This window comes from Medicago sativa, chromosome 5 (genome assembly GCF_051527215.1).
Source record: "Medicago sativa cultivar Bolivia chromosome 5, Bolivia_mono, whole genome shotgun sequence".
NCBI lineage: Eukaryota > Viridiplantae > Streptophyta > Magnoliopsida > Fabales > Fabaceae > Medicago > Medicago sativa.
Genome location: NC_140753.1, coordinates 36,689,072 through 36,744,877, shown reverse-complemented (window position 1 = coordinate 36,744,877; position 55,806 = coordinate 36,689,072). Strand labels below are relative to the sequence as shown.

The window sequence follows — 55,806 nt, the reverse complement described above, 5'->3', positions numbered from 1 at the left end:
AATTATGTAGTAACAAGGATGTGCACTATGTGTCAAGATTGCTCGGGAACAAGTTTAAGTATGGTATTGATATGTTAGGAGGTAAGGCCAACCAGTAAGTATGTAAGGTCTATCCATAAGGAAAGTAATATGAGTATACGATAAGTCTATCGTGAGATTCAATCTTACAAAGCAGCGAGGAGTGTAAGGTTGCAACGTTGGTTGCAACATGGGGAGTCTTGAAAAGAGTTCAAGAAGATAGTAATCATATGGTGAAAGGAGTATGAAGTTTCACTCGTCTTAACAGATTAGAGTATTGATTAAAGCCAAAAGGTGGGAATCACAGTGGCGCAACGGAAATTAATCAGTAAGGTTTTGACGGTATCTATGGAGCCTTGAGTTTGATAGTAAGAATTTTCGTGAGGAATGTCCAGTGTAGTAATACGGTTTTAGTGAGAAGCATTATGAGACGAGCGAGGAGTTCTCGAAACGTTAAGTAACTAATGAGAATTATACAGTTAGTGATAGATATGGTAAAATAATGGAAGTGTCTTCACCTAAGTAAGATAGGAAAGGCTGGAGTCACCACAAATGTAGTAATCAGGTTGCCTAATTGGCGATGTCGAATACGCGCAAGAACTGTTAGTCAGTTAGAAAGAGTATGTGTTATGACAAGAAAAATACATGTAAGATTCGGAAGGTTCCTTCTTGCGACTCAAAGTAATGATCGAGTCATCAAGTGTGATAACCGGTATTCGAAGAAGAGGTGCCATTCGGGAGAAGGTAACAACACTTGAGCATTATCCAAATATGATGTTCTGAAGATTCAAGTTCAGTGTTCTTGGAGCAAGGGAACGAGATATCGTTATGTGGGTCAAGGATCCTACATGAATTATGTTATGCAGTAATGTGTGTCTGAGATATACTTATAAGTTAAGAAGGAATAGGAAAGAATCCACTTTTTAAGTTTAAGAATTTTACCACGAAAGGAGACATGATTCTTGAGTTATGCACGATGAGATTCAAACCCTCTTATGTCATGCTTGTTAAGTGATGACGATACTTGCTATAATAATGGCAAACCTTGATTATATAACTCCTAAAGTTAAGATGGGTATTGAGGGACTTGGGAACGAAGTTTATTTTAAAAACAAGATATCTTTATATTCTGAAACTGATGACATACGTCGTAAGCGATTAAGCTCACTTGAGACGTGCGGACTTCAGGACCAACTCGTCATTGGCGAGCTTGGGGCAAGTTGTAAACCTTTTTCAAAAATATTGTGACTCGTCCTATTGTTTTGCAGTACCGTTATGGGTTTGGTTTCGCAATTTTATTTTGAAAGTCATGCATCTATTCGTTCCAAGGACTCGTATACCAATGTTTAGAAGTTTTCTTGAAGCAAAATGTTAGGACAAGTATCGTTATTATCTAACAAGAAGCAGCACTTGAAAGTATGTAAGACACTATGGGAATTAAGGTTTGACGAAGTGAACAACATTGTTCTTCGAAGGGTCATATAAGACGTATAAGTTTCTGCTAAGAGTATTTAAGTGCAAGTGGTCTAAGTCAGAAGATTCGAGACCATGTGAACTAAAAGACTGGTTAATGGATGTTAGGTGTATCGGCGTATTTGATTTCGCTTCTCTATGCCAAGTTATATAAGTTACCGTGAATTCGGGTGCAATGAGATCGTAATGAGATCGAAAGATTTCTTAAGACTCTAAGACGAGATAAGAGCATTGCAGAATCGTTGGATAATCAATGTAGGTAAGAGGCATGAGTCTCAAGGTACAGTAAGGAAGATTAAGTATGGACTATGTGTATGCACGATAAGATGCCTTTGATGCAATTGAGCACTGCAGGGAAAACCTAGATTCCAGAAGAACCCCAGTTGAAAGGCAAATCCTGAGTGTTCCAGTTAATGATAAGTTAAATATACGAATGGTTAATGCTAAGCGGATAAGATATGGATCTGAGACAACCAGTCCACATGTAGCAAAGGTAAGTTTCAATCACGATGTTCTAAGATAACTCAAGATTTTGAGGAAGATATCCAAAATTCAGAAGACTATATTCGGTTATATGCAGATTAAAAGCAGGATGAATTACATGTTTTGATGAGGAAAGTATACTTTGAACTCTTTTGAGTGTGTATGATCAGACTTTGTATGACTGAAACCAAAGATGGCGGGTTTTAGTCACAGTTATTGGTAAGTAATCTCTAAATTTCGAGGACGAAATTTCTTTTAAGGGGGGTAGAGTGTAATATCCCGCTCATTGGTATTGGGATATTACCAGTCAAACGTGCCAGAGGACGAATGTTCATGGAAAGTAAGTGTAACAGAGAATGTTTATTAACGACATCAGTCAAGCACGAGTTAAGTACCAGTGTCGGTTTAAACACGTTTAAGACGAAGGGCATTTTAGTACTTTCACACAAGGGAGTATATAGGAATGTTTGGGGCCAAAACCTTCATAATTTTGTGTTGTTTCTCTCTCTAGGTTTTGAGAGTTAGGATTCTCTCCTCCTTCTCTCTAGAGTAGCGCCCTCCCTCTCTTCATAAGCAACTGCTTCAGAAGCAACTTCAGAGGCTTTCTCTGAGTGTAGTCTAACCTCTGGTAGTGCACCAGAATAGTGACTTACCAGATTGTCTATGACAGAGGTGTCTTGAGTTTGGTTGGTTGAGGGTGGTTGAGATGATGAGGATTCAACATTTACCTCATTTGGTACAACCATGTTGAGAGGTTGAATGATTTGTGGTTGAAGAGGATGGTTCAGAGGCAAGTTTTCATAAACTTTGTTCCTCATCTCAGACATTTCAGCTATCCTTTCATAGGTTGAAAGACTAAGCCTATAGGTAAATCATCTAACTCAGAAGTGTTTAAAGATGAGGTGGATTGGGATGATGAGGATTGGGTTGAGTCTGATCCTATCTCTACAACAGTGTGAGAGTGTGGAGAATTAGGGATACCTATAACAGCTTCTGGAGCAGCAGCTTCTGACCCAGCAGCTTGGTCCTCCTGGACACCTTCAGCAGCACTTACAACCATAAGTAAGTTTCCTGCTTCTGAAGATGCCATTTCTTGCAGATCTTTAGTAGCCTTGACTACTTCTTGAGCTGCCTCTCCAGCATCCTCCCTGACTATACTTGAAGCAGGAACTTCAATTCCTCTTGCAAGTTATCTGATTTTCTTAAGTGCAGCATCATCTTCCATCTTCTTCTTCTTCAGCTCTCTAGTAACCAAATTTGTGGTTTCAATATGCTCTTATTTTTCTTGCACATAAGCTGACTCTTTGATCTTCCTAGGCACTGGCTTTCTCTTCCTCTTAGATACTTGAGGTTGTTCAGAAGCAGTTTGAGAAGATGCAGCAGCTTTTCCACTCCTTGTCTTCTTGTTCAGAACCATATTAGCATCCAGCTCCTGAACTTCCTCTTGAATTGATGGCGCCAGAACCACCAATACTCTTTTCCTTATTACTTCCCTTTGCTTTCTTCTGCCTTGGCTCTTCATCAACCAGATACTCTTCCTTGGTAATAGCCTTTCTTTTGGATTTTCTGCCTTTTGCAACTGGTAATGCTCCACCATACATGGTCTTAGGAAAATCTTCCAATCTTATATTCTTACCAGTTAGAGCAAAGTGCTCTTGAATGTAATACATTTGAACATCCAGAGGCTCTTGCTTGCAGATTGGTGGGAAGCCTTCCATCAGATTTGAAATAGCATCTGATTCCTTCAAATCTGTAGGGAGCTCTATGAAACCATCTTTAGGAATTAAGGACATATTCCTAAGAGTTTTGCCACTGATGACTTTGCATGTGACAGTGCCCAGATGAGTATCATTGTAGATCTGAACTTCACTGATAGCCTTAAGAATCCCTCCTTGATGAAGAATTTCTAAAATAAGTCTCCCATAAGGAACCCATGATCTGCCATTGTCCTGACTTTCTCTAAGCTCTTTGTTCATGTGCCTGAAGATGTACTTAGGCACATTTACCCTTGTTTTGTTGATAAAGTGATGTAGAAACACTATATGAGCCAGAGAAGGTTGATCACTGCCTCCACCTTTTGGAAGTAGGTTCTCATTCTGGATTTCCAGAAGCATCTTCTTCTCAATGCTTAAATCACTGTACTTGCCACCCTTCTTCCTTACATAGATTGTTTCGTTGACAATTGGTTTCCAAGGACTTGTCTGTGCATTGGGTATATCTGGTCCTTAATATTTACCAGAAGTATCTCTTCTGAGTACTGTAGCAACAACATTTTCAGAGATAAATACTGGGATCCCCAAGACGTTGAACCTAATTTCCAGACATCTGTATGGTTCCAAGCCCATCTCTTCTCTTGTTTTCCCAGCCAGAGAAGGATCTATCAGAATTTTCTGCCTCTCTTCAGCTTCTGAAGCAGCTTTGTTGTAGACTGAGGCTCTAACCCAGAAGTGTCTCACCAGAGCTTCATATGTTGGTCCATTCAACATAGTGAAGTAATCCATTAAGCCATGTGCTTCATAGTAACTTCTGATGCCGCACCCATGATGTGCTAAAGATATGAAATCCACTGGATTCTCAGTTTGAATAGTTAACTCCCATTCCTCTAGCTTCATAGTTCTTCCAACAATTTCATAAGCAGGTGCTTCTTGTGAGGACGATTCTGGAGCATTCTGTTGTTGCATGCTAGAGGTTGATTCTGGAATATTTTGTTGCAAACTTGATGATGTCATTGACGATTGAAGAAGTTTTAGGGTTCTAAGGTTTTGAGAACGAAGATTGCGCTTACTTCGCAACTATGGTTGAAAGAGGAAAATGTTTGTTCTGAAGTGAGTAATGTGTGAATTGTCTAAGTGTTTTGAGTAAAACGTTTGCAATTCAGAAACGACAAACAAACATAGCATTAATGACAAAAGGGACGCGTGAAAGTATTTTTCAAAGCTATAATCATCATTGCCCTCTTACGGTATACAACCATACACATAAACCACGTCAGAAGTTCTTAGAGTAACTGCCAAGTTAGTGGGTCAGGTGTCAGTAAAAAGTAACTTCCAGCATTTCCACTAACTCTGTTATTCAGAAGCACAAAACCCAGCTTCTGGACTTCAGATGTTGACGTCATCATCAGAAGCACATTTTTCTCAAAACCTCAATAAAGAGCTTCTGATGGACCGCAACTTCTGAACAGACTTCAAAACCTAAATTCCTATTCAGGAGCAAGCAAACTTTAATCAGACACAAAGTGCATGTTCAAATTTTTCTTTATAAATTCAAATCTTTCAACAGTTAAAGGCTTAGTAAATATATCAGCCCATTGATTCTCAGTATCAATGAATTGTATATCTAAAATTCCTTTTTGAACATAGTCTCTGATAAAATGGTGTTTGATTTCAATATGCTTAGCCCTTGAATGCAAAATTGGATTTTTAGACAAACAAATAGCAGCGGTATTATCACAATAAATGGGAATACTATTAGCATTAATCTGATAGTCTTCCAACTGATGTTTCATCCAAAATAGTTGTGTACAACAACAGCAGCTGAAATGTATTCTGCTTCTGCTGTAGACATAGCAATAGTTGCTTGTCTTTTGCTAGCCCAGGATATTAGATTATCACCTAGAAATTGACAATTGCCACTGGTTGACTTTCTTTCAATCCTATCACCAGCATAATCAGCATCACAAAATCCAAGCAACTGTTAATCTAAGGATTTCCTATAAAGGAGTCCAAGATTATTTGTTCCTTTCAAATACCTGAAGATTCTCTTAATAGCAGTTAAATGAGATTCTCTTTGATCTGATTGGAATCTTGCACACAAGCATACACTAAATAAAATATTTGGCCTAGATGTAGTGAGGTATAACAGAGAACTAATAATACCTCTGTGCAGCTTCTGGTCTACTTTTGTTCCAGTATCTTCTTTGCTTAAAGTGCATGTTGGATGCATTGGAGTGTTCATCACTTTACAATCTTCAAGCTTGAACTTCTTCAGAAGCTCCTTAGTATACTTTGCTTGATGAACATATACTCCATCTTTGCTTTGATTAATTTGAATTCCAAGGAAGAACTTCAGCTCTCCCATCATGCTCATTTCAAATTCATCCTGCATTAACTTTGAAAATTCCTTGCAAAGAGATGCATTAGTAGAACCAAATATTATATCATCAACATATATCTGCACAACAAGAATATCTTTCTTAAGAGTCCGTCTGAAGAGTGTTGTGTCAACTTGGCCTCTTTTAAAATCATTTTTGATCAGGAAATTACTTAGTCTATCATACCAAGCTCTGGGAGCTTGTTTCAAGCCATATAGTGATTTCTTAAGTTTGTAAACATGGTCAGGATGCTTAAGATCCTCAAAACCAGGAGGTTGCTTGACAAACACTTCTTCTTCAATGACTCCATTTAGAAATGCACTCTTGACATCCATTTGATATAATATTATGCCATGATTAAATGCATAGGAAAGAAGTAACCTGATTGCTTCCAATCTTGCAACTGGAGCAAATGTTTCAGTATAATCAATGCCTTCTTGTTGACTGTAACCATTGCAACAAGTCTTGCTTTGTTTTTGGTTACTTCACCTTGTTCATTCAACTTGTTTCTGAATACCCATTTTGTTCCAATAATGTTCTTATGCTGAGGTTTGGGTACCAGATCCCACACATCATTTCTTTGAAAATGATTAAGCACTTCCTGCATAGCTAGTATCCATCCATCATCTGAAAGTGCTTCATCAACTGTAGCAGGTTCAATCACTGATAACAGTCCTATCATAGACTCTTCCTGTCTGAAATATGATCTTGTTCTTCTAGAACTATCTTTGTTTCCAATGATTAGATCCTCAGGATGTGAAGACTTATGCTTGAATTTACTCTTGGATTAAATAACTTACTGAGAGCCATCTTGAGCTTCATCAGAAGCAACTTCATCTTCTGCTCTGAGGTGGGTTCAGCTTCTGGACTGTCTTCAGATTCAGCTATCTGATCAGGTTCTGGGGTATCTTCAGGAACCTGTATCTCTGTAAAACTTTCATCTTGCTCTGGAGTTTTACTTCCAGGCTCTTTGTCATCAAACTTAACGTGCATTGTTTCTTTAACACAAAGTGTTTCTGAATTATACATTTTGTATGCCTTTGACCTTTCAGAGTAACCTAAGAAGATTCCTCTTTGGGCCTTGGCATCAAATTTCTTTATGTAGAGCTTGTTATTTAGAATGTAACATGTACATCTAAATTGATGAAAGTGAGAGATATTGGGTCTTCTTCCCTTAAAGAGTTCATATGTTGTTTTCTCCAAGATAGGTCTGATATAGATTCTATTTTGGACATAACATGTTGTATTCACTGTTTCTGCCCAGAAATGTTTAGCCAAATTGTTTTCATGAATCATGGTTCTAGCCATTTCTTGTAAAGTTCTATTCTTTCTTTCTACAACCCCATTTTGTTGTGGAGTTTTAGGAGAAGCGAATTCATGGACAATTCCAAGTTTTTCACAAAATTTTTCAAATGGCTCATTTTCAAATTATCCACCATGATCACTTCTGAATTTCAAAATTTTCATTTCTTTTTCAGACTGTATTTGAGTGCAGAAGTTACTGAATACATCATAAGCATTATCCTTACTTTTCAGGAATTTTACCTAAGTCCATCTGTTGTAATCATCAACAATAACCAATCCATATTTACTTCCATATAGGGATGCAGTGCTAAATGGTCCAAATAGATCAATATGAAGTAATTCTAAGGGTCTGGAGGTTGAAACAATGTCTTTTGTTTTAAAAGATGATTTCACAATCTTTCACTTCTGGCATGCACCACAAAATGCATCTGAATGATAGTCAATGTTTGAAAGCCCTTTGACAAGTTGTAACTTACTAAGTTTAGAGATTAATCTCCAGTTAGCATGTCCCAACCTTCTGTGCCACATCCATTTCTTATCATTCACTGACAAAAGGCAAATTACCTTCTGGTCAACCAGTTCAGAGAAGTTAATTTTATAGACATTCTCCATCCTCTTTCCCTTGAATACTATGGATTTGTTTTCTTTGTTGATTACAGTGCAGTTGGTCTTTTCAAACATCATATCATAACCATTGTCACAAAATTGACTAATGCTCAATAGCTTATGTTCAAGACCTTCTACCAACCACACATTAATGATTGAGATAGAGGAGTTGCCAATAGTTCCCGTACCAATGATCTTCCCAGACTGGTTGCCTCCAAACTTCACACCCCCTTCTTCTTTCATAGTGAGGGTGAGGAACATAGACTTCTCTCCTGTCATATGCCTTGAGCAACCGCTGTCTAGGTACCATGATTTTTGCTTTTCCTTTGCTCTTAGACATATCTGCAGTATTGACATTTTCGGATTTAGGTACCCATTGTTTTATGGGTCCTTTCAGGTTAGTACTAGAAGTTTTACTCTTCACTTCTTGTACCTTGTGTTGTAAGTTTGGTAGCTTCTAGTTAACCATTACCTTAGGTTTAACAACCTTTGGTTTTGGTACTCCAGAAGCAGTAACTGTCTTCTTCTGAACCTTAGACTTCAGGACCTCAGATTCATGTTTCAACAAACTCTGAGGAACAGGTTCTGATCTCTTTAGAATCTTGACCTTTGAAGTCTTAAAATCAGAGTTTATCATTGCCTTTGGCTTAGAGTTCTTTGGCTTTGAAGTAATCTTAGCCTTAGAACTGGAAGCTTCAGGTTCTGATTGAACAGCAGTTTCCAACTTAGCACCTTCAGTTACAAAGAAGGTTTTCAATCATTCCTTGATGCATTCACAACATGCTTTGAGACTGATTTCATTAGGTTTCCATTCTGAAAATCCAATCCCTTTACCATTGTTTCTGTAAATGTTGTAAATCATTGAAGCAACTTTGCTTCTGTCAATACCAGATATAATGAAATCTTCAAGAGCTATCTCATGCTTGCTTAAAGAATTTCCATTGCACTTTTCTTGTAGCTTCTGACAAAGATACTTGAGCTTCTCTTCATAAGTTTTACAAATAAAGTCAAAGCCTCTAAGTCCTTCTTCAGAAGCTTTCAGATCCAATAGAGTTGATTCTTGTTGTTTCATCAACACAACATATTTTTCTTTTAAATCTTTCAACTCATTGGTTCTAAGCTCAAAATGTGTAAGGAGTTCTTTAAGATACTCAATAAGTTCTTCTCTGGGAATTTTAGAATATACCTCATTTTCATCTTCAGAATCTGAATTAGGATCTTCTTCTGAAGTCTCAGTAGCCACTAACCCAACAATTACTTTAGCATCTTCATCAGCTTCTTCCTTTTCAGACCCAGATTCACTATCCAAATCTTCCCAGGTTGCCATTAAACTCTTCTTAATTTGCATTCTGAATTTCCTTGTGTTGAAGCTTGATTTCTTTGACTTGTCCTTTGATTTCTCCTTCTGAAGATCAGGGAAATCAGCAATGAAGTGTCCAGGCTTCTTACAGTTGAAGCATCCCTTCTGATCTTCTTTCTTGGAACTCTTGCTACCACTTCTCTTACTTAGAAACTTCCTGTTCTTTCTTGCCAGATACTCAAGCTTGTTGGAAAGCATAGCCATCTTCTCTGTAGGATCTTCACTAGAGTCTTCATCAGATGACTCTTCTTCAGATTCAACAACCTTTAGAGCTTTTGATGACTTCCCTTTAGATGGTAGAGCAATATATTTACTCTTCTTGGAAGGTTCATGTTCATTAAGACTAATCTCATGAACTTTGAGAGAGCTGACAAGATCTTCCACACTCAAAGTGTTTAAATCTTTAGCTTCCTCAATAGTAGTAACCTTAGGTCTCCATCTAGCAGGCAAGCTTCTTAGTATCTTGCTAACATGGTCAGAAGCAACATAACTTTTCTTCAGTATTTGTAGTTCAGAGACTAGGGTTTGAAACCTTGAGTACATCTCCTCAATAGTTTCATCATCCTTCATCTTGAGCAACTCATTCTGATGAACCAGCATAAGAGCCTTTGCTTCTCTACCTTTCTTGATGCCTTCATAGTTAGCACACAGAGAAGCAAACATTGCTTTAGCAGTTGACTTGTCACTCATCTTCATATATTCTGCTTTAGGAATAGCAGTGACAAGTGCTCCTCTGATAATATGATGCTTCTTGTAAATCTTCTTCTGAGGAGGAGTATGTTTCTTTCTATCAACAACAGCTCTTTCTTCATCAAGAACCAAGTCACCAACACCATCTTCAAGTATGTCCCATAGTTCTTCATCTAAACCCATGACATAGCTATAGAAGTTGGTTTTCCACCAAGAAAATTCTTCAGGATCTCCATTGAATTTAGGAACTTTTCCAGAGTTGGACTTTTTGTTGTCACCATAATCATATGAAACAGCAGTATGATTAGGACCAGATCCAGAACTATAAGCATCACCAGACATGTTTTTCTTATATCTTTTTTTGTTCCACTGTTAAGTGTTAAGACAACATACCAAGGCTCTAGATACCAATTGAAGGTGAGAAAAACACAAAAAGGGGGGTTGAATTGTGTTAGCTTTTTCTTCGTTTTCTCCTAAGCTGAAAACACTAATCAGAAGCAAAGTGAGAACTACTTCTGAAGTGAAATTCAGGACTAATATGCAGAGGATAAAAACAGAGAGAGAGAGAGAGAGAGAGAGAGAGAGAGAGAGAGAGAGAGAGAGAGAGAAAGAAGAAAGACACAAAGCAATTATACTGGTTCCTTCCACAAACCGGAAGTAGTCCAGTCCCCCTTCCACTTCCAAGGAGAGTTCACTAAAATGTAATATCTGATTACAACTGCTCACTACTAAACTTAGCAAGAGACTTCAAATTGCTCAAGCACACAAGCAAGAGACTTCATGTGGTCCTGAACACAATCAAGAGACTTTTATTGCTCAAGCACAACTGCAAGAGACTTCTAATCAAACAAGATTACAAAGAAAAATGTTTGAGGTTGAACACTTGATAAACAATCAGAGGTGCTCACAATACAAATCAGATATAGACTCTTAAGACTCTAGAATTTCTAAGATATGAACTTGAAAACAGAAATTCTAAGTGAACTTTGAATGTAGAACAATTTCAGCAGAGTTTTGGCATTTGTAAAATATTGGTGAGTCTTGTGTTCAGCATTACCAATCTCTGAGTCTTCACTCCTTTATATAGCGGTGTGAAAGAGACGTTGTGAAATTGTCAGCACATCAAAAAGAGTCGTTTGAAGCTTTGATCAATCACCAATGATCTTTTGCCTGATATGGTTGCTGTCCTATGAAGGATCAATTTGAAATCCATTCCCATTGTGAAGGAACATCGTTGCAGGCAAAGCTGTATTCCAGAGTTGTTTTCTTGTCTAGTAGCAAGGACACTGCAGAGTAGTGGAGATAGTGGTTGTACACTTCGTACAATTGTACTTTGTCAACGTTTTTTGAAAATAAGCATCCACTGCCTTCAAATCCTTTCAAAATGATCGTTGCTTCACATTCCAAGTCTTCTGCCATGCTTTCGAATCCATTAAACAACTTTTAAAGCTTTAATTCTTCCATCTTGATGAATTTCAGCTTCTGGTGATTTTCAGCTTCTGATGAGGTTGCTTCTGATAATCTTGCTACTGATGAACTTCAGCTTCTGATGACGTCACCACTTCAGGAGCGCTCTTTCTTCAGGAGCACTTTTGGACTTCAGGAGCATTTCTCTTCAGACGCTTGAAGCTTCCTTTTTGTTGATTTCTTAGCTCTCTTTTGTTCATTCAGAACCTATTTAAGATGTAAATTTTTGTATATGGTCCTGTACACTTGAACAAATATTAGCTAGTCCAATTGACAATTTTTAATACCTTGTTATCATCAAAACTCTCAAGGTTTATTGTTAAACACATTTTGTTCCAACAACATCAACATTGCTAAAAACAGTAGAAACTGATCGATTTTAGTCATAAACAGATTTCTAAAAATAATGATGGTACAAACTAAAAGTTCTACAAATCTATTGCTCAACATTAATTATATATAAACGTTTCAAAGGAAATATTCCATTCCAAACAAATCAATTTAATATTCCATTCGCACGGAAAAAACGTATTAGTAGCAGTTATGCATTTGTGAGGTATAACATATTCCATTCCAAACAAATCAATTTAATAAACATATTTCAAAATTAATCAATTTACAACATTTTAACTTATTCAAGCATATAACAAAGATTTTAAAAAATATAGTATTCGCACGGGTTTTTAACTAGTTTAAAAGAAAGTGAAAGAGATATTTAATCACCAGTTGCGAGTTAGTTGACTTTGTAGATGGATATTCTGCATTGCTACTTGCTGCTATACGATAGGCTTAATGGATTATTTCTTTTTTTGGTGTACAATGGATCGTTCCTAAAAAAAAAATCCTTAATTTAGGCCAAAATATGTTGACCAATTATTTTATTATTATTTTTGTCAAATCTTTGAGATTTGTTTAAAAAGTTAGAATAGTGAACTCTAGAATTATTTAATCAAGTTCCTCTCATTGAGAGTCAAGAACAATTTATTGAGATTCAAAAAGAATGTATACCTGGTATCAAACTTATGTATGATGAAGATGAACGTCAATTATAAACAATTTCTTTGGCAAATCAATTATTCCCCCCCAAAAGAAAAAATATCATCTTGATCGATGTTAATTGTAGGAATGTACTCTGCTGAATAAATGAAAATTTTAATACTTAGATTTGATTAAATGATGAGGTTGCAGGACACACCCCTGCCACATATATGCCAACGAAAACTAGCTCAAGAACATGAATATTTAGTACATGAGAACATTTTATTAGTTCAATTTAACTTCAAATGAAACAAATCCAGCTTAAATTACTAAACAAAGAGTAAATTCAAACTGACATTATTATATTGTACACCATCACATCCACATGACTATATTTGCTATGATCTTTATTTAATTTCCCATCCCAATGCATTATTAATATCACTCTTTTTTCATCCTCATGTCATCAATGTACATTTTTCCTTCAAGCTGGCGTGAGAAATATCCTTTGAAGAAATCTTCCACACTAATGTCGTTGAACACTGCAGGGGTTTTAGGAGTAATAAGGCTTGGTACTGGAGCAAGAATTGCATTCAATCTAGCACTGTGAAATGTGGCAATTGAAATCCTCTCCTTCTCTGAGTTAATCATTGCTCGATGTTCAATACTTCGATAAATACCATTCGTCATTATCTGTAAAACAATTTAAAATATTTACTAAAATCAAAATATTTACATCGATTGTCTTCTGATTTATGTTGTTGAAGGAATTATTATATTTTTTTTGAATTGTTGTAATACAATAAAGCTTACTAAATGTAACATGAAATGGAAATTTGTGAATTACTTTATTTTAGAGTTTCATTTAAATTTGTTGTTGGTGTAAAAATTTTATACATTGTCAATCAATCGTAATGGTAAATTTTTTGAAAGATTTGACTTTTCTCACCACTTCTAATGGTGCACGACAATATAAAAATTTCTATCGTAACGGTGCACGAAAATTAAACTCTTTGTTTTAATTAATTACCTCTAGCATGTCTCCAATGTTGATAACAAAAGCATTTGTTAGAGGCTTAATAGGAATCCACATTCCATCTTTTTTTATTTGAAGGCCTTCTATTTCATTTAGTTGGAGAAGAATGGTAAGGGCAGTACCATCAGAATGAGGATTGAGTCCAATGACTTTGTCTGGTTGAGGACAAGGAGGATAGTAATTCATCCTCATTGATTGGCCTACCTCTTCAAATAATTCTAGCAATTCATTGTTTTGGATCTTTAATGCTTTTGACATAAATTCAATGATCGTCACACATAGCTTTTTCAGTTCTAAAGAGTACATCTCTAGATTTTCTCTGTAAATGAAAAAATATATAAAAATGATGAAGTTTCTTAAAAATTAAATATTTAGTGTGCTTGAAAATAAGACATATACAAATAGAAGGAGGGAAAGAACCTGAATTGTTGGGGAATACTAGGAAATAAGTTTGGATTTCTCATGTATGATGGATGAGTGATAATGTAGAATAAATCTGCCCATTCCAATTTGTGATCCTCTGATACCACAAACAGTTGACCAAAACCTTCCATATCACCTGGTTTCTGAGATAATATTTTCTTCTCTTCCACTGGTAGATTGAAGAAGTCTTGAACAAGTTTTTTAAAATTTTCCACCAATAATGGATTGACTCCGTGATTAATCAGCTGCCAATAATTTCAAAATCATGGTTTTATGTTACCGGACAACTAAAACTCCCAAATTACAATAAAACCATAATTATGTAACCATTGAGATTACATAAGTCTCTATCTTACCAAAAAATAAGTCTATATCAATTTAAAAATATATATATATATAAAAGTAGTTTAGTTTTGATATTCCGAAAGCGATGCATAGGTATTTATAAATGACCAACTAATGATAGCATCGCACCAGAGCAACGAGAGTTGAACCCATTCCCTTATGAAGTATGACTCAAACCGTTTACAAAGTAGAACAAATTTTGTCGACCTCTCTTTCTACTTTTGTAAATTGAGCTGTTCTAAAATTTATATTTTGGTTAAAAGTCTTACTAACATGTTTTTTTCTTCCAAGCCTTTGAATGTTTAGCTTATGTTAAAATAATCCATAAATATTTCGGAGCGGATTTGCATATCTTGTGATAGTTTGCTCGTCATCAATAAATTTTGCTTATAAAAATAATTCATATTTTTTTTTAGTTCAAAATGTAATCTATAAATAGGATACAACTAAAACCAAAATATATATTTCCAGAACTAAAACGAGAAATAAAATTTATCATACTTTTTCTTTATAGACAAATTATCATACCCAAAAAAAAATTCGATCATACTTGTCAAATATAAATATTAATATTATCATGAATTCAAATATACTTCCATATGTTAACATATAATTGAAAACATAATATTTCATAATATTTCTAATTATTAGTGGGTCTAGCTTTGATCCTAACAAATCCTTATTTTACTATTTTCTAAATTGAAAATCCAATCTTTCTTTCAAAACCATTCTTATAGACAATGTCCTTTGTCAAACACACAACCGTTCTTTTGAATAAGTGAAATGTACAAAAAAAAAAAAAAAAATACAAAAAAAAAGGGAGACGGTGATTCAAACCTGGAAGAAACCCCATTCTCTGCAGGCATGATCAAACTTTTGTAGTTCAGTTCCATCTTCTTCTGACAACAACTTATTCAAATCGATGACTGGAACTTGTGGTAAAGATTTTGTGCTAGATACAACTAGAGGGTCTTGGTTTTGCTGAACATATCGTTCTGGAACTTTGGTGATGGGTTGCTTTACTAGCTCCTGAACAGAAGGCACCAAGAGAGAGCTTCCAAGCTTCTTTACCATTTCTGAATCCATTGCTGCAAAGAAATATAAGCCTATTCAATTAATAGTTCTTTTGTTAATTTGATATCAATAGCATTTGCTTGGATCACTTCCATGGTGATAAGGTTGAAATAAATAGTATCAAGTTACGATTCAGTTTCAAACTTATGGGGCCCATCCTTTTATTTTTTTGGATAATATTTTCCATATGAACCTATTAAATTAATATAAGATGAAAAAAAAAATCAATGGTTGACATTTATAACAAATCAAGTGTGATTAAAATCTAAATCATTCATTTTCTAACTTTACAAAATTACTTTCGGATGGGTCATGATATAAAGTTAGTGGAAGGGCATTTAAGGTGGAATACCATATATGGTTGTTTAATTTTTATAATTATAATAAATTAGTCCTTTTAAGTTTTTTTTTTTTTTTTTTTTTTTTTTTTACAGAATGATCCTTTAAGTCATAAAATATCTGCATCATTATTTTATTTTCATTAAAAACTCAGTTAAAAGTGTTTATGTAAAAGTTTAATATTTTGTTCATATGTTCAAATCCACCGCTCTCAAAACTATAGTTCATATGTATTATTCAGTCTTGATTTAAATCATAATTGATCGTTTATTTGATTTATAATACTATTGATGAAATATTTATCAATTATATTAAACTTGAATTCAAAAACAAGAAATAGAAATATGTGTTAGTAATTATGTTTGATGTCATAAAATCTTTTGAACCTACCACCTTAATTTTAAATAAGCATATTTTAACGAAGTTGATAGAAAAAAATGGGTAACACTGCAAATATTATATTACTTAAAGGACTAATTTATAACACCTAATATTGCTATCACTAACTGGATGCTTATATCTTGATATTTATATCCCTTTACTGATTACTATATGTATAGCAAGTAAGTGATTATTAACTAACCAAATATACCCTAGGAGTTGACCCTAGACGTAGGTACCTAGTGGCTAGAACCCATTGGGTCAGGTGGTGCCTTACCGAACCAAGGAATTAACTGGTCATTAATTAAGGAAATAAGCACCTAATTGTCCGACTTAAAGTTATAACCTAATAAGACCATTCTCTTGAAACCCTTTTGGTAAGGTAGACGTAGATTAGGGTTGCCCGTTTGTAGAACTACTAAGAAAGCGTAGAGAAAATGTACTATGAGTGTCCTAAGATTCATAGACGAGCAGACCTAAGGGAACCTTGTCCTTCATTGCCTTGGGAAACACTGGAAAGCTAGTATAAAGTTTATGTTTCAATATAAAGTTTTAAACCGTCAAACTTACAAAAATATGTAACTAGAATTGTCTGGACGAAAGGACAATCCATGTATATAGGATACTCTACTTATCACTTTATTACTTGGTTAACGATTGGTAAACTTGCCACTAATCCGACCATCACTTTCCAATACACATTGTTTTAACTAAATGTAGCCAATCAACATTCAAAAAAAAAAAAAAAAATAGTCTCCCCCTTTGAAATTTTTTTTGCTAAAACAATCTTCAACAAAAATAATATGTGCAGGAGAGAATATTATTCACCAAATAAAACTTTTTCACTGAATATTCTTCAGCAGAGACACATGATCATAACTTACACAGATCACAAACAATAATCTTCATTAGCGACACATCAGCATCAACAAATTTAATCAAAGACTAAGATATCACCAACAACCCATATCTTCATATTAGAGAACATACCATGTAGTGCTACACAAACTACTACACACCCAACACACATGGCATATCCAGCAGCACACTGTTAGAAAACATCCAACACATAACATATCCAGCATATAACATATCCATCATACACATTCCATCAGGGATATATCAATAATGGAGGAAACATACCATATTCAGCACATCAAACACAAACCCAATTTTACTAATGCACCTATGTTTCCACTCTACTTCCTTATTCTAGCCAAGAATGCTATTTTCTTCCTACAAATTATTTTCTCTCATTTTTTAACCAACTAATTAACCCATCTACTTCCTCACTACCTATAAGTCAATAATTGCGGATAATTTAATTAATAATATCAAACAATCAATTATTGATGATGATGATGATGATGATGATAATAATAATAATAATAATAATAATAATATCTAATAATAATTCTAATATATTATTATTTAAAAATCGGGGTGTTACAAAGTAAAGGAAAATTACAGAGAAAAGAGAACAACACCAAAGAAAAGTTTACCAAGTTTTGTCCATCAATGACCTACTATGATAAAGAGATATCTATGTACTTCATTATCTCAGAGTTGTTTTACAAAGAGATACAAAAGGGTTACAAGAAATTAGCTTCAACAAGCTCTCCACGAACAAACCTAATTTCTACCAATTTCCCATCTCTTCCCATGAACAAGAGACTCAATGATTTCACTCACTCAAGGTGTTTCCCAATTATATTCCAACTCCATAATCTAATCCTCAAAAGAGAAGCAATCCTTAGTCTTTGATTTCCTAAGGTTCTTCACTTTTAGTTTCCTAAGATTCACCCAAGTTGCTGACAAATGACTCTTCACTCATGTGTTTCCCAACCCTATGAACCTTCACATTTGGACATCATGAATCTCACCAAAATACCCTTAACTTTTAGCTTCTATTTTCCCTAAAAGACCCATCATATGGTTTCGATGAGCAAGAGTGCTTGTATAGTGTTCAGATCGAGGCAAAAAAATGTCACGATTTTCCCAAATCGTGCCACGATTAAGCTCTTACGCAGTACTATACTGCAATCTAATCTAAAAATCGTGTTATGATTCTCCAAATCATGCCACAATTTTTCCAAAAACACAAACACAAAATTTTGAGTCAAAACTCAACAATTCTCCATCTTAACTCTAAATTTGTGCTAATGTCAACTTAACAGAGGTTTATAAGTTGTAGCCGTAAGTGCACTTTCGACCCTCAAACTTTTAGAAGCTTGCGATTTAGCCCTACCCCTATGGTCCAACAAAAAAATTTGTTCCCCATACTTTACGAAACGCAAAAAGTAAAAAACAATTTTGACCCTCTATCTTTACATAAAATTCACTTTTAACCTCTTATCTTTAAACACATAGCAATTTTGGTCTCATATTTTTAGATACATGTCTTATCTGCACTGTTGTAACATTTTGTAATGTTAGGGTGACTAAAATTGGTCTTTTTTGTTGGGGATTCAAAATCGCAAGTTTTTACGAGTTAAAGATATATTAAAAGCACATTTAAGCCTAGATTGTATACAACGTAATACATTAAAATACCAGCTGCCTATACCTAGGGCTGGAAATGAGCCGAGTCGAACCTGCATGAGCTCGACTGGACTCGATAAGAATTGATTCAGCTCGAAACTCGGCTCGAGTTCGACACAAACTATTTTTTCAGCTCAAGTTCGGCTCGTTTAAAGTTCACGAATAGTTCGGTTCGGCTCGTTAGGTTCAATTTGTTTTCTTGAATCACATTACTCAAAAGTCAAAAAAATTTGTTTAGATCAATTTCTACTCAAAAAATTACTTATTTTCACCAATATTGTCATGTTTAGATCAATTTCTACAATTTTGGTCTCATATCTTTAAACACATAGCAATTTTGGTCTCATATTTTTAGATACATGTCTTATCTGCACAGTTGTAACATTTTGTAATGTTAGGGTGACTAAAATTGGTCTTTTTTGTTGGGGATTCAAAATCACAAGTTTTTACGAGTTAATAGATATATTGAAATCACATTTAAGCCTAGATTGTATACAACGTAATACATTAAAATACCAGCTGCCTAAACCTAGGGCTGGAAATGAGCCGAGTCGAGTCGAACCTGCATGAGCTCGACTGGACTCGATAAGAATTGATTCAGCTCGAAACTCGGCTCGAGTTCGACACAAACTATTTTTTCAGCTCAAGTTCGGCTCGTTTAAAGTTCACGAATAGTTCGGTTCGGCTCGTTAGGTTCAATTCGTTTTGTTGAATCACATTACTCAAAAGTCAAAAAAAATTGTTTAGATCAATTTCTACTCAAAAAATTACTTATTTTCACCAATATTGTCATGTTTAGATCAATTTCTACAGAGCCATATTATCATGTTTAGATCAAATTATTCACACGGATTCAATTTCTACATAAAACCATTGCTTATTTCCACCAACATTCATTCCTACCTTCTTTTTATCCATTATCATTGATTAACTTAGATCACTCAAAATAAAATGAAGAAAGTAATGAAATGAAAAGAAAATATTATGAAGAGATTATAAATTAGTGGTAGAATTCAAGTGACTAGTGAAACCAGGAAGTTGAAAGAAACAATGTTGATGTTTTTGGAAGATATGCAGAGGGTATCTAATTTTGGAGAAGATGAAGGAAAGATTTGGAGTTCAAGGATATGAGGTTATCTTTTCATTCATAGTGGAAAGGAGGATAAATTATTTTTTTGGAAAAGAGAGTAAATCAAAGGTTCAATGTTGGAGACTGCAATGTCTACACGTTGGAATTGGAAAGAGGTGTACAGTATAATAACTTAAAATTTTAATTTTTTAAGAAGAAGTGAAAAGGTCAAGAAGGTAGATGTTCAAAATAAGATGGAAAAAAATTAAGATACATAATTTTTTTTTTTAAAAAAAAGTAAAGTTTAACTATATATATATATATATATATAATCGAATTAGTTCATGAACCAAACGAGTCGAACTATATATAGTTTATGCTCAACTCATTTAGTTAATGAACGTAATTTTTAGCTCAAGTCCGGCTCATTTGGTTCATGAACCAAGTTCAACGAGATAATTGTCGAATCGAGTTTCGAACTATTTTCGAGTTGGTTCTGTTCATTGCCAGCCCTACCTAAACCTAATTCCTAACATAAAGAAAGATTAGTTACTCATGAAATCCATTTCTCCATATGCACAAACTTAGGATTGAACTCCCGATCAAATACTCACCACTTGAAAGAAAAAAATCAAATGTATATTTTGAAGACCAATTACGTTTGACTTTTTAATTCATCTGAATTCCTTATATTTTGAAGACCAATTACGTTTGACTTTTTAATTCATCTGAATTCCTTTTTATATTTCATTCTCCAGTCTGTTTCAAAAATAAATCATTCCTATTATAAATTTATAATTGTCTTTGATAGAATTGAAACTACCTACTACTAGTTTTTGAATTGCCAACTTGTGAGATTATACTTTTTTATTTATTCATAAAGGTCATATTCGATATGTAGTTGGGGTATACACGCTGTTTATTTTAACAAGTTGGTGTATGCACGTTAGTATTTTTTTATTTTATTTTTTAGGAAACGTTACTATGTTAAAGTTGTGAAATCCACGTTACCATTGAAAATTAATTTATTTACTCATCTCACATAAATTAAAAAGAAATATTTTTACCTATATATATATATATATATATATATATATATATATATATATAATAGTTTATTTCACTACATTTACTATTAATTGACATACATGTTCGTCCTCGTGAACAAAACTAAGTTGGTAGAAACATTACATTATATATACAAACGTGGATATTCGAATCTCAGATTATATATCGATTCAAAATGTATATGTGTGATTTAAGATAATACAACATGATTCAACAATTGGATTTAAAAAAATTGATGTGTAACTAGTGGCAGAGGATCCAAAATGACCTATAGAGGACACAATCCTTTCATAGTTTTTTAATAGACGAAATGACTAATAATCATTGAAATTTACATACATAAGTGGAGGGACTGGAGTTCGAACCCTAATCACAACATCCAACCTAACAATTTGATATTTTTTTCCAGTTCAACAAGGACTTGTGGACGTCCCCCCACATTTCTAATAATCCTTTTTATATACTACATTAAAATTAGACAATTCTTTATTATGCCAATTGAAATGTTAGTTATTTTTACCATGTTACTCTCTTAGTTGATAACTAAAGTTATTAGTTTTATATTTTATTTATTTATTTATTTTTCCAATAATTTAGTTTTAGGTTGTCCCATTATTCACCAATATTGTCCTCACCGCAACCCATTTTGGAAAGAACCAAAACGATATAAGGAGACAATTTTTTCAAAATATTAATCTATAGTAAAAATATATGATAAAAATTATAATTTATACTTTAATATATTGCAGATTAGAAAATTCATACGTAAAAAAAATTCACGTCACTTCACTCACACTCATAAATAAACTAAGTTTTCTAATATTCCCATAGCTATTTTTCGTGTCCATATAAATATATACTTATTTTTTCAATTTCTCTTTATAACAAATTTCAAGGCTGCATATAGCTAGAAGCCAAAAATATATGTCTTGATACTTTTCTATTTTTATATATGTCTTGATACTTTTCTATTTTTTAACTAGTGTTTTTTTTTTTAAACTAGTATGCTTAAAAAAAAAACCCAGTTTTTTTTTGTTTTTTCTATAATTTTTGTTATTTGTTGTCTACTAATCGTTTTTTTTTTGTGATAAGGCTAAGAGAAAGGTTAGGCATCAGAGAGTCTGAAGCATTCCAACTAAGTTGGCACCCAACAGAAACTCCCGTCCTCTACCACCTTTCCAATACGTAATATTATTAAAAAAAAAGGAAAAAGTATATACAAGAGGGGGGGACTAGGCCAAAACCCTCAAAAGTAACAAGAAAAAAAACTACAAAAGGATCATAAATGTCTAAAGAAAATGGAAGTTAGGGGAACAATTTCTGTCCCTAGCAAAATCCGCCACCAAAGAAAAAGGCAAAGTGTTATACCAAGTAGTGTCTGCTAACGCATGCCCCAAAGAAGCTAGTATGTCTGCAATTTTAGCACCCTTGCAACACATACTCGAACACCAAGCACTGCAATGAGGCAGGCTCTATATTATTAATACAAAAGATAGCAACATTAATATTTCTCCAGAACCAATTAGGAATTGAATCGAGCGCCACCAACGGTTCAAGAATAAAAATCAACGAATTTTTATTCATGTCGCAAAAAGCAACGCGGGAATCACTATTGCCAATTCCCCGAATATTTAGAAGAAAAAAAAATCATTTAGAAGGCGAAGAGGACCCCGTGAACTGGTTTTGTAGGTAGCCTTATGCATTTTCTTTTTCTGAGACTTGGATATTACCTGCGTAAAAGGCGCATCATTCACAACAGCCTCTGCCAACCAAGTTTGCATAAACTCCATTTCTGTCTGAAAGCACCGGATCCACCGTGGCGTCATCAAGGGCCACAATACTACTAAATCTAGAGTTTTTTCTTTGATGGGAGATATAATGGATTCATGGTCCCCCCTAAGATCAGTTCGAACTATTTCATCATTGACATTAAAAAGTTGCAAACTGAATGTATTGTGAGATGTGACATGGCTACAGTGTGTTCCCAACATAGGTGTGATTTCTGCTGTAATGTCCTGTGCATTTCCTTCCTCACTATAAGCCTGAGGTACTGCACCGTGAACAATTAACGCGGTCTCAGTTGATTGTTGCTGCTGAACTGGTGTATAAGGACACCACTATATCATTGAGCTATGAATTAACCTATGAAATATCTCTATAATCTTTTATCACAACTATTTTAACAATTGTAGCATTATTTCTTTTCTTAGTAGTTGGAAGTGGTTCTTCAACATAATCAAGTTTTACCTTTCTCGCAAATAATCATATTTTTTCGTTCTTGACATATTTTAAGGCAACACACAAGGAAAGTATATATAATATAACTTATTGGTGTCTATTGCAATCGATATGACCCATGCGTCGCACGGGTCAAAAGTCTAGTTGTGTCTAACATTTAACTTGTGCGAACGAGAATTTCAAACACAACTTCAAAATCCCAACTGGAGAGGCAACAATTCAATACAAAGGTGGTACAAAAACAAAACAACCTTAAATAACCATTACCACGAACAATCATGTGAACCCACGCGTGGGCGTGAAACCAAACTGCAAAAGAATGCAGAGTTGGTATTCAGAGCATCTAAATAGGTGTATGAGTCATCAGTCAACACAAAAGCTATTCAAGTTCCAACAACTCTCTTCAAAGTGTCGGCAAGCCAGAAACACACTTTCAGGCCAAACCAACAAAGTAGAGCAAAGAGTAGCATAAGTCTTGAAACTCTACTCGTTGTCCAAATAGAAGGACAAATATATGACGAAAAGCCATCACAGTCCCTTGATCGTGCGTGAAGAAACCACAATGATAAAGTCCTTAAGCTACGTCAAACGACTACTACCCTAAACACAGACCAATTACGCACCTACCCCTTTCAATTAACAACAAGCAAATCAATTGTTGTTGAATCTATATCGTGGGGTGCATCCAACAAAACAACGCACCAATGAACATAACTAGAGTACGCAGATCTTACAAAAAAAAAACCAGATTTAAGATTTTAAACGAAATTAGAGAGTCAATCAAACCATCACCCATCTTCATCTTCTCGGTGCAAAAAGAAAACTAATCAGAAACGAAAGAGGAGACAAAAACAAAAGCAAACCGTCAGATACCCAGGAGAAAAAAAGACCTCCGGTGGCAAAGAGCCAAAAGCTTCTGCAACAACCCGAATTGGACAACGGTTTCGATCACCTGAACCAGACCGTGACGAGAAGCATTTAACCCAACCACAAAGCAAAATCCCACCGTATAGAACACCTGAAAGGACATCCACATCAGCAACGCATATGCCGGAAGATGTGACAATTAAACAAAACAGACGGGGATAGAGGTGGTGCGGACGACAAAGTCACTCATCACACCACCTGCTACAAAGGCTAAATGGATACCGGCGTGTTTGGATTTGGAAGGGAGGAATAGGAGATTAACGAACGGTGGAAGGTTTTAGAGAGTGTTAGAGAGGAATTTTAGAGAGAGATCATTCTGCATTGCTACTTGCTGCTATACGATTGTTCATAAAATTATATGATTAATCTAATCTAGTTTGAGAGTTAAAAAAATTTAGTGATCGAGACCATTACATGTTGACCAATTTTATTATTTCCAAAAAAAAATTTTGTGTCATGTATAATAATTTAATCGAAAATCTATTAAGAGATTTAATTAAAAAGTTAAACTACAGTTAAATCTAGACCAATTTAATCATTTCTGATCTTTAGAGCAATCTCACCGTAAGTCAAGAACAATTAATTGATATTCATCAAGACTCCAAGCCTGGAATCAAACTTATTTATAACGAAAGACAATAAAATATGAGCAAAGTGGTTGGGTTATGGAATTTTCTTTGGCATATAAATGTTTCCCCAAAGTAAAAAAGATTCTCTTGAGAAGTTGTTGGGATGTGCTATGCTGCTCTTATTATATTTTATCGTATCTAACAAGACTATATTTGCCATAATCTTTATTTAATTTTCCATCCCACCATGAAAGCCCAGTGCATTTTATTATCCCTTGTTTTCCATCCTCAAGACATCAATGTGTGATTTTCCTTCAAGCTTGCGTGAGAAATATGCTTTAAAGAAATCTTCCACTCCAACTTTATTGAACACTGCAGGGCTTTCAGGAGTAACAAGGCTTGGTGCTGGACCAAGAATTGCATTCAATCTAGCACTGTTAAATGTGGCAATGGAAATCCTCTCTTTTTCTGCGTTAATTGTTGCTCGATGTTCAATACTTCGATAAATACCGTTCGTCATTATCTGTCAAACAATTCAACATATTTGCTAAAATCAAAATATTTGCGTTTATCTGTCTTCTAATGATATATTTTTTTTTAATTGTTGTCAAGTTACTAAATCTAACCTGAAAAAGAGAATTTGTTAATCATTCTTTTTAGAGTTATATTCATTTAAGGTTTTACATTGTCAATCAATCATATAAGTCCGGTCATTAGAAACGTTTCACTTTTATCATAAACATTTCTAAAGTCGCACATATAATTGATTGTGATATGCATGAAAATTAAACTCGGTTTTAAATCAGTACCTCTAGCATGTCTCCAATGTTGATCACAAAAGCATTTGAGAGTGGCTTAATAGGAATCCACATTCCATCTTTTCTTACTTGCAGGCCTTCAATTTCATTGAGTTGGAGAAGAATGGTAAGAGCACCAACATCAGAATGAGGATTGAGTCCAATGACTTGTTCTGGTTGAGGACATGGAGGATAGTAATTCATCCTCATTGCTTGGCTTCCCTCTTCAAAGAAATCTAGCAACTCATTTGGTTGGATCTTTAATCCTTTTGCCATAAACTCAACCATCGTCACACACAATTTTTTCATCTCTATAGAATACATCTCTAGATTATCTCTGTAATGGGCAAAAAAAATTGTTTAAATTTCTTAAGAAATAAAAAACTCAAAGAGTGCTTGCATATAACACATATAGAAGGAAGGAAAAAAAAAAACCTGAATGGTTGGGGAATACTTGGAAACAAGTTTGGATTTCTTATATATGTTGGAAGAGTGACAATGTAGAATAAATCTGCCCATTCAAGTTTGTGTTCTTCTGATACAACAAACATCTGACCAAACCCCTCCATATCACCAGGTTTTTGCCCAAAAAATTTCTTCTCCTCCGCAGATAGATTGAAGAACTCTTGAACATGTTTTTTGAAATTTTCAACCAATGATAGATCGACTCCGTGATTGATCAGCTGGAAATAATATGATATATGGTTTAATTTACTTGACTACTACATTCCCAAATTGCAACATTATGTATGATATACGGTAAAACATTGTGGTTGGGTGTTGTATCATGTTTTTGGTTATTTCAGTGGCTAACTTTTTGGGATTACATGGATAAAGCTAGTGGTCTAAGAAGTCAAGTTATGATACCTAAAAATTAAGATAGACTTGTACAACCCCTCAAAAAATAAAAAGATGGACTCATACAAATATGGATAACTCAAACTCGACTTGTATATTAGAAAATGATAAAGTTTGATTCACTAATATTTGAAATTGCAATTGTGGTATTTTAACTTAATTTAAAGGTTAAATTGCATGTCTGATCTCTTATGTTTATTTTAAGTTTAAGTTGGTCATTTATGTTTTAAACATTTCAAGTTAATCTCTTATGTTTTAAAAGTTTTAAGTTAGTACAAAACATTACTCACATCGGAATAAGTTAGTATTTTCTGCCACTTGGCGGTTTAGAGGTTTGGTTTTTTTTTTTTTTTTTGACAAACAGTTTAGAGGTTTGGGTTGAGAATATGGATGTTGGAATTTAATTTATTTAAAAAATCAGTTTTAAATTATTTTTGTTTTATTGAACCCAATATTATGTGATGAAAGGGATTAACTTATTCAACCATGAGTGACATTTTGAATCAATTTTAAACTTTTAAAAGATAAAAGATCAATTAAGCTACTTTTAAAACTTAAGTGACCAACTTAAAACATAATATAATATAAATAATCAAACATGCAATTAAGCCTGATTTAAAGTTCTAAACTTATAATTCATATTTTTTCTTGTTAAGTTAGTCCTTTATCTTTAAAATTGTTTACGGACTTGATCCAAATTTTATTCTTTGGAAGAAAATTGGGTTGTCTGTCTATGTGTACTTTTCATAAAAAAAATTTGTTTTCTATTTTACTTAGTCAACGTTTGTATCAAATTTATACATCATCATTGAAAGATTTACAAATAATATTTAAGGAATATACCCTCACTAAACAATCATTATAATGTAATTTAGATTTTACCTTGATGAATTATTGAAGAAATAATTCTTTTTTAATGGTCAACTAAAACTTTTGACAACATATACAAAGATGAAAAAAATGAAATTTGGTCCAGTATTGTTAGTATTTAAAACCATAAAGAACTATCTTGACAAAAAAATAAAGAACATATTTAAAACTTTAAATTAATTTAAGGTACTACAAGTAGTTTTTCAAAATTATTATTATCTTTAATTAATGTGAAATAAATAAATATGACATTCAAAATAAAATACATGGGTTACTTTGTTTTCATTTAACTTTTTTTTCTTTGGAGTATTTTCATTTTACTTAGATTTTGATTTGGTTCATTTTATTTAGAGATTAGACATGTCAATTGTAATATACACACAGTTCTTTTAAACAAAGTGAAATTAAAATACAATAATGGAAGAGTGTGATTCAAACCTGGAAGAAACCCCATTCTTTGCATGCATGATCGAATTTTTGTAGTTCAGTTCCATCTTCTTCTGATAACAACTTATTCAAATCGATGATTGGTACTTGTTGTGAAGATATTGTGCTAGATACAACTAGAGGGTCTTGGTTTTGCTGAATATAACGTTCTGGAACTTTGGTGATGGGTTGCTTTACTAGCTCCTGAACAGAAGGCACCGTCAGAGAGGTTCCAAGATTCTTCACCATGTCTGAATCCATAGCTTGCTACAAAAGAAATCTTCGATGAATTATGATGTTGAATTAAATAGTACCGTATGAGGAAAAAAAATCGTTTGGCGTTCACAAAATTTGATTGTGAATGAAATTATTTTGTAAGTAGATTTTATTTAAAAATGAGTTGAACATAATTAAAGTGATTTATTGTTTGATATATTCAAATGATGTGGTGTTCTCTTTAACGGTAGATAAATATCTATGAAGGCCTAAATCGAACTTTAAAAAAATCATCGACAAAAAAGAGAGGTTTTTTAAGGTTAATAATAATATTTTGATTAAATATAACAATTGGCGTGACAATTTTGTTGTTGTACTTAAATGTTGTTCTTTATTAGCTTTTGAATAAATAAAAGAATGAAGAAAAAAAAAAATATAGTGCCTTAAAAGTTAAAACCCTTGCTTGGGTACGACTCTTCTCCCAACAATCTTTATTTATTTCTAATAAAATAGTCTAATGTGAGTTAATTTAAATAAGAGTATTATCATCGTAAGTTATCTCACGCATGAGTATTTTGTGTTGGGAATGAGCAAAAATTGTTGTAAGAAGAGCAGTTTTCCCCTTGCTTAGGCACTTTGGGCCTTAGCTCGACCCGTAAAAGATCGTCCTTATTACGATACCAATCCTATGGTACTGTACACAACCCCCGAACGTCAAGACCATTAAGGTAATCTAGATTAGAGATCAAACTTTTTGCTTTTGATAAAGTCGTCATCAAAACTCTGAATCATAAGATAAGAATAATCGAAAAAATGTTGCTGCAAAATCACAAGACTTGTAATATAATCCATAAAATAAGAATACACGGGACATGAGGGATAGAAATAAAAATAAAAGCTCTTGTAGCTCAGTTGGTTAGAGCACCCATTTTCATATCATGGTGAACGGGATAACTATGTAGACCAACATTTCAATTTCCAATCCTTTAATTTCTTTAATAGTATATTCATAAACCGCCACGAGCATCTATGAACAGCATTGTAAACAAATAAGAGGGTAATTAATTAGTTTGATAATTTATTGATATTATAAACAAAAGGTTCGTACCTGATTGCTGATAAAGCTTAGGACTTAAGATTTGCGCAGCTTCAATACATTGATGATTTAAGATAGAACTATATATATAAATTGGGGATTGAATTGTTCAAACGATTTGTATTTAATTTTATTTTTTATATAAATTCAAATGTTGAATATTGAACTATGAAAAGATAAGGAGATCTTTCTATCAGAGTAGAAGAAAACAAAATGTTTCATCAGCGATTTTCCATGTAGAAGTGTCACTCCACATCAAATAGAGTTAAATAAAACTGAGGATTGAATTGTTCAACAGATTAATGTTTTGTTTCATTTTTTATAAATTTTATTGTTGAATATTGAACTATCAACATGGAAAAATAAGAAGAGTATTGGTCAAAGTAGATGAAAAGAAAAAATTTCAAACTTTTTTTTTGTCAACTAGCCTAATGGTTGTGGCTTACATATTTAAACGAAGAGAAGTGGTGTGCGTCCGGGGTTCGAACTCCAATTTCCTGCATATATTATGCATTTATCCATATCAATTGAGCTAATTTCATTGGAACAAAAAAATTTCCAAACTTCATCTACGTAGAAACTTTCTAAAAGAATGTATATATATATATATATACATATATGGGGTTTGCTAGGATACACCCACTTGTTTTTATTAAGGTGTGTTTTAGCAAAGATATAACTAAAAAGTTGTTAAATACACCTTAAGGTGAATGTTGCTAAAACACACCTTCTAAAAAATAAGTGGGTGTATGTTAGCAACTCCTATAGGCATTTGCTAAGATACACCCACTAATTTTTTAGAAGGTGTGTTTTAGCAAGTTATAACTAACAAGTAGTTAAATACACCTTAAGGTGTAGCTTGCTAAAACACTCCCACGTAAAAACTAGTGGGTGTGTTCTAGCAAATCCATATATATATATATATATATATATATATATATATATATATATATATATATATATATATATATATATATATACACACACACACACACGTACAAGTTGAATTGTCACTCCATCACCGAATTAATTAACAGTAGTTTTTTTAGTAACGATAATTAACAGTGGTTTAAAGACAATAAATATGTTAGACATATTCAAGAAGATAAAAAAATTATATGTATGATATCCGAAAATAAAATTTATCACGGATTGGTATAGGATGAATATCTTAATAAATACACACAAATATAATAAAATATACCATATTATAAATACTCGTAAATTTATAGATGTACATACAGATAAAATTAACTGGATTTAGTAAAAATGTTAACACATATAGAATAAAATTAACTTTTTTTTTAAGTTTTCGGACTCGCATAAATCAATATTCGTTATTAAATTAATAAAATTATACAATTGTTGTGTTACATGAAATAATATATAACTGGATCTCCTAATTAATGATTTTTGTTTGATTAGTAATTTGTGAATACCTGGTTTGGAGTTATTGAACTTCTGAAACAATGTCGTTAATTATTAGTTTTGAATTATTATAGGGTGTGTTTGATACTCCCATTTTTTTTTCTTCTAAAAGTCCAAAATATAAAAAAAAAAATAAACATTTGCAAACAATTTTTAATATACAAAGTAAACTTTAATTTGAAACACGTAAGAATTTCTTAAGAAAAATACCTCTATACAATTTAAACTTAGCCAACAATTGCAATATCAACATAATGGGTACATCTGGATTTTCAGACATAAAGCCAATAACGTTGATTTGCATATTCTTCCGATAGTGTGCACGTGAGTTTCTCCCCTCCTCTGCATATAATTGGTTGGTTGGAAACCACTTTTGTATTATGTAAGTTCTTCCTTTGCGGTTAATACTCCAATAATATCTTATAAAAAATATGAAAGGTGAAGTTGATATCCAATGCAATAAAAAAAAACTATAACAAATAAACAAGCAATAGATATAAAAAAAAAAAATTGACTCCATAAAAAAAATAGTCTATAGTCATATCCTTAAAAAAAATAGTCTATAGTTATGGCAAGTTGGATTAAACTTACGGTTATTCTTAGAAACTGAGATATTGGTTATCTCATAACACATTTTCTCAACCAACATAAATTGATATTTTAACATTTTGTCACTCCACACAATGCATTGAAGTTTGCTCCCTTAGAATATTAGAAACAACAAAAGTCAACAAAAATTGTGAATAACTATACATACAAATGTTCTAAAAACAATAATAAAACAAAATAAATTAAAATTGTAAAGCTTAATTATCATATAAAATAATTTTAAATAATGTAAAATCATGTTAGTTTGTAAAAGTTAACAAAGAAAAAGAACTAATGCATACTTTTTTATCCATGAAAACCATATCGAATAAATCAATTAGGTCTCGATCTTTGAAGTTTGACATTCTCTATATTCAAACGATCCTAATCTTGAATCTGAATACTTTGTATTTATTATAGATGGTTATGATATCAATGAGGTCAAATTTTGTAGCCATAATTTTTAGAAAATAAAAATAAAAATCAGAGTGATGAAATTTATTGGTTAGTTAGGAATCAAAATTGAATGAAGGTATTGTAAGTATGTGTGTAAACATCATTAGAAATATTTAAGATGTTGTTTGAAAAGTTGTCTTCAAAAATTAAAATAACAAAAAGACAAAAACATATTATATTAAAAAGTAGCATTAGAATGTGGTTGATATATATAATATAAAAATCAAAATTTAAGTAAAAGAAATAACAAAAGAATAGGTGTTTGCCAAACCTAAAGAAGAAAAAAGGTTAGATCAAAAGATGGTTTGTGTTTCGGATTATGCTCAAAATATGTGATTAACAAAAATTCCTTTAATTTTATTTTTTTAATTAAAAACTCCTTTATTTATACTTAACATTTTTTATTAAAATATGTTGTTAAAAGATAATATAATAACTAACCGAAGTCTTTTTTTGGTTAAAGAAAAACTAATTGAATAATATGGTATTGAAAGATTACATTGTAACTAATTAAAGCTTCTTTTCCTATTGTACCCAAAAAAAAAAGTTTCTTTTTCCTAACAAAAATGAAATATTTAATGGATATGAATGAAGGTTGTCGTATGCAATTTGTTGAGATATTTATGTTACATAAAATATTAGGAATTCAATGAAAAAATTAAGTAAAATATTTAATAGATAAGATCAAAAGTTTGTTGAGATATTTATGTCAAATTAAATATTGGTTTTAAAAAATAGTAAAATAATAAAAATATTGCGAATAAACGTGGAAGTGACATGTGGCATAAAAAACCTTACTTTATATATATATTATTGATTGATATTGATTGATTGATTGATTGATTGATTGATTGATACTATTGATTGATTGATTGATTTGATGATTTATAGCTGAAGGGTATCGTATGTAATTTGTTGAGATATTTCTGTTATATAAAATATTAGAAATTCAATAAAAAAGTTAAGTAAAATATTTAATAGAAAAGTTTGTTGAGATATTTATGACAAATTAAATATTGGTTTTAATAAATAGTAAAATAATAAAAAAAATGCGAATAAACGTGGAAGTGACATGTGGCCTAAAAAACCTTACTTTATATATATATTATTGATGATATCATGTAAGTTTACTTAATTTCCTTAGATGATAAAATGTTTACTTAATTGTAGACTACATGATATTTTTACTCATTTGCAAGATTAGTTTCACATTTTACAATCACGTTCCATCATATATATTTTTTTTAACAAGCCAAAATGAGATATTAACTAAGAAATAGTTTTGCTCCCTAGCACAAGGAGTGTATAAGAAGCAAAATAAACTTACATCATATATTTATTATGAGTGGGGCCATTGACTCCAAGAGTAACTAACTCTTTAGAGTTACTCCAAATCTTGACCCTTGGTTTTAATAACAATTAAAGGCTGTGATTAATTAGTAACGATTCCTATTTTAAGATTTGTATACTCCTTCTTCCTTCACAAATTTTTTTTTTTTTAAATTCCTCATAATCTGTTTTTTGAAGAAATTCCTCATAATCTGTTACCACTCGTGAGACCTCATACCATCAAATTATCAATTTATACCTTTAATCAAAATAAAATACTAATCTATACCCAGAAACCTATCAAAGCCTTAATGTGAGATTAATCTTATCTGTAACACTTTTTAGGTTAAATAATCCATTGCAATTGAAAGCTTCTCTTGTAGTTGTCGATGATAGGATTCAATATTAACCTTCCATTGTAATAGCCTAGCGGGTTTATAGAATTTCTTGCTAAATGCCTGTAAGCCAATTATTTGATGGCATCTACCAAATTGTAATTGATTATTATATTATTATTATTTGAAGGTATAATGCATTTTCTGCTAAAATTAATTTGTTGGAGATTGTTAAGGTGCAACGTTACTGCATTAGTGGTTGTTTAGGGAGAAGCATACAATTATTACGGTAGGGATTATTACTAATTAATCATAGCCTTTAATTGTTATAAAAACCATGGATCAAAATTTGGAGTAACTCTAAAGAGTTACTCTTGGAGTCAATGGATCCCTTCTCATTTATTATACTTAAAAGGCTTAATTGCACTTTTGGCCCCCTATCTTTCCAAAACTTGCCGTTACAGCCCCCTAACTAATTTAAATACAAAACAGCCTCCTAAGTATTGAATCTTTGGCAGTTTTGGCCCCCAACGCTGACGTGGCACCTTAAATGAGGTGACGCGTGTCATTTTTTTTATTTTTTTTGGCCTTCGGGGGCCAAAACTGCCAAAGATTCAATACTTAGGGGGCTGTTTTGTATTTAAATTAGTTAGGGGTTGTAACCGCAAGTTTTGAAAAGATAGGGGGCCAAAAGTGCAATTAAGCCTACTTAAAATTGATAATTTAATATATTTTAAATGATGCGGGATGCAAGTTGATGACGTGGAGTGACCAACACTCATTTAATACAAGAAAATCATTTAAAATTCAAAAAAAAAAAAAAATTAAGTACAAAAATCTACTGGAATGATAAAAACAGAATTATTTTAAAACGGGAGACGAATAGGTTTGTAGATGAGTAAAAATAAAAAAAATTAAAATGTTAATTATTAAATTATTTGATATGTTAGAGCACGAGTTTGAGTATAAAATCTAGGCATAAATGTGTGATTAGTCCATGCTCTTTTACCATATTTTGATATTGATCCTTGCACTTTTTTTTTGTTTGTTGTAAGTCTATGCAGTTTTTGAATGAAATGAATATATTTAGTGCTTTGAGAGATTATTTCTCGACTATCATGGCTGCTAGGGTTTCCCCTATCATGAGCGCTGATCACCAAATTTGAATCCCATCGACCAGCTTCTGTCCAATTCGGTTGATTGCTTTCGGTGGCTGGTTTGGCTTTATTTCTATTTATTTTTATTCAATCTTACTTTACGTGATTGATTCTTTGCAACATAATCATTGGTTTGCTAATTCATGCTATTGCTAATTCACGTTGGATAATTGGTAATTAGCCATAAAGGATTTTGCAAAAGGGATTTTGCGGTCTGAAAGCATTTTGCAAGCCTGTTTCTGATTTCTTCATTCCGTGAATTTACCGCAGCTTGGCCATGGCCTTTGATTGGCAGGCCGAGCTGGCCGCACCACTGGAGAAGATTGTTGTGAATCATGCTTCATCCACAACAACGGTTCTTCCCCCTCCCAAACCGGTGAGTAGGATTCCTTCGCCGGTCTCATTTGCACAGGCACTGACAAGCACGAATAAGGCGGTATCGAATGACAATTTGCCCGTACCTTATATTCGGGGTGAAACATTTGGTATTAAGATCATGCAAGACTTTTATGAATGTGGAAGGAATTTTTGCAAGACTAATTTGAGGGAACGACTTGTTTTGAACAAGGGAGACAAATCTTATACTACAAAGGACATTGAGTCAAAATTACAGAAGCTTTGGAAGATCGGAGGGGCATGGCGTATGCTCTCTCTAGGAAGGGGATTATATTCTATGAATTCTTTTTCTCTAATGAAACTGATATGCACACGGTTTGGGCTGCGGGAACAATGAACTTGAAACCGGGTCTTCTTAGGCTCTTTGAGTGGTCGAAGGACTTTAACATGCACACTCACCGCAACACACATGGACAAGTGTGGATTCGTCTTCTTGAACTACCTCAAGAGTATTGGATGGAGCGGACGCTTCGTGAGATTGCAAGTGCGGTGGGCACTCCTCTCTTAATCGACAATGCAACGACCAAACGTTTGTTTGGTCACTAAGCTTGCATTTTGGTGGACATGGATTTATCTCGCAAGCTCTTTCACGAAATATTTGTTGAGAGGGAAGGGTTTGCTTTTACGTTGGAAGTAGCATATGAATGGTTACCGGATTTTTGCACTCATTGTCAAGCCATAGGGCACGATGTGACTGATTGTCAAAGGTTGTACCCTCGTAAGGAAACAAACGCAACTAAGGAGAAGATTGCACAAGGGAAGAAACTAGTCCCCGTTACGAAGGCAAATTGGGTCCCAATCCAAGACAACCCGTCAAGTATTGGTTCATCTGCTGCCTTTGGAACAAATAGTCATGATGATGTAGCGGAGGAAATTCCTCAAAAGACTTTGGAGGTTACTGTTCCTGTTCAGATCATTGACAACCCGACATTCGAAAAAGAAACAAAAACAGAAACATTGCACAAGGAAGCAGGAAAAGCAACATTGGACCAGACAGAAACCGCAACATGTGACAGAGAAGAGGAAATCGCCACTATGGACATACAATTAGAAACCACAACATTGGAGTAGGAAATAGATACAAGTCAGCACGAAGATACAAGTATTCCTCTCCAAATTACCCTTGAAGCCACAGAAGGGGCAGCATTACAAGGTACAACAGAAGTTACTAAAATACGTACAGACCGGCTGCCTAGCACTTCAATACATGTGTTGGAAGAGATAACTGCTGATGAGAATATAGGCATGGCTGATGGTGGAAATGATTTCGAGCAAGTTACATCTAAAATTAGCCTACAAACCCAACACGCAGCAAACACTAGTACTGATGATGCAGAGGTAAATATATCGTCTCAAGTCCCATCTGTTCAGCATGAAGCACACATCAGTAAAAACATACATAATGGTTTGGATTTATGGGCCAGAATTCGCGAATACGACCAACGAATGGCTGATGAAGGCTTCACGCAAGTTCTCTCAAAGGTGCAGAAGCAAGCTCGTAAAAACAAGTCATTGGCAAGCTGCATTATCAGACCCGTGCAAAGGGAGGTCCTCCGCCATCTTCCCAATGATTATTTTGGAATGTCCGAGGAAGCCAAAAAGTGAAGATGGATATGCCAATGTTGAGGAAGTACTCTCGGGATCAAAGAAAGAAGTGTTATCAAAGAAAATGATTGACTTCAACTATGGTTCTATTTGGATAGACACGCTTTCAGCTGAGTTGCTTATGGATTTCTATCGAGACATAATTGGTCTACCTATCAAGACATAATTGGCCTACAAATTATAGAGTTCATTAATCTTTTATTTCTTTTGTTCTGTTTCTATTCTTTTTTTGAGGGTTTTGGCCTAGTCCCCCCTCTTTCTTTGTACATACTTTTTCCCTTTTTTTTATTGAATTTAGAGTTTGGCAGGCATAGGACGGAGGCTTCCCGGGGTGCCAACCCAGTTGGGATGTCGGTGTTGTCTCCGGATGTCTGACTTTCTCCCTGCTTAGCAAAAAAAATGCAGTTTGTAAAAAATTTGTTGTTGGTCCATATGTTACTCTATGGTTAAAAGAAAATCAAAACTAAAGAGGTGCCACGTGGCCCAATAATGTCACGCCACATGGCACACTAAAAAACAAACTTATTAAAGTATTATAGATTCCTTGTTTTTAAATAGCAAAAGACGCCGTTTACGCACGAGTCAGTTAGCATTGCAATAATTATATAAAAAAGACTTGAATGTGTTATTAATCCCTGCTGTTACACCATTTTTTGGATTTAGTCTCTGCGCTTTTTTTTGTTTGGTTTTAGTCTTTGTGAAGACTACACTATTTAGTTTATTTATTTTTGATGATGTTTCGTAGCTTAGTAGCTTAGTTTATTGTTTTGATGTTTATCTTATAACTAGCATGTTAAAGCACCCTGGAATCTATGTGCATTAGTCTTGTTGTTTTGTGTCTTTTGAAAAAGTTTCAAAGTTCGGTGTTTATCATGTTGAATCGACTCAAATACAGTCTGAATCGATTCACTAAAGTCTCTGACTTCAGGTGAATCGATTCACATCTTCATTGAATCGATTCATGAATGAATCATTTCTTTTCTGTTTGAATCGTCTTACAAAACTCTCTGACTTGCACTTGAATCGTTTCATAAGATATTTGAGTCATATCAATCTTCATCTTGGGTTCACTTGAATCGATTCAAACATGTATTGAATTGTTTCATCCTTCATGCTTCTCAGGTTTGTTTTTTGTTGTCTAAATCGATTCAAGCATTTAGTGAATTGATTCACTATGTTATTTTTGTGTGAAAACTGAGTGTTTTCACCCTTTACTATATACACACACCTTTCCCATAACTCCAAATCATTGAATCATTTGAATCTATTCTCTCTAGGTCTCAAAAGCTCATTATTCATACATTCTTCAAGATTAAACACTTCTTCTTAGAATCAGTTTTTTCTTTGAGTGCATAGATTCTCTAGGGTGCTAGTAGGGATTGTAAGTTGGTTATCTCAAGAAGATTGATTGGGCTTAATCAAAGCTTTAAAGGAAGTGAATAATCTCATTCCACATCCAAAGGACTTGGGGGTCTTTCTAACCGTTCTTGAAGTTGAAGGGGATTCGTTTATTGGACGTAGCATTGAAGACTCGAGTGAAGAGTTCGAAGGAGTGCACGAGTATTCAAGGATCCGAAGATTCAAGAAGCACCAAATTCAAGGGTTACTAGGAGTTTGGGGGAGTGTTTGCATAAGGGTTGAAGAATTAGGGTTAATTTCAAGGAACTCTTGTAAACACATTGTAATCAACATTTGTTACTTAGTGGATAACCTTGGTGAAGGCGTACTTCATCAAGAAGAGTAGACGTAGCTCTAGCGAGGACGAGAAAGAGCGAACTACTATAAAAATATCGGTGTTATCTCTCTTTCCCTATCCTCTTTAATTTTAGCTATTGCATGTGATTAATTGAATAATTGTTAGGATAATTTGCTAGTGTTTATCTAAGTAGTTTTCATTGAAAATTGTCTAATTCATTGAATTAGATTTAAACACTTTTCTTAGATCAATTGATTGCAACATCTATTCAATTATTCAATTTCACATGTATTGTGTTTTAATTTGATAGCTTAGTAATTTTGTTCATATAGGTTTGATTTGAAATTGTATATTGTTTTGTACTTTGTTCAAGGAATATTAACATTTGATTGTATAATAAGATTTGAATCGTGAATCTCTCAATTCTAAGATTAAATCTTAATTCCCATATTATTGTCTTTTTGATTCATTGATTGTGATTGTTTGAGCACGAATCCAATAGTCAATTTCGTTAAAACTTGTTTTTATCAAAACTCCAGAAAATCTTTTAAAAAGCTATTCACCCCCCCCCCCCCCCTCTAGCTTGGTGACTATCTAGCCATATAGACCAACAAGTGGTATCATAGAGTTTGGTCTCTTCTTACGGCTAACTACCGGAATAGTTGATCCATATGGCTAGTAAGGAGCCCAAGGGGGCGTACAATAGGGCACCTATTTTCGATGGAGAAAATTAAGACTATTGGAAGCAATGCATGAGCATTCACATCCAATCGGTGGATATGGATGTGTGGGACGCCGTGCCCAACGGGCTGTTTCAACCGCAAGTTGTTGCCAACGGTGTAGCACAAAATAAGCTTAAAGCCAATTGGATCGATGATGACAAAAAGAAGGTCCAGTACAATTTGAAGGCACAGAATATCCTCATCTCCTCTCTTGGGGTTAATGAGTATCATTTTGTATCTCATTGTAAGACCTCCAAAGATATGGGGGATGCATTGGAAACCCTTCATGAAGGAACCGATGAAGTTAAACAATCAAATATTAATACCCTTGTGCAACAATATGAGCTTTTTTATATGGAAGATGGTGAAACCATCTCTTCCATGTAAATGAGATTCACTCATATTGTAAACAAGTTACAAAATCTTGGTAAAACAATTTCAAACCAAGATTGCACTAATAAAATTTTGAGATGTATGACAAAGGAATGGCAACCCAAGGTTACCACTATCAAGGAATCACAAAATCTCAATGCTCTTAGTATGATCACATTCTTTGGAAAACTAAAGGAAAATGAGTATGAAATCAATCGCTTCAAGTCAAGTGAAGATGAGAGCAAGTTGAAAGAAAAGAAACTGGTTGTGTTCAAAGCCTCTTCTTCCAAGGCAAGTTCATCTAACAATGGTGAAGTTGACTCCGGAGGAGAATCACCAAATGAAGAAGAAATATGGTACTCTTTGTGAAACGCTTTAATCGTTATATCAAAAAGCATGGACTAAGACGAAGCGACAAAGTTCCTAAAAGACCACAAATAAAAGGAGAGAATAGCAAATAGGAAAATGGCCTAAGTTGTTTTGGTTGTGGCAAAGTTGTTCATCTAAAAAGTGAATGCCCCGAGCTGATCAAGTCTAAAGGAAGAGCAAGGTCATCCGATAAGTCAAAAGGAAGGAGCGCTTACATAGCATGGGAAGACGATGAAGCATCATCCACAAAAATCGACTCCGAAAATGATGAAATTTCTCAACTATGCTTCATGGGACAAAGAAAGAAATCAATTGAGGTTAGTGTTGGAGTAAGCCCTAATAGCCAATCTATGTTGATTGGGTTTGGCTTTGTATCATGATATTGATATAAGTATATATTGTGAATATATAATAATAAGACATTTCTTTATTGATTTTGTTCTGTTTCAAAATAATAAAGTCCCTAGAATAGTTAGTCCGTTTAATGGAACATTAAGTATAACTTAATTGTGAGACCCCGTTAAACATAAGGAAACTATTCTTAAAGTATCCGTAGTCAAGCTTTATTGAGAAGTGGGATATCATTAAAGCATAGAGACTATTATGTGGGTAGAATGATCATCACATCTCACAGATCTTGGATAAAAGAGTTATCAAGTCTTCACATAGATATAAATATTAGGAGTAATATTTATATTGGATTGACCCGCTATGAGAATACTACATAGTAAAAGTTATGAAAAGTGTCATAAGATATTCTCATAGTGATAGTGGTGTATTCCACCCTATGTACCCTAGATGTTGGAGTCTACTGCTTTGTCACCATTCAAACGTTGTCCGTAACAGGATGACTATAAAGTTGGTTGATGGGTACTCCATGAATCATGCTGAGGGACATGAGTGACCTAGATGGAATTTGCCCCTCCTACATAACAGGAGAAATGTCTACGGGCCCAATATTGAACTAGACAAGGATGACATGGTTTATGCCTTGTGTTCAATATAGACATGAGGGCAAAAGGGTAATTATACACATGATCATTATCACAGAAATGTTTTGTCAGATCACATGACATTCTCGTCACTTGGGTAGCAGTGATGTGTTGCTAGATACCGCTCACTGTTTATGATATTAAATATGTGATTTAATATTATTGCCAACGTTATGAGAACCTATAGGGTCACACACAAAGGACAGATAGATGAGAGAAATAAATAAGTAAGACTTATTTATAAAATAAATAAGTAAGACTTATTTATAAAATAATAAGTAAGACTTATTAGTAATTAAATAATTAAATATGATTTACTATTTAATTTACGAAAAATAGAGAAACGCAGTCCACCGTAAGGTACGGTGTGTTTAAATGAAATATGGTGCACCGTAAGGTATGGTGTACTTAAGTGCTTGTCTTGCTGACCACACAAGTGATTCTATAAATAGAACCCTTGTGTTGAAGCATTACTAACTTTTTGTGAGTGCTTAACCTAATTCACAAAAGTTGTGAAACCCTAGCCGCCGCTCTCTAAACCTTGTTCTCTCTGAATCTCCGTTCGAATTGGCTAGCACCGGTCATCGGAGAAGTTCTGTTCGTGTGGACTGAGTAGAGGCATCGCTGCTTTGCTTTGCTCGTGATCAGAAATATTTCTTCTACAAAGGTTCTGCGCTTCAAGAGGTAAACACATGAATCCTTAAAGTGTTTAAGCATGTGTTCTGTTTGATTTGTGATTAATGATTTAATCAAGATCCGTTTCAATGGGATTTGTTCCGCTAAGAGGATTATAAAATTTTGAAAAACCTCTCTTAAAATCCCTTCAGTTAGTGATCAAAAATCCAAACTTAATCCATCCTATGATGAGTTGCAAAATGTTCTTGTAGAAATGCATGGAGATGCCATGAATGCTTTTAAAACTATTGGAACCCAAAAGAGAACTATTCTCAAAATGGAAGCCGAAATTATACAAATGAGAAATTTTTTTGAAAACTTCAAAAATGAACATGCATCTCTAAAGAAAGAAATATTTACAACTCCATCTAAAGAGTCACCTACTATTGATGATCCTAAGACACCAAACGAGGACATCAATGTTTGCTTAGCTTGTCCTATACTACAATTGGAGATTGTCTCTATAAAAAGTAAGATAGAACAAGTTACTAACGTCTCGATGAATTTTTCCAATCGATTTGCAAAAACTTCAAGCTTTAAAAAACCCTCTAAAAGAAGATTTAAAAAGGACAATCGAAAATGCAAAATTCATGAGCACAAAGTAAGGTGCAACTATTGTAGAGAAATTGGGCATACCACACCAAAATGCCATGTTATGAAAATTCTAGTTCCAAAAGGCATTATGAAGTGGGTACCCAAATTGTCTACTTTTGCCACTAATCCCAAGGACCCAACTTGTGTTGGGGACCTAAATCTTACCTAAATATCTTGTAGGCATGCCTTGCAACCTTGCAAAAGAAAGTGGTATTTGGATAGCGGTTGCTCAAGGCATATGACGGGGGACACATCAATGTTTATTGACTTGACAAGGAAAGAAAAAGGGTTTGTCTCCTATGGTGATAACAACCAAGGTAAGATCTTAAGTAAGGGTGTTATGAGAAATCCCTCCACAACCACCAAAAAATACGTTATGTTAGTCGAGGGGCTTAAACATAACCTCCTTAGCATAAGTCAGTTTTGCGACAATGGTTCACAATCACTTTTAATATCCAATGTTGCATAATTGAACACAATGACAACAAGGATGTTATGTTTAAGGGATTGCGTGTTAATAATGTATATGTTCTTGATTTAGATGATGTATCTTCAAGTGGTGCTAAGTGTCTCATAGCCAAAAATGAGGATTCTTGGTTATGGTATAGACGCCTTAGTCATGCCCACTTTGATTTGATAAACAAAATTGTGTCCAAAGATCTAGTTGTCGGATTACCTAAAATAAAATTTGAAAAGGACAGATTATGTGATGCTTGTTTAAAGGGGAAGCAAATTAGAGTGTCTTTTAAACCCAAAAAGGTTGTTTCTACTTCAAAATCTCCTGAGCTTTTCCACCTTGATCTTTTTGGCCCTTCAAGGACAAGAAGTCTTGGTGGCAACTATTACGGGTTTGTTATCGTTGATGACTTCTCAAGATTTACTTGGACATTATTTTTGTCTAGCAAGGATGATACCTCTGATGCCTTCATTAAATTTTCCAATGTAATTCAAAATCAACTTTCTTCAAAAATTATCTCTCTTAGAAGTGATCATGGCGGTGAATTTATTAATCATCGCTTTGAAAACTATTGTGACAAATTTGGCATTTCACATAATTTCTCATGTCCTAGAACTCCTCAACAAAATGGTGTGGTTGAAAGGAAAAATATAGTTTTGGAGGAATTAGCTAGGACCATGATAAATGAAATGAAACTCCCTAAGTATTTTTGGGAGGATGCTATCAACATCGCATGCCATGTCTTAAATAGGGTCATCATTAGACCGATCCTAGATAAGACACCCTATGAACTATTTAAGGGACGAAAGCCAAACTTGTCACACTTAAGAGTTTTTGGTTGTCAATGTTTTGTTTTAAACAATGAAAAAGACAAACTTGGCAAGTTTGATGCAAAGGCGGATGACGGTATTTTCTTATGATACTCATCTAATAGCAAGGCATATAGAGTTTTTAATAAACGGACTCTCACGGTTGAAGAGTCCATTCATGTTGCTTTTGATGAGACACCTCCCAAAGAGGCTGGGAAAGGTACTTTTGGCTTTGATATTGCAGGAATAGATACCGAGGAGATTGTCAAGGATGGTGTCCAACAAGAAGCTCCTCCAAAAAATGAGGACAACAAGGACAAGGAATTTGAGGGAGATTTACAAGAGGACGAAATACAAGAAACCTCACCATTGTATCCTCATGATTGGATCACCACGAGAGATCATCCCTTGAATAATGTTCTTGGTGATATTCGTAAGGGTGTAAGTACAAGGTCTCAAGTAAGTAACTTTTGTGGTTTTACCGCTTTTGTCTCTCAAATTGAACCTAAAACCATTAAGGAATCAATAGTTGACGAATCTTGGATACTTCCTATGCAAGATGAGCTAAATCAATTTAAAAGAAATGTGGTTTGGGACCTTGTCCCTTGCCCAAAAGGAAAGTCAATTATTGGGACCAAATTTTTAGAAACAAGTTGGACGAAAATGGGATTATCACAAGAAACAAAGCAAGATTAGTTGCTAAGGTGTATAACCAAGAGGAAGGGATTGACTATGAGGAAACTTATGCTCCCGTAGCCCAACTCGAAGCTATATGACTTCTTTTAGCATTCGCATCTTGTCTTGTTTTCAAATTATTTCAAATGGATGTTAGGTCTACATTTCCCAACCACCCGGGTTTGAGGATATTAACTATCCGGATCATGTTTATAAATTGAAAAGAGCTCTATACGAACTCAAACAAGCTCCTAGAGCTTGGTATGAACGTTTGAGCAAGTTTTTGTTAGAAAAAGGGTTCTCCCGTGGAAACGTAGATAACACCTTGTTTAGTAAACATAAAGGTAAAGATATTCCACTAGTTCAAGTCTATGTCAATGATATCAGTTTTGGTTCTACTAATGACACTATGTGTCAAGAGTTCTCTAAGTTGATGCAGGGTGAATTTGAGATGTCTGTTACGGGAGAGCTCACCTTTTCCCTTGGTCTTCAAATAAAGAAAACTTGTGACAACATCTTCTTAAGTCAATCAAAATATGCACTAGAACTTCTAAAAAAAGTTTGATATGCAAGATTGCAAATCAATTTCAAGTCCTATGGCATCCATGTTATCCATTGATAAAGATGAATCTGACATTGAGGTTGATGGTAAGAGATACCGAGGTATGATCAGATCTTTGCTTTATTTCACCGCAAGTAGGCCCGATATCATGTTTAGTGTTTGTATGTGTGCTAGATATCAAGCCTTCTTGTCTAGTTGGTTTTTTGGACTCCGACTTTGTTGGTTGCAAATCGGATTGAAAGAGCACTAGTGGTACATGTCATTTGTTTGGAAATTGTTTGATCTCGTGGCATAGCAAAAAGCCACATAGCGTTGCTCTTTCTACCGCTGAGGCTGAATATGTGGCAGCCCGGAGTTGTTGCTCTCAAATTTTATGGATCAAACAACAACTCCTAGACTATGATTTAAAACTAGGTTGTGTTCCAATCAAATGTGATAACACTGGTGCCATAAATTTCTCGATAAACCCAGTTTTGCATTCAAAGACTAAGCATATTGAGATTCGGCATCACTTTCTTAGGGATCATGTTGAAAAGAAGGAGGTAACTTTTGAATATGTTGACACCAAAGATCAGCTTGCTTATATTTTTACAAAACCACTACCATCCGAGCCTTTTCTCAAGATTCGTAGGGAACTAGGTATCTTGGATACCTCTTGCCTTAAATAAGTAAAAGGTTCTTTGTAATTTATCCTTCACATGTGCATATTTTCTTCTTTGTGCTTTCATTTTGCATGTTTCACTAGTGTTCAATTGTGATTGTCACTTGTGTTGTTCCTTTTGTTTTGTTGTTCCGCTTGTGTTGAAATTTGATGAGTAAATCCGCAAGTGCACGGTTTACCGATGTAGTAATAAAAAGATATCGTTCCGACTGGGAGTTATGAATTCAATTAACTTTTAACAATGATTAGAATGAAGTTTTAAAAGGTAGAAAGTTATATTTTTGTTTAATTAAAAGAAAATAAAAATAATAAAAGAAAAGAGTCTTGGGATTATTGGTTCATCGTAACGACGAATCCTTCACAAACAACCCTTAAACTTATAACCTTACGTTAGTCCTAATTTCTAAAGATAAGTTTCTCTTTAGCGTATCAAAGCTTCTCTCGAAGTCAGTGAGTGTATTCCTCCAACAACCACACCTATTCCCATGGGTGATTGCCTTTGGAACCCTTGAAGATCGAAACTTTATATGTCTCAAGGTTTGCTAGACTATTCTCATGTTTCGCAATCCTTGTCTAAATTCACTTGTTCGAATATCAAAGCTCCGCTTTCGCTTTATGAATTGATATTTGAGATGATGAATTAACAATTATCAAACCCTCCGCGTTCACTTCCACAGTTTGATAATGGTTAATTCATGTTAAAGCGGTGAATTTAGATTAGAAATTAGGGTTACATAAAATTAAGGTTTAAGGCTTGGTTTGATTCGGATTACATCATTAGACTTATCCAACAATCCCAAGACAAAGAAGTGCCTACTCACTAACGTTCATTGTAGACATGGAAGAGAAGAGGAAGAAGAAGAAGAAACATAAAAGTAAAGATGAACTTTTATTCCAAGAACAAAAGATGAATATTTGTGATGGAGAGCTACTCTATTTATAGCTTACATTCGACTTAAAATCTAAGCAATTACAAGGGCTTTTCGGTAAAACTAAAACATAGTAACTTAGGGCCTAAGCAAAAGCAGCAAAAGGCACTTCTGAGAGGTGGCACGGCCGTGCCACATGTTGGCACGGGCCGTGCCAAGCTTCTGACTTGGGGGACTTATATTTTGTTCCCGAATCTTTCGTATTTTTGCTCCAAATCAGCTCCAGACTCTTTTCTTTTGCTCCAAGACTCCTTCCATCCAATATTCATTCCTGAAATATAAAAATATGCAATTGAAGTAAAAAGATTCAAAAAGGAAATAATATTAAAATAAAATAAAACTAAATCTAAATAAAATGAAACTAAATAATATATAAAAATAGATTAAATAATGACTCATCAAACTCCCTCACACTTGAATCTTTGCTTGTCCTCAAGCAAAAGGCAATAGACATAGTAGCAACAAAAAGATTTAACATGGCAACACAATTGAAAACTCAAGTCTCTCTTAAGGTTTTATTTCAATGTACACTAATCACAACTTCAAGTATTCCTTGTGAACCTATTCAACCCAACAACAAGTCTCAAGTGAGTGTGTGTGCAGTCCAACCCTTTTCTTGCTCCTGTATAAGACAGATATTATAAGGAACATGTTCTATCCCTAATACTAAAGTAACCGAGGAAAGTCCTTTCTTCATTTCATATAAGAGAGATGAGAATTCAGTTAAAATTAAATTAGATTAACAATTTAAGCACAAGGGGCTGCAGATTGCTTAGGGGTTATCATTTCTTCATAGGAAGTCTTTTTGGAGGGAGTGTCCTTTCCCCCTAGATTCCATGATCCCCCTAAGTAGTGCTGCAAAAATTTTATCATCTTCGCGTAGGAAGTCTTTTTGGAGAGGGTGTCCTTTCCCCCTAGCTTTGATGAATTTATTTCATCATTTGAGGGATTTGGAATTTAAGTTCAATTAGGGAGTCACCACCATAATTAGGAAGTTAGAGACGGAGTGTCCTTTTCTCCACATGTTGGTGCCATTCTCCCGCCCCATTTTAGTTTAACAATTTATAGCAATAAAGCACATTAATTATTTCCCACACAAACTTATACTACTTTTACTCTAAAGACTTTTAAGGGTCCAAGTTACCATTAAAGATAGAACATGCTCCTTAAAATACCTATTCATACACTTACTCAAAGATTGCAACTGAGTGCTTTTCTCATTGGAGAATTTTCACAATAAAACATGATGTGGGTATAGCAAGAACACTAAAAACGCAAAAAATCACTTTCATGTACAAGAAACAACCTTTTAAAAAGAGACAACAAAAAATTTTATGCCATAATTTTCAATAAAAACAAGCTACTTAATCATGCCTTTCGCAATAAAAACAAAACAAAAGAATAAAGTTCAAGGGAGTTTGGAACACTACGACTCTAGACACTTTATTAGGCTCCCCCCACACTTAGGAGAAGCATTGTCCTCAATGATTCAAAAATAAAAGAAGAAGTAGAAGAAGAAGAAGAAAGAGAGAAGAGATAAGGGAAGAGGAAAGCTCACAATTTTATTGAGGTCCATAAGGTGGATTTTGGAGGTGAAGGTGTTGTATGTTTCGGAATATGTGATTGTTTTCTTCATTTATTCAATTGCTCCTTTGGACATCGTTCCTTTCAACACCTTGTCTTTGCTTCTCGGTGTTTATTCTTTTAACCTTGGTTTGCATTCATGCCCACCGTTTATCATTATAGATTCCACCAGTTTCTTGTTCATGGTGCAAGTTTGCACCTACCTCCTCGTCATTACCACCATCATCACCATCATCTTGTACCTGTGGGTTAGTACCAACATAAAACAAATTTTCCACCACTTCCGGATTAGTTATGTCCGAATTAGGTAGAATGATCAAACAATTAGCTCTAATAATTCTTCATTCATATTGGTAATTGTGAGTAGGGCCATGGGTTCTAAGGAAGGACAAAGTAGTATATAAGTCTAGATAATAGTTCCCCTCTATCCTCTTGATCCCTTGATTCACACTCACCCCAAACTTCCTAGCAATAAAAGTGATGATTCAACCTACCATTATATCACCCTTATGATCTGGTTTCTTTTTAGCAATTGAAACAAGATAATTAAGCAAATAATAGCAAATGTTAACAAGGTGGTTATAAAGCATAGCCCACAATATAAACAGCTCAACAGTCCTCATCATTCCCTACCTCTTTCCTTCTTTATATGGTGTCATAACCCTTTGAAGGTACCTAAGCACAGGGTTGTGTTATTCAACAGCCTAATCACATTATCCTCTATTCCTAGCTATCCATAGCATTAACATCAAGGTACCTGCAAGTAGAGATAGTTCTAGAGATTAGAGATTTATACCCATTCCTTTGCTCGGGATCCTTGAATTTGATCCTATGATTGCGGGCTGTTGATTGCTTCTTGCTTGCACCACTTCCGGAGCCTTCAATCTCCTTACTTTTCCTCCTTGATGCCATTGACCTAATTGACTTTGTTTTGGTTTGGGTTAAGGTTAGGTTTTGTGATGGGGTTGGGGTTTAAGTAAGGTTTTTGAGTTTATTGATGAAGATTGGTGAAGAAATTGTGGTTTGGTGAAGTTTGAAGAGAGTTATGGAGGAAGGATGAAAGAAGTTATTTTGTTTAAATAAGGGAAGAAAAAAATAAAAAAATGATTTTTTTTTTGGTTGAAAAGTTGGCACGGCCGTGCCACCACCGGCACGGGCCGTGCCAAGCTTCTGGAAAAAGTGGAAATTTTTTTCTTTTTTTTTGCGAGATTTTTTTTTTTTTGGGTTTGGTGTCTGGTCAATGTCTTCAAATTTCTTTCACTTTTTCGCATCATATTTGGACAAATACCTACAAAACAAATTAAAATAACACAAAACAAAAAAGCAATAAAAATCATGGGTTGCCTCCCACGAAGCGCTCATTTAGAGTCATTAGCTTGACGGTTAGAAAATGGTTTATCTATCCTATACCCAATCTTTCGGAAAGGGACAATGGCATCAAACTAACATTCTCTCCCAAATCACACATGGCTTTTTGTATAGTTTCAGATCATATGACACAAGGTAGGGAAAAGCTTCCTAGATTCTTAAGTTGAGGTGGCAGTTTGTTTGGGAGTATTTCAATAAAGTTCATAAACTGCTCATCTAACTTGGACTCATCAAACCCTTGTGTTAATGGAATTTCAGGCTCATGAGATGGTGGAACAAATGATTTATCATTCTCTCCTATGGCTTTCTCACCTTGAGGCTCATCACTCCCTATCTGTCCTTTATTGTTCTTAACTTTCACAACAGTGTCCTCTAAATGTTTACCATCCCTGAGAGTAATAGCACTTATATGGTCTTTGGAGTTGGTTTTGGTTTGGCCTAGAAGGACTCCAAATGGTTGGGAAAGGGTGGACACTTGTTGGGCCACTTGGGAGATTTGGGTTTCAAGCATTTTAGAATGAGTAGCAATAGAATCAATTTTGGTATTGAGTTTGGAAAGAGAATCAATCAGAAATCTGGTTTGGTTTTTGAGTTCTTGAATCTGTTTAGATTGATTTGCAATAGTATTCTCTATTAAAATTTCCAAATTTGATTTCTGAGCGACTCTCTGATTGATTGCGTAGCCAGGTGGTGCTACTTGTCCATAGGGATTTTGAGGATTTTTATAAAAGTTTTGGTTTTGCCTCATCCCTTGGTTGTACTGAGCATAGTTCATTTGCTCAACACCATTAATAGCATTACCTAGTTGGCAATCAACACCAATATGGCCAGATATACCATAGATTTCACAAGAATGAGATGCAGAAGAAGAAGAAGAGATGGCACTAACATTTATTTTTTCAAATTTTTGGGTTAATGCATCAATCTTAGCAGCAAGGTGATCATAGTTAGAGACTTCATACATACCTGCCTCCTTTTTGGAGGGTGACGAATTAGTGATGGCTCTCTCGTCGATCCACATGTAATGATTTTGAGCCATGTCTTCAATGAAGGCATATGCTTCTGTGTAATTCTTGTTCATTAAAGCTCCACCTGCAGCTGCATCAACATAAATTTTTGAGGTATACAAAAGACCATTATAAAAAGTGTGAATAATAAGCCACTTCTATAAACCATGATGGGGACAAAGTCTAAGCATTTCTTTGAAACGCTCCCAAGCATCGTAAAGAGATTCTCCATCTTTTTGAGTGAATTGTGTGATTCGATTCCTTAATTGAATAGTTTTAGAATAGGGAAAGAATCGGGAAAGAAAAGCCTGCCTCATTTATTGCCATGAAGTAATAGAACCAATTTCCAATGAATGAAACCAAGCACTAGCTCTATCCCCTAAGGAGAAAGGAAAGAGGTGCAGCCTTACGGCCTCTTGGTTTGCATTCAAGGTTCCATTGAGTCTTAAAAAGGTTGAAATATGAAAATTCGTATCCTCAGTGGGTGATCCGAAAAATTGATTTTGCTGCACTAAGTGAATAAGTGCAAGTTTTATTTCAAAAATTTTACCAACTGTTGGGTACACAATAACATCGTATGGCTCATATGAAGATGTGATTGCATATTCTTTGAGAGTGCGCTCCTCGGCCATATCGTTATTATTTTGTGTTTCCAAGAAGTTACCGGTAAAAAGAAAGAAATATAAAAAGAAAAAAATAAAAATAAAATAAAATAAAATAAAATAAAGAAAAAGAATTTTTTTTCCTTCAGTCTAACCGTTAAAAAAAATTAATCAAATTGCAATAACTCCCCGGCAACGGCGCCAAAAACTTGATGAGTAAATCCGTAAGTGCACAGTTTACCGATGTAGTAATAAAAAGATATCGTTCCGACAGGGAGTTATGAATTCAATTAACTTTTAAGAATGATTAGAATGAAAGTTTTAAAAGGTAGAAAGTTATATTTTTGTTTAATTAAAAGAAAATAAAAATAATAAAAGAAAAGAGCCTTGGGATTATTGGTTCATCGTAACGACGAATCCTTCACAAACAACCCTCAAACTTATAACCTTATGTTAGTCCTAATTTCTAAAGACAAGTTTCTCTTTAGCGTATCAAAGCTTCTCTCGAAGTCAGTGAGTGTATTCCTCCAACAACCACACCTATTCTCATGGGTGATTGCCTTTGGAACCCTTGAAGATCGAAACTTTATATGTCTCAAGGTTTGCTAGACTATTCTCATGTTTCGCAATCCTTGTCTAAATTCACTTGTTCGAATATCAAAGCTCCGCGTTCGCTTTATGAATTGATATTTGAGATGATGAATTAACAATTATCAAAACCTCCGTGTTCTCTTCCACAGTTTGATAATGGTTAATTCATGTTAAAGCGGTGAATTTAGATTAGAAATTAGGGTTACATAAAATTAAGGTTTAAGGCTTGGTTTGATTCGGATTACATCATTAGGCTTATCCAACAATCCCAAGACAAAGAAGTGCCTACTCACTAACGTTCATTGTAGACATGGAAGAGAAGAGGAAGAAGAAGAAGAAACATAAAAGTAAAGATGAACTTTTATTCCAAGAACAAAAGATGAATATTTTTGATGGAGAGCTACTCTATTTATAGCTTACATTCGACTTAAAATCTAAGCAATTACAAGAGCTTTTCGGTAAAACTACAACAGAGTAACTTGGGGCCTAAGCAAAAGCAGCAAAATGCACTTCTGAGAGGCGGCACGGTCGTGCCACATGTTGGCACGGGTCGTGCCACATGTTGGCACGGGCCGTGCCAAGCTTCTGACTTGGGGGACTTATATTTTGTTCCCGAATCTTTCGTATTTTTGCTCCAAATCAGCTCCAGACTCCTTTCTTTTGCTCCAAGACTCCTTCCATCCAATATTCATTCCTGAAATATAAAAATATGCAATTGAAGTAAAAAGATTCAAAAAGGAAATAATATTAAAATAAAATAAAACTAAATCTAAATAAAACGAAACTAAATAATATATAAAAATAGACTAAATAATGACTCATCAAAATTCCAACCCTTTTTGACGTTGTCAAAAGGGGAGTAAATGCATGATGTTCCTTGTTACTTCTATTCGTCTTTTTCGCGTTTCTTTTCTTGTGTGCTATATGACAGGGGGAGCCATCATCAATTATTTGACATCATCAAAAAGGGGGAGATTGAAGACTACACTATTTTATTTTGTGTCTTTTGAAAAAGTGTCAAAGTTCAAATGTTTATCATGTTGAATCGGCTCAAATATAGTTTGAATCAATTCACTAAAGTCTCTGACTTCAGGTGAATCGATTCACATCTTCATTGAATCGATTCATGAATGAATCGTCTCTTTTTTGATTGAATCGTCTCACAAAACTCTCTGACTTGCACTTGAATCGTTTCTTAAGATATTTGAGTCGTATCAATTTTCATCCTGGGTTCACTTGAATCGATTCAAATATGCATTGAATCATTTCATCCTTCATGCTTCTCTGGTTTGTTCTTTGCTGTCTAAATCAATTCAAGCATTTAGTGAATCGATTCACTCTGTTATTTTTGTGCGAAATTTGAGTGTTTTCACCCTTTACTATATATACACACCTTTCCCATAACTCCAAATCATTGAATCATTTGCATTTATTCTCTCTAAGTCTCAAAAACTCATTGTTCATACATTCTTCAAGATTAAACACTTTTTCTTAGAATCACTTTGTTCTTTGAGTGTATAGATTCTCTAGGATGCTAGTAGGGATTGTAAGTTGGTCCTCTCAAGAAGATTGATTGGGCTTAATCAAGGCTTCAAAGGAAGTGAATAATCTCATTCCACCTCCAAAGGACTGGGGGTCTTTCTAACCGTTCTTGAAGTCGAAAGGGGTTCGTTTACCGGACGTAGCATTGAAGACTCGAGTGAAGAGTTCGAAGGAGTGCACGGGTATTCAAGGATCCGAAGATTCAAGAAGCACCAAATTCAAGGGTTACTTGGAGTTTGGGGGAGTGTTTGCATTGGGGTTGAAGAATTAGAGTTAATTTCAAGGAACTTTTGTAAACATATTGTAATCAACATTTGTTACTTAGTGGATGACCTTGGTGAAGACGTACTTTATCAAGAAGAGTAGACGTATCTCTAGCGAGGATGAGAAAGAACGAACTACTATAAAAATATCGGTGTTATCTCTCTTTCCCTATCCTCTTTAATTTTAGCTATTGCATGTGATTAATTGAATAATTGTTAGGATAATTTGCTAGTGTTGATCTAAGTAGTTTTCATTGAGAATTGTCTAATTCATTGAATTAGATTTAAACACTTTGCTTAGATCAATTGATTGCAACATCTATTCAATTATTGTATTTCACTTGTATTGTGTTTTAATTTGATAGCTTAGTAATTTTGTTCATATAGGTTTGGTTTGAAATTGTATATTGTTTAAGGAATATTAACATTTGATTGTATAATAAGATTTGAATCGTGAATCTCTCAATTCTAAGATTAAATCTTAATTCCAATATTATTGTCTTTTTGATCCATTGATTGTGATTGTTTGAGCACGAATCCAATAGTCAATTTCGTTAAAACTTGTTTTTATCAAAACTTCGGAAAATCTTTTAAAAAGCTATTCACCCCCCCCCCCCCCCCTCTAGCTTGGTGACTATTTAGCCATATAGACCAACACCTTGCACTTTAGAAAAAATTTGGTTTTGGTCCTTGCTGTTAGTTAGCTGTTTAAAAAAATGTCAAAATTAACTGAGTGCCATGTGGCACAACAACAAGAAATATTTACAAATTTAATTAAATCAAATAAAACAATTGATTTATAATTTGTTTTGTTATTATTATTAGAACTTACTGTTCATCATCACCTCCAATCCCACATCATCACCATTTATGTTGTTGTTACAACAGAATTATAAACTATTCTTCTTTCAATTCCAATCTTGTCCCTCTTTCTTGTTACAATACAATTATAGACTATTCTTCTTGTTGAAGGTTTGGGTTCTGGCCACTGTTTTTAGTGTGTTTACAACAGAATATTACACACTACCACCATTTCTTCTTAACAGATTTTATCATTGAATTAAATTGCAAACGTCCGAAATTCATCCATTCGCGAGAAGGAGCTTTAGAAGAACCAGTTAAGGTCAAGCTTGAAGACAGACAATATTGGGATGCAAAATTTCATCTTTGAACTAGGCTATGAATACAAAACTTAATTGAGCCTTGAAGACAGATTTCGAAGTCAATTTCGCTAGAAAAGGCTTTATAGAATCAGTTATAGTCAATTTCGCTATCAATTTCACGACCATGAGATTGATTGACATTCAATTGAAAACCCTAGGTTTCATTTTCCACCTTTCACAAAACCTTTGATTGGCGTTTATACTATGCAAACTGGAATTATTTCTTTAACACTTGCAAAAATATCGAGAATAGAGGTGTTGATGGTGAATAAAAACATAAGAGAAGAAGTAAAAATGAAGATCAACAATCCGGCTGTGATGGTGAAGGGGTATACAGAACCGTAACACAAAGAGGACCTGGGTTTTTTAATACTTTGTTACTAATTATTAATAAAATAATAATAAAATTAAGGCTTAATTAATCCTTTGGTCCCTTAACTTATTTTTGGATTTCAATTTGGTCCCCTAACTTTAAACTGTCTCAATTTGGTCCCTTAAGTATCTCTCCGTTTACCAAAGTGGTCCCTTTCGTTAGTTTTTTTTGTAAAAACTGTTAACATTTGCCACATGTCAGTTTTGATTGATGATCAATGGTTGGATTTGAAAAGCACACATGACATACTGTGGACTCACAACATATGATAACTTCCTCTTCATCTTCTTCTTCACACCAAAGCTAGAACCGAATCAGCAAGAACAAGGAAGAGAAAGGAACCGAGCTGAAGTACAACAGTTTCGGAATCGCAACAGGCCACACAAAGAAGATCCAAATTGGATCGTGAAAGAAGAAAGAGGGTCCGAATCAAACAGATCAAAATAGAGGAACGAGATAGAGGAGTTCAACATAAGCAAACCGAGCAGAATCTGAAATCAGCAATGATAAACCCAAAAGAATTTTTTTCCTAGAATCTGAAATCAGCAAACCAATGTTCTTGATCATCCTCTCTTTTTCTCTATTCACAAAATCAAACCAAAAACTTAAAATCAATCTAGAAACCAAATTAAATCCTTAAACAATTCCTGGGTTTTCATTCAAACCCAACTAAACTCCAAAAATTAATTTTAAGAGTTTGGGTAATTTACATCAAACACAAACTTCATTCTCTATTTCAAAGATTCCTTCTTTCACATGGAACCGATTCAAATGTGAAGGGGATGAAGGAAGAGAGGAAGAATGGGTAGAAATCAATGCTCCAATTCATCTCATGTTTTGTTTGAATTCAAAAATACATATTCCAATTGTTGGGTTTGATTCGAATCTGGTCCCTTTCATCTTAGCAATAATCAATTGTTTTTGCTGGGTTGTTTATAAGTAAATTACTTTGAACCTGGAGATTTTCTATTTGCTTTTTTTTGGGGTTTGTGATTTCTTTGAGTTTTGCTTTATCCGGATTCTGTGTTGCTACCAAATATTCCTTTTGAAAAGATGGTTCAGGGCGCGAAGAGTGGAAGAGGATGCAGGAGAGGAAAAGGGCCAGAAGAACAAGGCTGCAATTTTGTTCATATTTGTATTATTTTAGAGAAGGCAACAAGAAAGTGAAATATAAGAGATAGAGAAATTAAAAAAAGAAGAATATGTGTCTGTTGGGTTGTTGTAGGAATTGAAGCCATGAATTTATAGAGGAAAAGGAGGTATGAACCGTAAGTATGTTGTGAGGAAGAAGATGAAGAGGGAGTTATCATATGTTGTGAGTCCACAGTATGCCATGTGTGCTTTTCAAATCCAACCATTGATCATCAATCAAAACTGACATGTGGCAAATGTTAACAGTTTTTACAAAAAAACTAACGGAAGGGACCACTTTGGTAAACGGAGGTATAATTAAGGGACCAATTTGAGACAGTTTAAAGTTAGGGGACCAAATTGAAATCCAAAAATAAGTTAAGGGACCAAACAATTAATTAAGCCTAAAATTAATTATAAATCAATTCTTTATTTGAATTAATTAAATTTGTAAATATTTCTTGTTGTTGTGCCACATGTCATGCAACCATTTGTAAATATTTGAATTAATTAAATTTGTAAATCAATTTTGACATTTATTTTAACAGTTAACTAACAGCAAGGACCAAAACCAAATTTTTTCTAAAGTGCAAGGACTAAAACGAAACAAAAAAAAAAAGCACAGAGAC

General features: G+C 34.0%; 4 protein-coding genes, 1 non-coding gene and 1 pseudogene across 5 annotated transcripts; 3 read left to right on the top strand and 3 right to left on the bottom strand.

Annotated features, from left to right (window-relative positions):
* Window positions 1-3,392: 3,392 nt before the first annotated feature.
* Window positions 3,393-10,370, bottom strand: LOC146922063 (uncharacterized; annotated as a pseudogene).
* Window positions 10,371-12,635: 2,265 nt separating this feature from the next.
* Window positions 12,636-15,433, bottom strand: LOC146922062 (protein SRG1-like). The gene is made up of 4 exons (XM_085715191.1): window positions 15,115-15,433; window positions 13,930-14,177; window positions 13,504-13,828; window positions 12,636-13,166 (listed from the first exon to the last, which is right to left on the bottom strand). Exons 1-4 carry the CDS (start codon window positions 15,361-15,363, stop codon window positions 12,915-12,917), a joined length of 1,074 nt encoding a protein of 357 aa, XP_085571317.1. The 5' UTR covers window positions 15,364-15,433; the 3' UTR covers window positions 12,636-12,914.
* A 9,046-nt stretch (window positions 15,434-24,479) lies between these two features.
* On the bottom strand, window positions 24,480-28,804 carry LOC146922061 (codeine O-demethylase-like). Its single transcript, XM_085715190.1, has 5 exons — window positions 28,759-28,804; window positions 27,447-27,701; window positions 25,716-25,963; window positions 25,293-25,617; window positions 24,480-25,006 (listed from the first exon to the last, which is right to left on the bottom strand). Exons 2-5 carry the CDS (start codon window positions 27,693-27,695, stop codon window positions 24,752-24,754), a joined length of 1,077 nt encoding a protein of 358 aa, XP_085571316.1. The 5' UTR covers window positions 27,696-27,701; window positions 28,759-28,804; the 3' UTR covers window positions 24,480-24,751.
* Window positions 28,805-38,515: 9,711 nt separating this feature from the next.
* Window positions 38,516-38,845, top strand: LOC146922060 (uncharacterized). Its single transcript, XM_085711446.1, has one exon. The coding sequence runs from the start codon at window positions 38,516-38,518 to the stop codon at window positions 38,843-38,845; it is 330 nt and encodes a 109-aa protein (XP_085567572.1).
* An 87-nt stretch (window positions 38,846-38,932) lies between these two features.
* Window positions 38,933-43,966, top strand: LOC146922059 (uncharacterized). The gene is made up of 5 exons (XM_085711444.1): window positions 38,933-39,186; window positions 41,641-41,777; window positions 42,002-42,620; window positions 42,852-43,185; window positions 43,559-43,966. The coding sequence occupies exons 1-5, from the start codon at window positions 38,933-38,935 to the stop codon at window positions 43,964-43,966; spliced, it is 1,752 nt and encodes a 583-aa protein (XP_085567570.1).
* A 5,708-nt stretch (window positions 43,967-49,674) lies between these two features.
* On the top strand, window positions 49,675-49,781 carry LOC146922058 (small nucleolar RNA R71). The gene has a single exon (XR_015012974.1). It is a non-coding gene; the product is annotated as a small nucleolar RNA R71 (small nucleolar RNA).
* Window positions 49,782-55,806: the final 6,025 nt, after the last annotated feature.

Coding starts and splice junctions, on each gene's coding strand:
- LOC146922060 (XM_085711446.1), top strand. CDS start 38,516: ATGGATGTGTGGGACGCCGTGCCCAACGGGCTGTTTCAACCGCAAGTT.
- LOC146922062 (XM_085715191.1), bottom strand. CDS start 15,363: ATGGATTCAGAAATGGTAAAGAAGCTTGGAAGCTCTCTCTTGGTGCCT. Junction 14,178..15,114: donor GAGAATGGGGTTTCTTCCAG/GTTTGAATCACC, acceptor AATTATTGGCAG/CTGATTAATCACGGAGTCAA. Junction 13,829..13,929: donor AGTATTCCCCAACAATTCAG/GTTCTTTCCCTC, acceptor TTTCATTTACAG/AGAAAATCTAGAGATGTACT.
- LOC146922061 (XM_085715190.1), bottom strand. CDS start 27,695: ATGGATTCAGACATGGTGAAGAATCTTGGAACCTCTCTGACGGTGCCT. Junction 25,618..25,715: donor AGTATTCCCCAACCATTCAG/GTTTTTTTTTTT, acceptor TGCCCATTACAG/AGATAATCTAGAGATGTATT. Junction 25,007..25,292: donor ACATTGGAGACATGCTAGAG/GTACTGATTTAA, acceptor ATTGTTTGACAG/ATAATGACGAACGGTATTTA.
- LOC146922059 (XM_085711444.1), top strand. CDS start 38,933: ATGACAAAGGAATGGCAACCCAAGGTTACCACTATCAAGGAATCACAA. Junction 41,778..42,001: donor CTATGGTGATAACAACCAAG/GTAAGATCTTAA, acceptor TTCTTGATTTAG/ATGATGTATCTTCAAGTGGT. Junction 42,621..42,851: donor AATGAAATGAAACTCCCTAA/GTATTTTTGGGA, acceptor CTCATCTAATAG/CAAGGCATATAGAGTTTTTA.